The sequence below is a fragment of the Bidens hawaiensis genome, unplaced genomic scaffold, assembly GCF_021521415.1.
Source record: "Bidens hawaiensis isolate Kalapana, Puna unplaced genomic scaffold, B.hawaiensis_p1.1 tig00062079_1, whole genome shotgun sequence".
Classification (NCBI taxonomy): Eukaryota; Viridiplantae; Streptophyta; class Magnoliopsida; order Asterales; family Asteraceae; genus Bidens; species Bidens hawaiensis.
Window position 1 is genome coordinate 1 of NW_027501132.1, and position 52,302 is coordinate 52,302.

Genomic DNA, 52,302 nt, shown 5'->3' on the forward strand with positions numbered 1-52,302 from the left:
GCCCCTACTAAAGCGCAAAGCTAAGGGGAAATCTGGCGCAGGGGCCAGCAAGAAACAGAAGAAAGATGACACCCCTGTCGCTCATCCCCATGCTCAAACGAAGGGACCTAAGGAAACCCAGGTGTTTACCACCAAGGTTTCTTTAGCTTCCCTGCCTGTGAGAGTGGGCAGACCTCCTGTCCACTTGAGGTATGGTGGCGTCACTTCCTCCGTGCGCGCGGCTGAAGAGAGAAGCAGTGCCGCGCCTTCAACAGGTATACTTTGCTTGTCTTCATCTGATTGAATTGTTATTAAACCTTTGCTCCTTTGAATGTTTGCAGAACCGGCGACGGTAGCAGATCAGCCGCAGGCGCCACAAGGTGCTAAGGCTGCGCCGGGGGCTGCTTCGGAGCCCCTGTTCTACCCTCTGAAAAGGGTAGAATGAACTTTATGGCGATGTTCGCCGCTGCGAACAGAATTGCGCCAAGGTATGTCTTGCACATTTGTCTTATGAATTTTCCTTTTGGATTCAGTCATAAACCATTTTTCCTTGTTGATTTGTTCATAGGAGTTGTAGCTGGCGCACAAGTTGCTGGTGACACTCCTGGCGCCGTTGCCGGCGCCGCTGGTTCTGCTCCTGCTCCTGCTAGTGCTGAGTCTCCCCTTATTGGGATTACCAAGGAGCAGGAAACCGTATTTCGCGCCGAATTGGCGGCGTCGAGACCTCCCTCGCCTCCTCCTACACGCAGCCCTCCCCGCGAGACTGGTTTGGAGCCCTCCAGGTCGCAGGAGAAGAGGCCTATTGAAGAGGATGAGGAGGATGAGGGGGCTCAAGCTGAAGACTCCTTGGGAGACCGCGCCAGCCCTGCGATGCCACAAGAGTTCGCAGCGCAAACTTCTGGTGGGGCTGGCGCTGACTTTTCTGCTTCATCCCCGCAGGTATGTTTTAATTTGCTGCTCCGCTGCGCGTACCTCCATATAAGTATGTTTTATGACTTAGAACATTTCTTGTGTTTTGCAGGGAAGTGACCACGTTTACCGCCCGAGATGGAATATTAATGAAGACAGTTCCTTCCAATCCATGGGCGTATGCGAGGACTTCTGGGCTCATGCCGTGCCTCCTACTGAAAGGAGGTATCAGGAGGAGCGCACCCGCGCGGACTTGCTGAACGACCATATTTTCGCTGGGTCGGCTTTCTTCGCTGCTTCCCAAGAGCTTCGTCGTGATTATATTAAAGTACGCGATGCTCTTGTGGAAGCCCAGCGAGAGGCTAAGGTGGCTGCCTGGAACCTTTCTGACGCTCGCGCGCGAGCTGAGAAACTCCAGGCGGAGCTCAGCGAAAACCGAGCAAGTGCCAACACCGCCTTTATTAAGCGCGGGCATTAGCTCCAAGCTGCGCGGGAGAAGCAGCAGGCGGCGGAGGCCGAAGTTGCCAAGTACGCGCGGAGAGTGCGTGTCTTGGAACAACAGGCTGAGGCGCGTGACCAAGCTATCGTCCAGAGTATCACTGAGAAGTCATCACTGGAGAGCGAGGTTGCGCGCCTGAAGAGGGAGTTGGCGGCCCGCAGGCCGATAGAGATGAAGCCTTGGCGACGGCGGCGTCCAGCCAGGAAGCACTTGGTGCTGCGCAGGCGGAAAAAGAAAAAATTTTGGCGGCAGCAGCGTCTGATAAGGAGGAGCTAAAGAAGACCAAGGAAACTGTTGAGTTATTAAACTCCCAGGTTCCTGCCCTCGAGACGTCTGTTGCTGGCCTTGCGCAGGATCGCCAATGGCTGGTGTCACAGGGCATGACTCGTTGCGCTTTGGCGATGAAATATTCCGCCGAGTTTCAGGCCCTTGTGATGGACTGCAATGCCGCCGCGCGCTTGGTGGGCCGAGCTGAAGGGTTTACGGATGGGTATGAATATGGCATGCTGAAGAAGAACCCATCCGAGTACCCTTACAAGAGCGACGCGGCCTGCGCGGACATGGCCGCGGTGGGGGAAAAGTATATGAATACTCCCATCCCCATCCTTATGCAGGTACTTTGACGTTAATGAGTTTTACTTGACTAATTTTTCCAAGTGTTTTGTACTCAATACTTTTCTAATGATTTGCAGATAGCTGCGCTTGCTGACCAGCCCGACCTCGGCGCGCTAAAGAAGTTGCTCGATGAATGCGAGAGGGCTGGTGGCGATGATGGTGGCGCGGGGGATGTTGCCTCTGCCAGCGGCTCTGGCGCGGCGAAAGAATCTGCTCCTGACACCGTTGTGATAGAAGACTCCAATGAGAAGGAAGAACTTGACTATGGTCAGTTCGGAGATGAGGAGCAGGCCGCGCCAGATGCTGCGGGAGATGATGAGGGTGATGAAGCGGCTGACGTCGACGTGGAGACTTGAGAAGCCCTTCATCAAATTTTATATATATATATATATATATTTTTTGTATACTTGTAATTTGTGACTCATCATACTTGTAAATTTTAATGCAATGGAATGAAACTTGTTCTCTTTTTCACATCTTGCGCATTTCCATTCATCTCTTCATGTTTGCTTGTATAAGATATGCTTGCACGTTAAAATAAGAACAAGGTTGTAAGGAAATTATTCACTTAACCATAGTCCTATTTTGTAAGTGGTTTCGCAGTATCTTGTTTATGCTGACATGTGCGATAACTTTTCACAATTTCTTTTCTGCGCGTCGTTATCGCGCGGTTTCTATATGGAAGTATGAGTTTTAGCCATTACATGTCAGCATGTGTTACTCAGATATCCACTATGATTCCTCGCGCGATCTCGACCTGAGACCTTAGCAACTATGATATGGCATGTAATTTGCCTTAGTTGTGTTTAAGGATTTTTATGATTAGGCTGCGCGGGATGTAAGATGGATGTTTGTGAGTGTTTTGAGCTAAGGCTCTTTGTTTTGGGCTAAGGCCCTGACGTTTTTAGAGTTAAGACTCATTAACGTGTTTGAGCTAAGGCTCGTAGGTTTGGGCTAAGGCCCTGACGTTTTAGAGTTAAGACTCGTTAACGTGTTTGAGCTAAGGCTCGTAGGTTTGGGCTAAGGCCCTGACGTTTTAGAGTTAAGACTCGTTAACGCGTTTGAGCTAAGGCTCGCGCATGTATGTTTTACTTCGTTTTATTTTGTTTTGAAGTCAATATAGTGTTGTCATATTGCTCCAAATTAATAAAGGAAGTGTGAAACATGTATGCAAAGGTAATAGAACAAATATTGAAAGATAGCGCGAATCATCATTCATGATGGCTTAAAAGCCTTGATTACATATTTGAACTTTTACATGAAGCATTTTCTAAGCTGTGCCGCGTTCCACGCGCGCGGTATCTTTTTTCCATTCAAATCTTTTAAAGTGTACGCGCCTTTCCCCAAATCTTCTGAAATTTGATAAGGTCCCTCCCAATTGGGGGACATTTTTCCTGGGGGTATCGCGCGGCTAGCTTCATTGTTTCGAAGGACAAAATCATTTTTCTTGAAGTGACATTCCTTAACGCGCTGATTATAATATTTTTCCAGCTTTTTCTTGTATTTGGCTTCATTGATGATAGCCGCTTCTCTGCGCCCTTCAAGCAAGTTGAGGTCCAATCTTCTTTCGCGCTCGTTATCAGTCTTGCTCATCATGAGTACCCTATGGGATGGGCATCCAATTTCTGCTGGGATCATAGCCTCTGTCCCATAGGTTAGGCTGAACGGGGATTCGCCGTTGCTAGTTTTGCTTAATGTCCTGTGCGCCCACAGGACATTAGGTAACTCTTCGACCCAAGAGTGGGATTCCCCCTCCAACCTTTTCTTAAGCCCATTTAACAAACTTTGATTCGCGCGCTCCACTTGGCCATTCCCTTGAGGGTGGTAGACCGAAGTGAAGATTTGGTTGATTTGCAATTCTTTGAGCCAGCTGGAGATCTTCCTGTCAGTGAATTGTTTGCCATTGTCGCTCACAATTTCCATAGGAAGGCCAAAACGGCAAATGATGTGGCTCCAGATAAATTGCTTCATCGCCTCAGCTGTGATTCTTGCTAGTGGCTTGGCCTCAACCCATTTTGTGAAATAGTCTATCGCCACTACCAAAAATTTCACTCGCCCTTGCGCTTGCGGCAGGGGCCCCACAATATCAATGGCCCATTTGTGGAAAGGCCATGCGGAGGTCACTGGAATCAGGTTGTTCTTTGGCCGCATGGTGTTTGGCGCGTGGCTCTGACATGCCTTGCATTTTTGGATTTCTTTTAGCGCATCCAAGTACATGCCTGGCCAATAGTAGCCTGCGCTCATTGCCTTGGCAACCACCATGCGCGGGCCAGCGTGTATTCCGCAGATTCCTTCGTGAATCTCCCTAATCACATAGCTTGCTTCTTCAGCATCCAGGCACTTCATGAGCGGTCCAAGATAAGAGCGTCGATATAATGTACCCTCAAGTAGTTCATAGTTCTGCGCCTTGTGTCTTATCTTCCTCGCCTGTGCGCGATCGTCCGGTAACTTCCCCTCCTTCAGGAATTCCATTATTGGAGTTATCCAGGATGAAGGGGTTGTATGAATTACAAGGACCGATTGCGTTTGCACTGACGGGCTGCTCATTACTTCCACCCTGACATCTTTGCCAAAGTGATCAAAATTAGTTGACGCCATTTTACTCAACGCGTCAGCGGACTTGTTTTCGCTGCGCGAGATGTGTATGATTCTGAAGAAGTCAAACTGCTCAACGAGCTTTTTTGCCTGCTCTAGATATAGAGGCATTGTGTTCTCCTTGGCGTCATATAGTCCGTTGACCTGAGCAGCTACCAAGTAAGAATCAACATGGGCCTCTAGCCTTTTAACTCCAAACTTGCGCGCAATGCGCAGACCAGCCAGCAGGGCTTCATACTCAGCCTCATTGTTGGTACTCTTGAAGTCCAACCTAATAGCATAAGTATATTCATGATTATCAGGGTCCACCAGTTTGAGGCCTGCGCCGGACCCTTCGTTGTTGGAGGCCCCATCAGTGAATAGCCTCCAAACATCTTCTTCATCATTTGCTCGCGGAGGGTCTACCTCGCGCTGAGCTTCTTCGATCTTTCCCTCTGGGATTTCCGTGATGAAATCCGCTAAAACTTGACCCTTTATTGTTGGACGAGGCTTATAGGTGATCGTGTGCTCACCTAATTCCAGCGCCCACTTTGTCAGCCTTCCGGAGAGCGCGGGGCGTCGCAAGACTTGCTGGATGTTGTAACCAGTCAGAACTTCAATAGGATGACCATTGAAGTATCTATGGAGCTTGCGCGACGCGTGTGTTAGTGACAAAACTAACTTTTCCATGATGGAATAGCGCGTCTCAGGGTCTGTGAGCACCCGACTCACATAGTATATTGGCGTTTGGATCCCCTTGCGATCCACCAATAATACTGCGCCGATGGCGCGATCTCCAGCTGACAAGTACAATGTAAGGGTTTCGCTAGGAAGTGGAGCTGTGAGCGCGGGCAGCTTTATGAGACATTCTTTTATCTCAGTGAAAGCTTGCTCAGCCTCAGGCGTCCACTTGAATTGGCTCTTCTTCAAGCAGTTCCTCAAAGTGTTAACGAATGGAGTCGATTTGCAGGCGTGGTTCGCTAGGAACCTGTTGATTGACACCAGTCTACCATTCAGCTTCTGAACCTCTTTCATGGTGGACGGTGAAGGCATGTCAAGGATGGCTTCCACCTTTTCAGGGTTCACCTTGAAACCATCCTTAGTGACCATTACACCAAGAAATTTCCCCTCTTCCGCGCCGAAAGTACATTTGCTCGGGTTGAGCTTCATGTTAACTTCCGTTAGGCGCTGAAGAGTTTCCTCGATGTCTTTGAGCATTTGTCTCTCCTCCCTGCTCTTGATCACCAAATCATCAACGTAGACTTCTAGATTTCTTCCGATTTGTTCACTGAAAACCGAATCCATAAGTCTCTGATAGGTGGCGCCCGCATTCTTTAGACCAAAAGGCATTTTTGTGTAACAAAAGACACCCTTGTCGGTCCTGAAGGCCGTCTTGTCTTCGTCTTGTGGTGCCATTTGAATCTGGTGATAGCCTTTGTAGGCATCCAGGAAACATTTGAGCTTGAATGGCGCCACGGAGTCCACCTTTGCGTCGATGTTTGGTAGGGGGTAACAGTCTTTCGGACATGCTTTGTTGAGGTCCTTGAAGTCAATACACATCCTCCATGACCCGTTGCTTTTCTTTACCATCACAGGATTGGCTACCCACGTCTGGTACCGGATCGGGCGGATGATGTTTGCGCGCAACAGGTCCTCAACTTGCTCATTCATGGCCTTCGCCTTTTCATCCCCCATGATTCTCTTTTTCTGAGCAATTGGCTCCACCGACTTGAACGTGTTAAGAGAATGTTGCGCCAAGTCTCGCGGGACCCCAGTCATATCGGAGTGTTGCCACGCGAAGACCGACGTGTATTTTGTGAGCAACCTTTTCATTCTCAATCTCGTTTCGTCTGAAATGGTAGCGCCAATTGTGACCGTTTGCTCGGGGAATTTTGGGTTTAAAATCCACTTCTCTGGCGCATTGTCCGCCATTGGAAGTTTCATTCTCCCTTCCCGCGGCGTACTTGTCACTGCGCACAAATGATCGCGGTAAACAAATGTTACGCCTGTTGGTGTAGGGAACCCCAATGCGCCGTGCGCTGGCGACGGTACAGCATTAAATTGGGCTATCGTTCCCCTACCCAGGATCATATTGTGGCATGACGTGGTGGGCAAGACCAAGAAGTTGACAACTTCTGCTCGCTTGTGCTCATCATCCCCCATAGTTAGTTCAAACTGAATCTGGCCTAGGGGATGGATGATTTCATTTGAAACACCACAGATTGGTGCGTTCACAATTTCGAGCCGCGCTTGGTCTGCCGGGTCTAACTTTCTGAAACATTGCTCATACATAATGTCAGATTCGCTTCCAGTGTCCACCAGGACTTTTGACACTTCGTAATGAGCAATGTGTGTGGTGATGACGAGAGGACTGCTTATTGAAGGGCCTCCCCTGATTCTTGGGAAGATGACTTGCTGCTCGCGCCAACCCCCGTGGATTTGCGCGCTTCTCTTTTTTGACGTCTGCCCTTGTCGTCCCCCTTCAGCCACACAGATTCTTTTGTATTTCTTGCTGGCAGAGGCTCCTTCCGGTTGCTCATCTTCTATTCTTTGGTTTTTCACCAAGTGAGCCAGCCTGCCTGACTTTACATCCTTCTCGATCGCATCCTTTAAATGATGGCATGCGTCGGTGTTGTGGCCCGGGGACCTGTGAAATTCACAATATTTGCCACTGTTTTGCGGTCCCTTGTAGTGTAGTTGCTTGGGGGGCTTGAATTGGACATTCTCTGTACTTAACACCTGTGAAGGTGTTTTAGTGAGGGGAGTCCATATTCTTGGCAGAGGTCTGCTAGGATCTCTGCCGCCCTCCCTCTTGTCACCCTCCCCGCGATTACGAACATCTTTTTGGGGCTGGGGTGAGCTTGGTTGCGCTTGTTTTTCTGCGGAAGAAAAACTTGTTGGCTGCAACCTGGACCATACAGAGTTCTGTTTGGCCCTCTTCTCCTTGCTGCGCGGTGATTCAGCCTGATGCGCTCTTTCTCTTGCCCTATCTTGGGCAATCTGTTTCTCGTTCCTCGCGAAAACTCGCGATGCCTCCATTAACTTGGCCCACGTGGTGGGCATACCATCTTTGCTTACGAGAGCTCGTCGTAATTGATCACTGCGCGCGCCTTGTATAAAGGCCACGCGCAGGAGTTGCTCGGTTATACCTCCGATTGCCAGGGACTCCTGATTGAAACGAGTGATGTAATCTTCAATCGTTTCATCATTCCTGCGTATGCAGTGCATGATGTCATCAGGATCGCGCGTGTGCCTGCGCTGCTGTACGAAGTGGGCTTGGAACTTTTCTAATAGTTCCTCGAACCCATCAATTTGCCATGTCGGCAAGCTCTCGAACCATACCCGCGCTGCGCCCGTGAGGCAGCGAGTAAACATATGACACCATGTTGGCATCGTCCAGCTCTCCAGGTTTCCCGTGTTGTAAAAACCTTGCAAGAAATCGTCTGGATCTGTCGTGCCGTCATACTTACCCAGACCACTTGGCATCTTGGTCTTGTGCTGGATGGGAGCCTGCGCGATGCGCGCAGTGAACTTTGAGTGTTTCACCAAGATGGCTGGTCTGTAAGGTGTGGTTACGTCCACTTGCCCTCTGACTGGTGGGCTGTACGGCATGTGCAGATCCGGATCGGCTCTGGCTCCAGGCGCCATGTTCACAGGCGCGCGGAGTTGTGAGCCTCCTGCATGAGTATCCCGCGTCTTCCTCATGCTATGCACTTCTTCATCACTGAACTCAGTGTGTGCAGTGTGAATAGAATGTCCTTCTTCCGGCGCGCGCGGCCTTTTTGTAGTCTGTTTATCAAACGCTTGCCTTTGTGTTTGGTCGGCTAGCTTCTTCTGTTTGACCATTTCAGTGTACTTTTCCATCAGACGCCGCTGCTCGTTTATGAGCCATTCATTCGGATCATTTGTTTCTTCTTCTGGACCCATTGGTCCTTTCAGTTTCGCGCCGGCCATATTTTGTAACGTGAGATCGTCTGGAGGAGTTTCAGTCTGGCCGTGAGGGGTTGTGACGAAGGGACGGCTGCTGGTGGTACGCGTAGAATCACGCGGAACCCTCAGAACCTGCTGTCCGTCGTTAACACCCTCACGTTCAATATCCTCCAGAGCTTGATCAACGTTACGAACGCCAGAAACCATGGTGAATGATTTTTTGTAGATCTGATGAGATCTGATTGCCGATGTAACAGTGGATGGAGCCAATGAAGAAACGTGGATCTACTCACTGGTAGCAGATCTACTTTCCTCGGGGTTTGATTATACTATTTCACCGATGGTTCTTCTGGATCTGTGTTCTTCCACCTACAAAATGAACAGCGCCGTTACTTACCCCTCAGAAAGGGACAGAGGGGTCCTCTTTGGGGTAACCCTCCGGCGTGAGAATCAGTATATTGTGGAGAAGATAATAATGTGTGTAAGGGAATCTCAAGAGTATTGCTTAATAGCTCAATACCCTCTGATTGTGAGACTATGTTTGTATGTAACTGACTGTGAGTGAATGTAATTCAATATGATTGAATGTGAATATCACTGCCTGTAACTGTCAATGATTGAGTATGAATGTGTCATCAAAGTGGAGTTGATGCTGTATTTATAGTGCTAGGGTTTCCACTGGTTGGGCTCAACCTCGTTGGCCTCCTCCAATCGCACTGCGCCACGTGTCCTCTGGGACACCTGGCGCTTTCTCGTTGGTTGTAATCACGTGGTAGCACATGTGTCATGCTGAGTTGTCGACCTTTCATTTGGCAGCTGTCAACATCAGCATATTCTTACTCCTTAAAAAGATGCCTTCTAGGAGGTTGTCTGACGTGCACAATCAAGGTTGCCCTAATCCTGATTTGGATAAGGGCGAGGTTGATTATGTGCACGTGTGATATGCGCCCATCCTGAGGATGCGCGAGGTCTTCTCTTTATTCTCACGCGCAGATATTTCATGCGCAGGTGTGATATGCACGAGCATGTGATATGCGCCGCGCGCTGGTGCGTCGCGCGCATATGTGACGCGCGAGCATATGTGTGCCTGGGCAGATGTGATATGCAAGAGCATGTGATATGCGCCGCGCGTTGATGCGCCACGCGCATATGTGATGCGCGAGCATATGATGCCTGAGCATGTTTTGTATGCGCCATGCGCATATGTTTTGGCCTTGTGCCTTCATAATGTCTTTATCTTGTGGGTTGACCCGCCTTGCTCGGTGTTGAGGCGGGTACATACCTCTTCATGATTCCTTGTAAAAGAAATAAAAAATTGAAAGAAGAAAATAAAAGGGGAAACTTGCACAAAACGTTTCTCGGGTGTGTAAAACATAATTCCATAACTTCTTGGGTGTGAATCTCAAGTTGTGGAGCTGATTAATCAAAGAGGTCTCCTTACTCTTCTTAAATAATCGCTCAAATTCCTCATTTATGTTGTAATTTTGTTTGTTGCGTGTTTCATCTGTTTGACTGTTGTGAGCTTAAAGCTTTTACGGTCCCTGTTATTTAGGCCGGGCTTTTGGTTATGTTATAATTCACATGCCGAATTCAAACAAAATATGTGTTTAACCAGTTCCGAATTATATTAAATCGAATTTTCTTGTTAATTATTCCTCTTTTATTAATTTTTTTTCCAGATAAAGTGTGCGACAGTTTTTCAAATTCCAATTGGAAGTCAAATTATGGGTTTAATGCATGAGTGTTATGGTCACCTTCCAAATATGGCCCATTATTTTATGCCTATCATTATCTTGAAATAAAATCAATTGCCTTGTGGTGAGGGAAACCCTTGGTAGAGTGATGCAAGGTCAAGTCTCCTATATTTCTGGCCCTTGATTTGAATAGGGTATTGTTAGAGAGTAGAGCTAATTTATGAAGGGCATTTAAGTGCCATATGCCCCAAGTCCAAAGGAAGGGCAGTGGCCATTCTTTGTCTTGTGGTATATTGAGATATATACTATATCACATGATACATCATCACATCAAACTAGTTACATAATTGCATAAAGTAAAATAAAACATTTTATGGAGAAAACCATACACTTTCAAAAGATATGACATTAATTCACATGAAACAAAGAAAGAGGAACATAGCACAAACTAGAAAGGTATATCAATGAGTTACAATCACATTTAAGAGTGGAGCATATGAGACAACCACTACGAGTCTACGACTAATGTCCCCTAAAAGTCTAAAACACAAACTATAAAGATTTAAATATTCAGATAGCTAGAACATATAACATGTTTCTTGCAAATATTTAAGGTGGGTCACATTCACATATTTATAATACTTGAAGCATGAGGTTTTGTCATCGTGAACCATTAACATTTATATCTATCGGAATACATTTTTACACACCCGACCAATAAAGCCAATTTTCAGTTGTCCTTATTATAAAGATTATAAGTACATTCACACAAAACTAAGCACAGTTGGGCATTTGGTCTAGTGGTATGATTCTCGCTTCGGGTGCGAGAGGTCCCGAGTTCGATTCTCGGAATGCCCCAATGTTTTTAACCTTTAATTTTATGTGTAATATTTTGTATTAAAAGTTGTTAGTAACAGAAAAATTAATGAGCCGAGGAGAACACTCCATGTTGAAAACACATATAGTTGCGTTTCTTAGTTTTATTTGTCTTCATATTTTTATAAAGTTAAAGCTAGTGTTGTAACTTTGTATTGGATGGTTAAAGTTAATAATTAAATTATAAATACAACATTTTGCATACGGTCACTCAAATATATATAAACTAAAATCAAAATTTCCTAGAATTATATATTATATGGCCACAAAAGAGTGAAAGCAACTCTCAGCTCTAGATTATCCTGAAATTAAATCTCAGCCAGTGGAGGCCTAACAGTTTTGGGGGCCTAAAACGAAAGAAAGTTAGTGGAGGCCTTCTTCAACTTTCATCAGTATAAAACCTGCTCATTTATTCGGATTTGACACAAGTAGTTATAAGTTTTTATAAAACAAATGTAGTATATATTGGGAGGTTGTTGTGTTCCGTGCATAAAATTATAAAATCTAGAAAGTTTATTAGCAAATGAGTGATATATATATATATATAAAAGGCTAAGCAGTTAATGCGGAAAAATATCGGATATCGGTGAAGGACTGATATTTGAGATATCGGTTATCGCGGTGAGATATTGGTGGGATATCGGTAATTTTAATATCATGCAAAATTTATATATATTGCACTTTAACACTAACAATTTAGTATACTCTCCTACTATTACCAAATTATCCTTTTACAAGTTGCAAAACACTAATAATTGTAGCAAGCAGGGACTTATTAAGACTCAAACCACCAGCATTAAACAATAAAAATTGAAAATTAATACTTAAAACACTGATATCTGGAATATCGGTAAAATGTTGGTCAATATCAGCCAAATATTGGTCATTATCGCCGATGTTATCGGTACCGATATTTTGACTGGTATTTCACATGCGGACCGATAACCGAGATACCACTGAGATTGACTGCATAGATAGAAGGTGTATGTTATACTTGAAATGGGGGCCTTATTTGTTTGTGGGCCTCAAGCCCTTGCTTCACTGTTGGGCCGACCCTGATCTCAGCCCAAAAAAATAACTTTTACCATGACAGTTCCACATCCCCAGTTACGGTTCCAAGATGATAAAAACAATTGCTTCATCACCACCTGTTTACAGTTCCAGACGGTTTCCTCGTCTCTCACATACACTCCCTTTTCCCCTACGATTTCCTGTTTCCACGATCTTTAAACCTCACTGGATAATCAATTTTCCTCCTATTTCCTCAATTACTGCCGGATTTTTTTACCCGTTTTCAGTCTCGTCATCAGTGGTTGGTAATTGAACGAAATTACCTCTTAATTGCATATTGCATACTTTTTTATTTTAATTATTTTCAGTTGGGGTTTAATACCTTTTGATATTAAACTTCTTTTTGGTCTTCTTCGCCTTTCTCAAATAGCAACTGTGAACAAGTCTTATAAACAAGGTAATATTCATTCTTCAATTAGCTCCTTTTTTTTGACGTTATAATTAAGTTTCGTCACTTAAATACTATATGTATGCTCATTCAAATTGCTATGAATTTCAAAAGGGGTATGCACACCAACTGTTTGATTATATGCCTCAACAATTTCTTTTCATAGATTTAACTTCTTTGATGATGATATTACATTTGAATTGTGATTATCTTTTGTAATTGATCTTTGTATCTACAAATAATAGAAATTTTGTTGATGTATGTTGCAGGGATGTCTGTAGTAAGTAACTCTCTAGCTTAATGGAAGTTTACCCACATCACTTGGAAATTTGAGAAACCCATTAATTTGGACTCTCCAGCAGGAGTTGGAATGTCTTATTCGGGAAATAAAACCGACTATGTAACCAGGGATACCAAAACAGCTTTAGGCACGCACACATTTCTTCTTGAGGTATTCTTGAATGTTGATAATTGAGAAATTTAGATTCCTGATGGTTTACAATGTTAAATTTGTTTTTTTTTTCTTTCTTTATTTTTAATTTTCATTATTTGTATAATAATCTGTTGAGTCGTTTCTTTGTATAGATTAATTGTAGGCACAATTATTGATTCATCCTCTGGTCAAGGAAGAACAAAGAGCCCTTTTGGTAATTTTTTAGTTTCATTAATGTGGAAAAAGGTGAAAACAAGTTGTTTTGGATAACTTAAAACGTGAAGCTAATTGTTGCAACTCATACTGCAGGTTTGGGATGTTACTTATAGAAGCATCTTTAACCGAATAGGATTAGGACACTTTTGGAATAACATCACTTTTGTATAAAAGTCGATCTTAAAAGATTTATGCTAACGCCTCAAACCAGGTTGGTAAAAATCTTGTGCAATTATTATTATGAAAATCAGAATAATTACATCAAGGTTTGTTCCGCCTATTTTATTAGTTCAGGTTGAAATATGTATAAAAACGTATGTTTATGTACAACCTAGGTTGATTAATAACTAAACCGAAAGCGTTAAAATCTTAAAAACTGGCCAGACAAGCTGTCCACGAACCCAAACATTTCAGAAACTTAAAGTACATAAAAACGAGTCTAAATCAGTTTACTTTGGTCAAATAATGTGGTCGACTCAATATTTGCTTATGTTTAACTACACGTTTAAAAGTGTGAAAACCGGTTTTTGCTACCCAAACTGGTCTGGAGAGTTTTCATAGATTATTTTTATGTTAAAATAATATTTTAACCGATGAAAAACTATTATAGAAGGTTTTGGGTCAGTTTGTATTTGCATAAGCTTACGTTTAACCTTTAACGTGCTTAAAAGTGTGAAAACAGGTTTTTGCTACCCGTTTGTTGGACAGTTTTCACGTATTATTTTTTTGTTAAAATAGTGTTTTAAATTATGAAAGCTATTATAAAAGGTTTTTGGGTCAGTTATAGAGTTATACGTGTGTTTAAACGTTATATAAATGCGTACCGGCACTTTAAATGGGTCGGAAACGGGCACTTCGGTACTGTTTTAATTGTTTGGACATATTATAGATGTCCAAAAAAAGTATAAGACCACCTTAAATATATTTGAAAACTTATTTCAATTTCTAACCCTATAAACGTTATTGCGCGATTTCGTGCTTAACAATGCGTGTAGACACGTTGACACCCATTTATTAACAAAAACTGACAAACGTATTTTTGGGACTGCTATGAAACTTAAAATATATTACTATAGGTTTGACAATGAATAATATCTTTAAGATGTAAAAGATTTACTTTGCATATTACAGTATGATATCTAATTAGACCTCAATTCATAACATTCTCTTGCATTTTACTGCTCAAAATACAGTTGTGCTTACTTCAAAACTAAAACGAGTCATTTTAAAAAATTTAAAGATTTGGCAAGGGTTAAAAAGGGTCATTTTTTAAAGGTAAAGAATTGGTTCGGGTTAAATCGGTCAGTCGTTTTAAAAACGTATCAATTTGGTTCGGGTCTAAATGAGTCATTTTAAAAAGTTATTGATTTGGTTCGGATCAAAACGGGTCAATTTGTTTCATGAGTATATAAACCAGAAACAACTTATGTTTAAATGCTTTCAACTATGTTGAACTGGTTCAAAACTTCAAATTCATCAACAAGTATTTGCATAGTTTCAATTTTTTTTGGTACGGTATCGGCTCGGTATCAGTACAGTACTGATCTCGTCCCTTGATCAAACGTTGTAGTATATCCCATTGTGATAAAACAAACCTCCCATTTTTATATAATAGAATGCTAAATTAAATTAAATTACATTATGACAAATATAAACTTCCATTGAATTGAATCTTATTATGGGAGAATACATATCAAACTTTTTGAACGATAGATTTTTAATTACTATTTTAAATAACCATATTATAGGCTTTGTTTAATTTAAAGAAAATGAGCAGAATATTGATAATATTGCCATGTTGGATGAGTATTAACTGAAATTGTTTATATTTTAACTTCACTGCAGATGGATAACCGGAACAAGCCTGCATTAGAGGAGCTTTTTGCATCCACAAAGTATATTATTTAACTAATCTTACATCACAAACTTATCCAATTAACTTGGATTTGTAGCTTTTGGAAAGCTTTGGTGCAATAAGCAGGTGATATTCCCAAAAGGTATTGTTGTTGTTAACAGGTAGTTTAGTAGTTATTTTTCATTTAATGTTGTGTACTTGTGTTTGTGAACATTTACTCCTACCAAAGCAAGTTAAATATTACAGTTTTGATGGCATGAATGATGGCATGGGGTGTTGATGTTTCAACCGTTAATCTATAAGTATAAAACTTGAAAGGAGGAAATAACAAGTTTTAAAGACAACAGCTAACGGGTCTATAGGCTGCAAAAGGATCATTTTGCAACAGGGGCATGTTAGTCAAATTTTTAGGGCGTAATGGAAGATGAGTGAGAAATAACTTAGCAGTGAAGCGGTCATCTAAAACTTCTATCAAGATTTTTGGCTCAAAAACAAGAAATCATATTACTTCACAAATACATGGCCAACAGAAGCCTAGATACATTTTTATTTGGTATGCATCTATTAGAGACTGATTTACTCCTCTCATCCCATGTCAACGCGTTTTGTCATTCTATTTTGCTTTTAGTATATTTTTAAATTTTTGATGTATCATATATGATTGTTGAATATATGTTATTGAACATGTAGGAAAATGGGAAAAAAGTAGGAATCCCATTTTTATGCTTTGAAATACGGAATAAATAGCAAGAAAAAAAAGAATATTAACGACAACCTTACAACAATTGCATGGATCTGGTGTGAAATTTTTAAGGATTATAAGGATTTAAGATGTTTGGCTCGTGACACTGCATCATGTAGGTCACATTCCTGAGTTGATGTTCCCGTCCACCGGACGGGCAAACTACTAGTTAAATGTGTGCAAAGATAAGTATAATTAATTTATCTACTTACAAGCAGACGGCAAAATTAAAAACAATCTAATTTTGAGTAAATAAATATGGCATTTTACAATGACAAGTTGGGCAACATTGGGCCATAAATAGTTAACAACTTCCGTGGTTTTCTAGTGGATGGAGCATAGGTGTACTTCGGAACCGGTTTAAATTCAAAATTGAGTCAAAACCTCTAATGAAACCGGTTTGGGTGGAACCAGCTTGAAACTGACCTAATTCACCGAATTAGAGCTAGTTTGGAACTTTTACTTTTGGAACCGGTTTGCGCCATTTGAAAAAAAAAACTAATGAAAGCAAAATTAAAAAATATTTTGAGGAAAACAGTTCCCTTTATTGATTGTGCCACCACATTGAACTAAACTGTAAATGTTGACAGGGTTGAAGCTTCATTTGAGATATAATTTTACGATTTTGAGTTATTCGATGAAGACAAGAATTTTGCAACAATTTAAACTTTTATCAAATTTCTTTTTTTCAATTAGTTTTGAAATTTATCTAGCAAAACAAGGTTCAACAATATACATGTCTCAGTGAGAAATGCCGAATGCAAGAGCATCCGTATATGGTAAAAATGAGACTACTAAATATGCTCAGGATACCACTTGTAATGGTGAACTCATAAGGATATTATAACTAACTTTTAGCAAATTTTATATGTGATGCATTGTTGAATACCGCCGTATATGTTGATAACGACGCATATATATTAATAGCGTATATTTACACATACGCTAGTTAGTATAGTTAGCTGTATATATATGGTTAGTTAGCGTATATGTTTTGTTTATAAATACTTGCTTTGTAATCACATTTACACTAAAATGAGAATTATGATATGAATTTTACATGCATAAGAAATGTTATTGGTTGGTTAAATGGGTTCACAAAGTTGTTGCTCCTTAGCTCAAAATAGTGTATTTGTTTGTTTGTCTATTTTTATTTTTTTATTATTTATTTTTTTTGGAAAAAACTTTGTTTTTACTCATATCCATTTTGATTAAGGTCATTCAAAATCGAACCTGATATGACTCCATACCAACCTAATTTGCATGTTTTGTCTGGTATTGTTAATAGGACCTTTTAGAAAGTGAACCGAGCCTTGCAAACTTTGGATCAGGCTCGAAAAACGAGTTAGCTTGGCTTGTCTCAAGTCTATATTTCAGCTTAAGCTACTCATTTACTTTTTTAAAATTAATAAAAAAAAAACTATTTTCAACATATATGAAAATTTTATAAACAAATTTAATACTAAAATCTGAGCCAAACCAATGTGCTAACAAGTATACATTAATGTAAAACTTAGCCTTAGATTAACATTGGAAGTCTACTTGGTTATAACTTTATAAACAATAAAAATATATATACTCAATTTAAACGATCGATCTTAACTTGACCCTCATCTCAGCTCTTTTACAGATGAGCCTTTTAAGTTTTAAACATCCATAAAAGCTACTTTGTAGGTAATTTAGCCATTTAGGATACTCTTTGGCCTTTGTCATGCGTGTAAAACAAAAAACAAAGTAGATAAAAAACTTCATAGTTTGAACTACCATAATAAATAGAAGCATTTTGTTACACTAAATTACAGATGGGTATTTGTTCTAGTGGTATAATTCTTGCTTTGGGTGCGAGAGGTCCCGAGTTCGATTCTCGGAAGGCCCCAATTTTTGGTCTTTTATTTTCGTGAACATTATTGATAAACAAATATATATGAGCACTCAATATAAATGGGCATTTGTTCTAGTGGTATGATTCTCGCTTAGGGTGCGAGAGGTCCCGAGTTCAATTCTCGGAATGCCCCATTATTATATTTTTTGGATACTTTGACTATATTTTTTTTGTTGACTTGCTTACTAAATGATCAAACATTCATTTAAGTTATTAATTGCATTGTTTATACTAACGCTACTGTAATAAATTCTATATGCATTTATTGTTTCATTTTACTCTCTGCGCCCACAAACAGATGAAATATGCACCCAATTCAATAAATTTAATTTCATTTATTCAAGTGCCCATGGACTTTCTGAAATGTTAATATGTTGTACCCCTACGTAAATTACATTCTATTTGTACAGAATTCAATAACCATATTTCATTTACACTGGTCATTGCTAAGCCACTATAACCCCCCCCCCCCCCCCCCCCTCTTGAATTTAAGCAAAATCACGGCACGGCATCCTGAATGTAGACAATGTATGCATAAGATATTTACACAACGAAATCATATAGAAAGTAACTTTGTTTTTATTGAGTTCATACCTATAATTTTCAATATGTGAATTTATAATCTCTAGACTTCCTATGGTATGTTGAAAATTCTAATTAATATATTATCTCTGATATATCTTTTAACCGTGGCATATTCCAATTGATGCCTTCTTAAGACAAAATTAAAAAAAAAGGTCACAGTATATCTATACTTCCCATTCGGTCACATGTTTTTATGAATCATAATAATATATATTTATTGTTCAAACTTAATAAATGTGCATGTCCTTAATTGTTTTTTAAAAGGTTTTCATAGTTCACATGCTGCCTTGATCTGGGGTCCAAATAATAAGAAAAAATTGAGAAGAGGACAAAGAAGCTAGCTAAAATAATTCAAGTAAAAGATTCTTCATAGAGATAAGATATTGAGCTACCCCATTGTTTTTGGATCACACTTAACTAATGAAAACACTCATCAATTTCTTTCTTCTTATATGCTTTTTGCTGATATCAGGTCGTTACTGTATGTTTATGTGTATGCACTTGCTTCTTGTTTTATCATTCATATATTGTTATTGTAATTATTCACATTTTTAATCCAGGTGATATAACTCGAGCCCAGATCAATGAGGATCGCTATGCAACAACAAAGGCAAGTTCAAATTTTCTATATCACTTACAAGATATGGTTTGAATATGTTTTTTAATAGTTATATATCATGGTTATATGGGATGTTTTATTATTGTATAGCTACTTCAAGAATCTAATTTTTCATGTATTTCACCAATGCAGGAAGAAAACACGGTTAAAGAGTTCGATGAAAACACGTTATTTAGTCCATACACCAAACAAGAATGGAGATCTTACCAACAAAAGAAGATAAATGAGGTAATATACATCAAGTTTCAATCATTCTAATCCTAGCATTAGTTTAGACTTAATTGCCCAAATAGCTCATGTGGTTTGATCATATTGTATGTTTGACCCCCCCCCCCCCCCCCGAGCCGGGAATGAAAAGTGCTAAACTTATACCACATGTTATTACAACTTATGTTAATGTTACATTCCATTTATTAGGGGCGTAAAACACAGTTAAACTTCATCATAACTTACCCGAACAAAACCGCGGTTAAAGGTGCTAAACTTTACATAAAGCAACTAACTTCAGATTTCCACTGGGGTTGTGGTATGACTCATAGAATCCTCAATAACACAGCCTACAAAAAATGGTTTGCTTCCAAATTCACAGCTGCTGATTTCCACAATGAGTTAAAATGGTACTACACCGAACCAAAACCGGGTCAAGAAAATTATACTGACCCGGACGCCATGTTAAAGTTTGCTGATGAACACTGGATCATCGTTAGAGGCCACACGGTTTTATGGGATGATGTTAAATACCAACAAAAATGGGTGAGAAAACTTCCACCCGAAAAGTTGTTACAAGCAGCAAACAAACGAGTCGACTCGGTAGTTAAGCGTTACAAAGGGCGTTTAGTCGGTTGGGACGTTATGAACGAAAATTTACACCACAACTTCTTTGAAAAGAGACTCGGGAAAAATGCATCGGCTATGTTTTATAACCGGGTTCATAATATTGACCCCGACACGACTTTGTACATGAACGAGTTTAACACGACAGAAAACGTGAACGATAAGTGGGCCCGGCCCGAGAAGTATTTAAGAAGGCTTACAAGATCCGGGCTTACCCAGGAAACAGTGACATTAAAATGGGAATTGGGTTAGAATGCCATTATGGTGCCGAGCCGATCAATCTTCATTACGTTAGAAACGCGTTGACTTTGTTAAGTCAAACCGGTTTACCTATATGGCTAACCGAGTTGGATGTTAAAATGGACCCGGGCCTCGATAATAAAACGAGAAGTGAACTTCAGGTTATTTATTTAGAGGAAATACTTAGGGAGTCGTTTTGTCACGCGTCAATAAAGGCGATAATAATATGGACGGGTGCATCGATTGACGGGTGTGATGTCATGTGTATGACCAATGAGAAACTAGATAACACACCGGTTGGGGATTTGATCGATCGGTTAATGGAAGAATGGAAAACCGGGAACATTGAAGTTGAATCAGATAGTAACGGGATGTCTCAAGTTTCGGTGTTTAACGGTCAGTATGAAGTTACCGCGGTAGAACCCGTTACAAATGTTTCTAACAGTGTCACTTTTAAGGTAGACAAAGTGTACCGGACAACATTGTTCATCTTCAAATCCTTGGTTAAGTCATGTATTAATGAGAATCAATTGTTTTTTTTTCAACAATCATTTAGATAAGTAATAAATCAAATTGAAACTCTTTTTTTCATTTTGTATTTCAAATGCAACGTATACAGATTGATCTTTTCCAAGTAAGTTTAAAATAAACTCAGAGTCGTGAAAAACCGTAATATATGTTACATATAAAAATAAAGAATATGCCGGGCTGGTTGACTCCGCAACCTACATAGTGGGTCCATCCATGCCCATAAACAGGCTACCATTTGCTAATTAAGAAAGATGAATTTTTGACACTATATGTCAACCAAAAACACTCCAAAAAAAAGACAACTTTAAACATAAAAATATCAATATTGAGTCAAGAGGTGTGCATCATCTTGGTGAAGGTAGCTTCACATCGAGCCCGAGGTTCAGCCCGTTATATGCGATAGGAGCATACATCCATAGATCATCAGAGCTCAAAAGCTGCAAATATCAAAAACATTTATTTAGCAAGCTGTTTGCAGTGTAACTTATTTAAACTCATATTTCAATATTGTTTACTCACCTTGATTTGGAGCTGCAAGAATTTCACATACTCAACAGCTTCTTCAAGCATAGTGCTAATATCAACCTTCATAACCAAAAAAACTATTAAAACATATTAATTTTAAAAAATTATTTACAGAAATGTATATATATCTCAAATAGCTGCTTACCTTTGTACCATTAGGAACAAGGTTCTGTAAAATTCTTAACCTTTCATTAATTCTCTCTCTTCTTTTCTGCAAAATATAAATTGAATGTTAGATTAGTTTAAGAATTAGAGATTTATTCATATCAAAATTAGTTAATTAATTACCTTGGCATACACGCTTTGACTATCATTTGCTGACCCGTTACATGCTCGTTTCTTGCCATTCGTGTTCAGCTTTGTAACATCATGATCAACTCCAGCTATATTGACTTTCGAATTCTTACTTAACCTTGGTTTTTTCCAACTCGTGTGGACCTACATTATACGACATTTATCAGAACTTGTTACAGAATGATCACATTAATATTAATAATAGTTATGAAAACAAAGTTAACTCATGTGAACATACATCCACATCATTACAAGAGTGTTTTCTTGTATTCGGCGACAAACTGTTATATTCTGCAGACGGTTCGGCTGCTGGGATGAATGGAATTACAGAAGCACCCTTTTGGCTTGCACTTAGAGAGGAAAGGGAGAGATAGCTTTCGCCACTTGAAGTGGGAAGCATTACATTACCGCCATCCGAAATGGACAATGAAGGTTCATCATGGTGTGGCCAAAATGCTGAAGAATCTTGAGAAGTAGAAACATTGGGTGGTAATTTAGTTGAAAAGGTAGAAAATAAATGTGACATAAAATCAGCTTCTTCACTAGAGTATGTTCCACTAAAGAATTCCATTTCTTTTCTTGCAAAAAAATATGGAAAGTGAAAAGAATTATTGGTGTTGATGTGTCAAAAGAAGAAGCTATGTTTGAAGAACTGTAGATTGCTAAAACCGGCACAGAGATATGTATATATGCAACGAGAATGTGGCAGTTGATTGGTTTTGTCTTGTACTGTTGACTTGATGATGTGTATAATAAAATAGATTAGTATCAGATATTATATAAAACAATGATTAGAATGTTTAGTTACAGCTAGCATGGCCTTTTAAACAGGATTATTGGGCACGTTGACAAGGTTAAAGTGTCAAAAGGGCACCCTTGACAGTTAATTATTAGTTTGTCCAGAAACATTGATTCTTTATTAAAATCTTGTAACTAAGAACTTTGAAGCACTTGTCTATATTTGGATAATTACAATATTCATGTAAGTAAGTCTTGGTTTTATGTATTTAGTTGTGGTTATTAAAGGAAATTAAGTACCAGACATATTGTTTTGGGGAAAAAGTATGAATAAAATACATTCATTAATGGATAGATTGAAAATATAGCAAAGATTTTCTAGAACATTATATATTAAAAAAGACACCAACCATTGAAACCGCGTATTCTGGTATGAGGCATTTGGGATGGATGACCGCCCTCGTGCAAAACTCTGGCATTGACAATTAATAACGGAATCCAGGGAGGCCATGGCACGATCTCCATATAATATATTACTATAAATAAATAATGTTACAACTACGAATCCAACACAAGTTATATGAGATGAGATGATACCCAGGGGCGGACCCACATAGTTCCCATCGAGGTCCCGGGACACCAATGTTTTTTAAAAATTACTAAGAGACGATATATTAAATTTTGTAAGGACCTCATAAAAATTAATACTTGGAACCCATATTATTAAGGCTGAACTAGTCTAGTGGAAAGTCCCTTGTTTTTTCTTTGAGAGGTTGCAGGTTCAAGCTCACCATACCCAGTTTTTGTTGCTTTTATAATATTCTAGTCAATATTAGTTATTTAGTTAGGATATTTGTGTTTTTTCTTTAGTTTATCCCATATAACCATTATCACCATGCAACATATATAATGACAACATGAGTTTTACATATACTTAAATTATTTATCTTGTGTATGTATATTATAATTAATCATTTATTTGTGTAAGAGTTAGTTTTTCATGTCTTGGTTATTCATGTAAGACCATATATATATAGCTTACGCTTATGTTTTTCGGGTATGAATAAAAATGAATTAAAAGTGTATGTTCTATCTAGTTTCTAATCTATATTCTTTCTACTTACTCGTTTCCGATAACACCATATTTTCGTGTTTTATTATGTTCCTCCTCTCGACCCGACCCGAATAACGACCGACCCAAAAGTTTTGTAAACCGGAAAAATTGGGACCCCGTTGACAAAAAATCCTGCGTCCGCCACTGATGATACCTAATTTTGATTGGAGCCCAAAATGAGTATGTATCCATCCGTGGTAGGGTTGTGTTGGCACGTTTTCACAAACAAACCTTAGACAACAAATCTAACCACTCGTCCCTTACAACTTAAAAAAATAAGTTCAGGGCCCGAAAAGAAATAAACTACAAATAACAAAAAAAAAAGCTCCTACCTCAAAATATTAAAAAAAAAATAATCTTACCGAAATAAAAAAAAATGGCAATGGCGACGGTGGTGACAGTGGCGACGATGGTGGTGGTCAAGCGGTATTGTGGCGGCGGCGATGGTTAAATGGTGGTGGTGCTCAAGCGTGTAGCGGCGGCAGTCAAGCAGTCACAGTGATGGTGGTGATGACCAGGCAATTTAGGAGGTTGTATGCTACCAAAGCATAGAGATGTTCAACGAAACCAGTTCCTGGAACCGAACCGGTGGACCCGAACCGGACCCGAACCGGTTCCTACTCGTTTTTTGTAGGAACAGGACCCTATCTGATTCAACCCGATGATTCGTGACCGGTTCTTGCATTTCTGAGTGGGGGCGGGTAGGAACCGGAACCGAACCGGAACCGGTTCTGGAACCGAACCATCCGGAACCGGTTCCTAACCGTTTTTTGGCCGTTTTTTGACCGTTGGGGTCAAAAATAGCCGTTTTTTGACCGGTTACGGTACAGGAACCGGGTTAGGAACCGGTAAGAACCGGTTAGATAGGTTAGGGGTCCGAGGGTGGGAGAACCGGTTCGGTTCCCTAACCGGTTCGAGCCTGGAACCGGTTTAAAAGGGGGTTTTGAATATAGGAACCGGTTAGGAACCGGTTCCGGTTCCTAGTCCCAAACCGTTTTGAACATCTCTACCAAAGCACACTTTGGAAGACATTTACGGTTGAACGTTTTTGCTAGTTTTTTTTATTTTATGGTTGGACTCGATAGACTTTTACCCTCAATCATCTCAATTCATAAAAGAAGAGTTTTAACTTCCGTATGGCTCTACATTAATAATTTTCCATGTCTTTATCCCTTAAGGTGGGCAAAAGTAGCATTATCAAATTTAAGGGTATAATTTGTGACACGACATGTGTGGTTTGGGATCGGTATAACACGTTTTATGTAACTATGTAAGGGCATCTCTTATGTCAAAATTTTATTATTTTTTAAAATCGGCATCGTTTATACATAATTGCTCAAAAAAACAAGTAAATATGTACATTTGTATTTTTAAATTATTAAGACGCAAAAACAAAATTATATTAATGAACTTATTTTTGGGTTAAACGTGTTAAGTTTGCGTCAACCACAAATACACCTATGGTGCTTTGGCTCATGTGTTTGGCATGAAATTTGCGTACGTGTGGCGTTTGACCCCGCAAACCTACAATGTATGGAGCGGTAACTCATAACCATGCCCTTCATGCCACAAATTACTAACTTATTTGTTGCTTAAGAACTCTAGGCAGCGACTTTATAATAAAGTGAAGCTTTTTTGGTTAATTCATATGGCCTCTCTTAATTTTTAACCAATCAATATAGTAAAAAAGAAGGTAATCATGCACATACTCAGCCATTATGTAACCATGATTCAGGAAACTAACAGTAGTAATAGTACGTAACAATAGTTCATTTATAAGATGCTGTCATTTATTGTAGTTTTTGTTGAAGATTATGTTTCCCATTAGGATTTTACCTGTACTCTTTAACCCTGTTCATTTGAAGCTACAAGTGATTTGCATACCAGGCGTCAACCTTAGCCATTTCACTCTATTGAACAAAAGACAACAGTTGCAAGGACAAGAAAGAACAAATCCATAGCCAAATATGCCACAGTCAACCTGCCATCATTTGAAAACAAAGTTAGAAAAAAAAAAGAAGAAATTTAAACAACACCCAAAGGTTTTTGGACTGATATATCCTCTCACTCTTTAAAAGAAAAACAAATTTCATTAGATTTCCCAAGAGGCAAGAACCAACACATACATGACTGATCCTACTATTTTCATAATATTAGTATACAACCCCTATTGGGTCGAGCTGAAGCTCGGATCATTCATTTCTAGTAACGGAGTCCTAATAATTTTATGAAATCCTCAACGACTATTTTTTATTTATTATATAAAGCTTCTTAAATCAAGTAGAAGGGTTTATGATAAGTCTTGAGAAACTAAGGCTGGAATAGCTTAAAGCATGCATCATTATAAACCTTTCTTTAGGCTGTTTATGAAAGAACACAAAGCTATAATATTGGTTCAAGACATACCAGAATAGACATGGAGTGGCACTACTATTGTAACGCACCATCAAAATGAATCCAAGCACCCACCACAAACAAGAGACCCCTGTATTAAGCAAATCCCATCTGAAAATATAAAACGTCATTAGGCTTTAGGCATTTCAATCATAATAATCAACTGCTTTAATTCCATAAACTTTTGTATAGTGTCAAATAATGTTGTGATTTCTGTGGGAAAATGGATTATCTATTGTTGCAAAAACATCAAGGATGACAGTTAATTCAAAAATCAGATTAATGGCCTTGCATAAACATTTAGCTTGCTTCAAAAGGCTAGTCTAAGACACAAATAGCTAGACTGTGAAGAGAAAAACTTAAGATATGCATCTGTTCCCTTAATCGTACTCAGATAATTGTGTTTTCTATATAAAATTCCTCCCATCTGATTCACTATATGACACTTGAAAACTCATGCTTGAGATCCCATTTTAAATTGCTTAAACTCAGCATTCTTAGTAGGACTTGATAAAGCAAACAGATGGATTGGGAAGCAAATATATTACATTTCTAGGACATGCCTGAAGCATCACATAATCACATATGTAACAGCTTAGCAGCTTAAAGTGTTGCTCTTACCCCAAACACACCACTTAAATTAGTTTTTTAGCTTTATGAAGCATGTAAAATCTTAAGCGGTTATCCATTATCCATGTATCATATTAAAAACATAATGTACCTTCTGAAAAATTCCATAAACTGCAATTAACAATTAGCTTACTCAATACTCATGTTGAACTTAATTAACCAACCAGTTAACTTAGAAGATACTTGGCGATGTAGTCAGGACTCAGGAGTCCACAAGCTTCTACTTAATTATCTCCCACTTGGTTATATAATAATGTCATTAACTATTTCTAACGAGTTGATAACAGTTTAATTAACTTATAAAATAAAATTCAGATTTATGAAGAACTAATCACATTAGTAGTATACACAGTTGACCAATTTGTTACTTATTCTGAAACAGTTAAGACCAGCTTTTCTCCCCTGGCTACACTAGGCAATTATTCATTCTCAGGATTTCAATCAGCATAGATGTTGTTTGATCCAATACTGGTTCAAGCTTCTAATATGATCGTCTCTAACTAAGCGTTAATTATTAGCTTAACAATTAGTAATAAACCTAACAATCACAATCATATTATTGCACAATTACAAGAGATAATATCTCAAACTATTCCTAGAACATAACTTCTGAGATACACACACACACATATATATATATTAAATACAATTATATATAATATGATTGTAAATTTGTGATTCTATTCAGTTAATCAGCATGTCATACTTCTAATTTCGCCAATAAACAGGAACAGAGTACACTTAACTACAGCAGGCACATACATATGCAAAAAGCAATTTCAATTTAATTAATAACGCTAGATATGAAATTTAAAGCAGCATAAACTAATTATACTTAAATTAAACGGAATTAAGTTAACCTAGTCGGAGGAACTGCAGGTTGATCTCCTCCGTCACTGTTCGTCGAATAACCGCTACTCATACCAGGAACCGATGCATTCGGATCCGATGGCACTCTCCTCACACTCATATCATTCCTCTTCACATACTCCATCACCAAAAGCACCACATTAACCACACAGTGCACCGAGTAACCACAGATCCAAACCCTAAGCATCACATTACTCTCTTCCCGCGTAATCCAAAGCAACGCAACAACAGAATGCACCACAAGCAGAATATTCCACAGCGTCTCAACAACAACAGCCGGAAGCAAATAGCCGTAAGTCTTTCTGTAGTCCTTCATCTTCAACGCAGTGTTCTCGTGCACTATCAGCGACACGTCATGGCGGCCGGCGAGAAGAGCTCGAAGTATCATGATTATGTTTAGTCCGGCGGGAACGATAGCCGGATTGGAGAGTAACGGTGCGTCGTAGCTGGTGGTTTCCGGTGCTGAAGCTGAAGCTGAAGATTCAATTTTGGGCGCCATTGAAGCAAAATGCAAGCAGGTGAACTGATAACTGTTTCTAACTGATTCTGTTATAAAATGTAACCGCCTATTTAACGAGAGGTGGGAAAACTGTAGAGTTTCAGTTTGCCCCCTGAGGTTCGGTGTATAGTTTCACTTTACCCCCTGATTCTGTTATGTCATTAAGTGTGTTGATAAGTTCGAGAAAGGTAACGAGTAGTTTTATAATGTGTGTGATTATTTGAACAGTTGTATAATTATTTAACTTTTATAACTTGTTTTTATAGAATTTGCCATTTGAATTATTTGTGTTTCTTGCAACTATAATTCATTGTGTAAGTCAAGGGGATCTTTTACACTATTAGACCATGTGTAGTGGAAATTAATTTACTGTCACATCCGCATCACCACGAGCCGACACCAACGCTATTACATGGAGAGGGAATGAAGGAGACGGTCGCCAAAGGGTGGAAGCGCCATTTCAATGGTGTCGAGAGAGGGGATGAAGGGACTAATGGGGGGGGGGTCATAGTTTTTTTTCAGTCAATCACACTTATATATGCTTATTTTAATAAAGAAAACATTAAATAACCTAGTTAAACCATTACACGCACTTATTTATTTAGTTATTAAATGTCCCTTAGCCTAAGTGGCAGACGTGACAACACTTTTTACTAGTTAAAGTCCCTTCACTACAGTCTTATACTCTTATTAAGTTTTTGTAAAAGAGTTTTAAAATATATTTAATTTTGTTATTGATTGTTGTCAGTCTAAAATTTAAAAGTTATAAAATATAGAAGGCACATGTTATATGATTTCATTTATCAGGAAACAAAATAAAACATTCACAAATTAACACTTGGCTGTTCAAATTAGGTTCATCATAACTATCACCATTACTATCACAAACTCACAATCTATAGTACTAAAGTGAATCACTACTATTACTATAATCATCCTTACAATCAACATTTTCAAGATCACAACCACCACCATGCATTGATAACTGCCAAAAGATGTTGACAAAACGGATAATTTTACAGTTATTTTGAGTTTTGATATAATAATTGTTTTGTTATTTCAATTTCTGCAATAATGTTTTAACTGATTTTTAATTTAATTGTTGCTTGATACTTTATTGCTGATATTAGTACAATTAGCCCTTAACTAAGTTGCAAGAATCTATTCTACTCTACGCAAATAAAAGGAAACAGTTTTTACATTGCCTCTAAAAATTTTTAGTGGTAGACCAGAGACAAATTTGTGGTAAACAAAAAAAATGAAAATCTCTATAAAAAGTTGGTTCATAAAGTTTTGCTTACATGTGCTCTATTACATGCAAATTTTTAAAAAAAAGCACAGTATAAAATAGCAATCTTCAAAAAAAAAAGGTCACATTTTAAAACCTCCAAAAATAAACATAATGGGACTGCAATCCACCAAATTATAACAAAAAAAATGCAGATAATCAAAGGTAGACTAAACTGATTACTGCCCCACCTCTTGAGCTAGTTCCTCACCAAAACCGCGTTGTGCAATTCTGTAATACAGAATACCCATGGTCGCTAAACACGCCCTGCATCCAACCAATACAAATAACTCACTCATTATATGTAATGATGTCACATCAGCAATTAAAAAGAAGTTAAAAATCTTACATAATTGCTATGACAAGAAGTATTTTTCTTGGATCCATCCTTGAAGGTCTAGGGCGACGCATATGAATATCATCTGCATTTGCATCTTTTTTAGGTGGTGCAGTAACTGGCAAAGTTGGCAATGCACTTGACCAAAAAGGTAACAGTTTTCTCAAAAACTGATTGCGAATACCTCCTACAAAAATTATTAACAAAAATACAAGACCCACGCGTTATATATCGAATCATTAGCACAAACACAGTAAATAGAATAAAATATTGCACTAAAACCTTTACATAAGCCCACCTCTCGCGTTGCGGCGAGGGCGCTGAACCATGGAAAAATTTGTGTCAAATATGTGTACAAGTGTAATGTACATATAGGAATGGCAACGGGGCGGGTTTGGAGCGGGTTTTGCTTCACCCGAACCCGAAACCAAAAACCATCCCCGTACCCGCCCCATTACCCGTCGGGTTTAATTCGGGGATTCCCCGTTTGGTTTTTTGTACCCCCCCGACCCGCCCCGTCCCCGAACCCGAAAACCCGAAACCGATCCGACCCGACCCGAAATTGGTTCATCACATAACTGAACATTTATCGAAATAAACTTCTGCATCACACACATGAAAGCTGAAACAATGTGTTACAAAGGAAATAAAACCAAGTCTACATGGCCGAAAAATCATGCCAAATACACAAACTACAAACTTGCGACCAAATCTAAATACCAAATCAAACCAAATCATCCAAAGTCGTCGTGCCACTTTCTTTAGTACCTACCTACATTAAGAATATTTATCAATAAATCAACCAAGTTAAAAGAATAAAAACTATGTTACAAAAATAGTAAATTTTATAAATATTATTACCTCTTCCACATCCATTTCATATTCAATGGTGCGGCAATATGCCTCGGTCTCTTCCGAACAAGTTTCTATATTTAATAGTAATAACATAAACATATATTCATGATTATGAAGATAAATAACATGAGTAATAATGTAATATTCAATATAGCGTTACCTCGAATCTCATTCAACAACCAACTTTGAGCACACATTAAAGCCTCCAAAGTTTTTGGGTGAAGTCGACTTCGGTGAGGACTTATTAATCTTCCACTTGTACTGAACGCAGATTCAGAGGCAACGGTGGAAACTGGAATTGCCAATACATCTTTTGCCATCCTTTGAAGTGTCGGATACTTACCTCCATTTGTCTTCCACCAAAGCAACAAATCCAGTTCTACTTCATCAGGCAAAAGATTTTCTTTCAAGTAGTTATCTAACTCCGCCATATCATTCAAGTCATCATTCACCTTAGCTTTCGATTTAATGTCAGATAGGAATTTTTGGAATCCACCAGAAGAACACTCGACAACCCCGAACTGAATAAAGATGAACTAGAACCACCACCTATAAATTAATGTGAATCAAGATAAATCAAATATTAGCAATTTATATTTATACTCATTAAATATTAATATGATTATACCTTCATAGTAGTTTTTACCACGTGAGTTGGTAGATTCATATTCTTTAAAAAAAGCTCGGACAAAATCCTCAAGAGATTTAAACTCTTCCTTTGCCATTTCTTCACCGTATAAGGCAGGCATAAGCAACTCTACGTATTTTAGCTTGTAACGTGGATCTAAAACCGCAGCCATCCCCATAATCCCATGAATTACAGACCAATATTTATCAAACTTGATAATCATTTTATACGCCATTAGACTAATGTCAACAATAGAAGACTTAGTCCACTCCCGCATAGAAAAACGAATCTCACATATCAAAGGGAAAAAGACATTAGCAGTAGGATACTTGTTACCAGAAAACAAAAGAGTTACCCGATAGAATAGTTGTAGCTTGTTACATATCTCAGTTGCTAAGTCCCAATCAAGGTCCGTAGGCAAACTAGTATACCTGGACTCTCTTTGCTTTAATCGCGTGAAAACATGTCTATAAGGTATAGCAACACTAAGCATCAAATAAGTAGAGTTCCAGCGAGTCTTGCAATCAACGATCAGTTTCTTTGTGTATTCCATTTCAAGTTGATTGGCTGCTTCCTCAAATTTTTGCTCTCTTTTTCCTGATGCAGACCAAAATAAAACACTATCTCTAATTCTTTCAATCCCATCCTCAATAACAGACAAACCATCTTGAACAATCAAATTGAGAATGTGCCGCAACAACGCATATGAAACAACTCTCCTTTCCTCATGAGTGATCTCAATGGAAGCTTCTGTAGTAACTTGTTGATAATTGCATCATTTGTGGTACAATTATCAACGGTAAGAGTAGACACTTTTCTATCAATATTCCAATCACATAGACAATCATATAGCGTATCTGCAAGAACATCAGCTGTATGTGGTGCAGGCACATAAATAAACCTATATAAAATTTATGCATCAATATAAGTGTAAAATACATTTAAAGTTTTAAACTAACTTTATATTAGACTTGTACAATATATATGCTTTACCTCATGATTCGGCTTTGCAAGTTCCAAGAGTCATCTATAAAGTGTGCAGTGACGGCCATAAACCCTTTTCTTTGATGGTTAGCTGTCCACATATCAGTAGTTATTGCCACTCTACTTGTGATCCTCCCTAATAGTTTCTTAGTTTTCACCCTTTCATATTCATAAATTTTTAAAATGTCGCTCTTGATGGTATTTCGACTCGGAACCTTAAACAAAGGTTGAAGACCTTGAACAAGCTTTCTAAAACCATGATGGTCCACCATTGTAAGAGGATACTCGTGCACAATAATCATCTCCGCGAGATCTCTCCTTGAGTTGTCTGGATTAAACGTGTAGTTGGAGAGATATGATGAACTACCATCAACTTTCTTTTGCTCCATAATCAAGATGCTTTGTCGTATATCTTTAACAGTTCGTCTTGGACAACGTTCAAAATGATCTCGTAAATGCGATGTGCCGTTTTTGCTTGAACCTCCTAGCTTTTTCTTACAATAGTTACATTCCGCCTTATCTTCACCGTTCACTTTCATTAATTTAAAATGGTTCCACACGGCAGATCTTTTCCTTTTACCACCGACATTTTGACCATCTTCAAAAGTATCATCAAGGTTAGACTCATCGTGGGTAGTAAAGTTAGTTGGTGGTGGTTCATTAGAATCATGTACCCCTTCACTGCTTCCTTGAGGAGTAGAATAAGTAGGAGTGTTTGAAGCAACGGGAGTAGGAGTACAAGTGTCTGAAGCAAATTTATCACCTTGTGATGCCATATAGTTGTAAAAACCTACAAAGAAGAAGTTTGAAATAAACCAATTAAATCATTGTGTAATATCAATTACATCAACCCACTACAAACGAATTTTCATAGCCCAACTCCTGTTCAAACACTTTGTAAAAAAATATATCAAAACTCTTAAAAGCAAGCCAGTACACATTCACACTACCGAAATAATATATCAAAACTCTTTCATGACCATCCGTTTCATGACCAGTACACATTCACACTACCGAAATAATATATCAAAACTCTTTCATGACCATCCGTTGCAAGGATCTGTATCTATACAAGTAATCCTACGTGCAAGGAGATATAATTGATCGTTGTTATAAAGTTATCTCTAAATTACACAATGATATCAGTTACAAAACTAGTGCTAGGCAATGTAACTATGAAGTTTATCTTGATCCAGATCCAGTCCAGTGGCTGTAGCTTTATCCTGCATTGTAGCTAACACAGAATTGTTATTAAAAACTTCCATCATGAGTTGTTATTGATGTAATTCCTCAATTGAAGTTAAGGATCTTTGTACAATTTCTAACGGTTGTTTCTCTTAAATAAAAAATGAATCTGACAAAGTATTTTCAGGCTTTAAATGATTTATGACACTGGTTTCTCTGCTTTCTCAAGTTTAAACAAGAAGGCAGAAGAATTAAAGGAACTCAATGGGGGTAAGGGCCAAGTTCAAATCTCTTGCTTCTGTTCTGAAGCACAGGGTGATTGTGAGGAAGTTACTGAATTAGTGAATTTAACCCCAAGGAAGTTCTTACCACTCATAGCCTCGGTTAAACGATATACTGAATTAGTGAATTTAACCCCAAGGAAGTTCTTACAAAATCAAAGTGTGAAAATCAGATCAGATCTAACAAGTTGATGCATAAATCAGATCTAACAGACCATACATGACATTATCGTTATATGCAGACTAAAGTTCCTGGTGTCAAATCAGATCTAACAAGTTGGGGTGGGCTATAAACAAAATCAGATCTAACAATTGCAATTACAAAATCAAAGTGTGAAAATCAGATCTACCTCCGTCCGAAGAACAGATCAGAGCTGGATTCACGGCCGCGTCGGCCGGAGAGAAGTCGGCCGGAGAGCTGGATTGCCGGAGAGCTGGATTCACGGCCGCGTCGGCCGGAGAGAAGTGGGCCGGAGAGCTGGATTGCCGGAGAGCTGGATTCACGGCCGCGTCGGCCGGAGAGAAGTGTGAATCACACAATCGGGGGCGGCGGGGCAATATGCAGATATGAAATTGAAACTGGATGTAGGTTTTTAATATATATATATATATATATATATTATTTATATTTATATTTATATATATTATATCGGGGCGGGTCGGGGCGGGGGTACCTGAACCCAAACCCGAACCCGAACCCGAAACAATCCCCGAAACAATCTCCGAAACCCGACCCGAAACCGAAAAAACAAAACCCGACCCGACCCGAAATAAGCCGGTTTTCGGGTTTCCCCGTCGGATTCGGGGATTTTTGCCATCCCTATGTACATAGGTGCTTAGATGACTTGTGCATTAGCACGTGAAACTCCATTTTAAATAGTACTTACATCGACACATAGATAAAAAATTTAGAAGTTATAAAAAGGACCTTTTTCAGGGTGAAATGGTAAGTTTATTTAAAGTGAAAGGGGCTATCTTGTAAGTTTGATAGTGTTATGATGTTACACCTAAAACATTGCACTAAATGGTTGTACATTAAGCTCAAAAAGTTGTTCAAACAGAACAGAAAAATCTGCTCATGCATATATGTATATGGATGCCTCATTATTCTGAAAGAGGCAAAAAACAACTTTTAAATTTGACTTATGAAGTCAATAATAGTCTCACCTCTTCTCGAGTACTTCTGGCGATTAGCATCTTCGTCATCTGCATAATATGAAACCTCAGAGTTTTGTCTTTCAACTTGTTGTGCACCTTTTCTGGTGGTTGCACCAGGCTGCATTGCATGATCATGAACAATTGAACATACATGATGAAAAAACTATTTAAAGAACATATGAAAAGTACTTACAACACCGGAAGTTGGGCTTCTCAAATGATTTGATGAATTTGGAACATCTATTTCCATATTATCTGTGCTTGAAGGTTTAGTGGAGCTGTTTGTTATATCGTCTTTTGTTGCTGAAGGCTCAGAGGAAATAGGCCTCACGGTTAATGAAACTGGATTGTTTCCAAACACGTTCTTCTCAATTCCAGTCTGCATAACCAAACAAAATTATTATGATGCAACAAATATATTGGGATAGTGGTATATCTTGAGAAAACACAGTTAAGTACAAAAAGATTATATTTACTTTGTTAGCTGCTTTAAAAAGAAAGGACTTGCTATATGTTACTTGTGAAAAAAAAGAACAATATGAGTAATTATAGAACAAGACAAAAAGTTGAAGCAATTTTTTTGACAGATATTTCATAACTAGGTTAGAAACCTTGGACAAATCCAACCTGTTGTCAGTTCCTATGAAGATTTGTATACTGGATGTCCTCAGCTATTGGTTGGTGAGATAAAATATACAAGTAAATTACAATTTTTGTCCTTAAAAGTATATCGTAAATTTCACTTTTCGTCCTTAAACTAAAGTAATTACAAAAAACATCCTCTATGTTAACGTTTTGTAACAGATTCCATCTTTACGACTAATGACAGTAAGATTTGTCCGTTAAAACCAATCATGTGCACTGCACATGACGGTGTTTTGGTCTTTTAACCTCAAAATATTTACTTATGTAATATACTTTGACATATTATTAAAGTCATTATCTCGTTCGCAAGTCCCTCTTCTCATCTCCAAACATTTTATGACAGTGAGTACTGATGCTGATGCCACTGATTGAAGTATCAACGCAGTTAGTAAATACTGATGCCGCTGACCACCAACCTATTTCTGGAAGTCTGGAACTCAAAAGCAGTCTCCCTACCTCCATCTTCTCTGGCAGCCCCAACTAAAAAACCCAACTGATTTGGAACCCCACTGAAACTGATCTGAAACCCTACTTAAAGGCCAACTCCATCATCACAACGACCGTCGTCGCCGGAATATGAAAGGGCTAACGATGGCGTGACCACCCTTCCCCTCTGGCCAGAACAATTCAATCCATCTACACACACATCCGATTCAAACAGTTGCTTCTGTAACAAAGGAGTGAAGTTATAGGAGATAGAATTGGTAACATCCTTGCAATGCGGAGTAGAATCGATCTTCAAATCAACAAACATTGCTGTGAAATTTTCTAATCCAGCGTGAGATCGTCTAATCTTGATGCCCTTCTTCACTGGAGACGAGATTGGGGAGATTTGAAGCAGCAGACGAGAGAGTGAAAGCAGTTGCTCCCGTTCCTTTTTAGTAATCAATTGATGTGGCTTCAATCGGTAAATCACGAACTCGCAAAGATGATGCATATTAGATTATGAGTAGGTGGTTGGAATTTAGGGTTTAAAGGGGAAGATGATGAAGTGGGGAAGGGTAGTAAGTGGGTTTTCTCAGATAAATAGAGCAACGAACAAAGATGCCCTGACGTGAAAGGCACATTATAAACTTCATGGACAAATTCAACGCCAGTTAGTGAAGAAAAAGGATATGTGTTACAAAACGTAACGGGGCGCTCTTGTAATTTCCTTAGATTAAAGACAAAAGGTGAAAACTTCAATATACTTAAAAGACGAAAAGTGTATTTCATTCAAAAAATAATGAAGATTTAAGAATTATAAATAACAGATAAGGAAGATTTAAGAATTACAAAACTATATCTTAAGAAAAGATACAATTAAAATTTTCTTATGATTTAGTAAGTTTTAATAAACCTGAACAATTGGTTTAGTAAGAATGTATCGCTAGAACTACTTATTTAGAGTCTAGACTTCACCAAAAGTTGGCATGTGGCAACCCAAGTTACTTATTTATTATAATAAGATTGGAAAAACATAGGAGAGCTATGTTTATAGCCTCACGAACTAACCCACAAGAAACATACAACTACCAATTACTAATACTTAACCCACACCTTTACTACTACCCATTACATGCTCAAATGGTTTTTTAAGAGGGTTCACAGACAGTTTTTGACGGTTTTTAGGTCAAACCGTGAGCCAAACCATTAGTAACAATACTTAATCATTGTAAACCAAAACCAATCTGTCAGAAAATTAACACCAAACCAAAATGAACCATGATGGTTTGGTACTTTGGTTTCACGATTTCTCTTCTTGAGTTTACCATCTCAATTGTTTCACAAATTTACTAGAGCATCGAAAGAACGACTATGATATCCGCAAAGTTTGTGAAACTGAAATTCAGTTACCCTTGATATTTAAAATATATGAAAATTTTAGAAGAATGATGTCTTTTTACTGTCTACTTTGGCTTTTAATACTTTTTTTAGGCTTAAAACAATTATTAATTTTTACATATGACCATGAAATGTTGTAATGCTTCAAGATATTCTTGTATCAGGACGTCAATTAAGATCTCTGCAACAATGTTACAGTTGGGTCCAGTTTTAACAGCTGGTTTTGGTCAAAACCATAAACCAAACCGTCCCATACGATTTCAAAATTTCTAAGCCGGCTGACCGACACCTTATAAAAAAACCGACCATGAAACCAAATAGATAACCAGTTTGGGTGGTTTCAAAGTTTCAAGCCAAGCCATGAACACCCTAATAAATATATACTTCCTTAAAAATGAATTAACCTGAACAATTGTAACATCCTAAAATTTATAATGTTGAATAAAGAAAGTTACGTTTAGTGATTTCGCGTTATTAATTAATTAATATCGAGTAAAGAACGGATCATGGATTTAGATTAATTGAGATGGGTTAAATAAGAATGGGCTTTAGGTCCATGGGCTTTAAGGGATATAAATATCCCCTAAACCAACCTAAAACCCTAAACCCTCATTTCATTTCTATCATAATCTCTACACACTCCAAAACACACACACCACACACCGCCATATACGGCCGGCGGCCGAGGGAGAGAAACGAGCAAGATCCGAGAGAGAGTAAACGATTGGTTGTGATTAAACAAGTTAAACGAGATCCAAACGAGCACAAAAGGTATGTTCTTGACCTTTAAAGTTTATGTTTTATTGAATGTCCTTAAGCTTAAAGATCCAAGCTTTATAGTATATACGGGATATATATACGAACGAAATGGTTAGGGAACGTTAGTGGGTGATGTCGAACCATAACAAGGGTATTAAAATCGCCAAAATGCGTGATAAAAACCAAACCCGTAGCGAACTGGGCAACTTCGCCTGCGAACTGGGTAACTTCGCCTGCAAAAGCTTAACTTCGCCTTCAAAGCTTAACTTCGCCTACGGCCAAGTTCGTCTAGCTGGTAACTTCGCCTAAAGCTAAGTTCGCCTAAGGTTTAACTTCGCCTAAAGCTAAGTTCGCCTAAGGTTTAACTTCGCCTAAAGCTAAGTTCGCCTAAGGTTTAACTTCGCCTAAAGTCAAGTTCATTAGAAAATAAATTAAAAACCCAATGGAAAATGTGTTAAGACAGCTAATGTAAATAAAATTTTTCCAAGCTGACCTGGCAGCTCGACCCCAGCCAGGGGCTCTGCCCCTTGGACCCTGCTAGGGGCTGCCGCCCCTAGACCCCGCTGCCAGGGGAGCTGCCCCCGGACCCCCGTTCGTTGTGGGTACTAGTTAAGACTAGAAAGATGATACGAGTAGTGATAGTTAATTGATACGTATACTTGTTATACAGTCAGCCGTGCACAACTGAAGAAAGGGATTACGATTAACGGTGAACGTAACCGTGTTCAGGTGAGTTTCTAGCCCCATTCCTTGTTATGTTTTCGGGGCTGTGTGCATACTCGATGTGTTGTTAATACATTTATCCTAAGTGATAAGTGTATGCCATATGTGATATATGTGATGGATATGAATGATTGCTTGTCGGTACGCGAACGATCTTCGGATATTGCGCGTACTGTCAGGTTAAAAATAAAGGTACGAATATTATATATCGAAGATGTATGAACATTACAAATGAATACTTGTCTGGGCGTGAACGATCTTCGGATATTGCACGTATCGACAAGGGGTATGGTTGTTAAATGAATGATGTAAAGAACGCCTAGAGTGTTCTTATGCTATAATGTAATTATTGTATATGTGAAGTATGTGTATACAGGTACACGAATGGTATGTGAGTTCTACGTTCGACATAGTAAGTTAGGATGGCAAATCCCTCTAGCTTCTGTCGGACAAAGACTCGGCTGGTGATGGCGTAGTTAAGGACTGCGGGCCTTATACGTAATGTAGATGATAGATGTAAACGTAGATAGGGACGGTGGGCCTTATACGTGTTACAGATAATAGACGACAACGTAGTAAAGGACTGCGGACCTTATACGTATTATAGATAGGCATCAGCATAGGAAAGGACTGTGGACCTTATACGTGCTGTATTTGTGTTGTGGTAGCATAGGGGAGGACTGCGGACCTCGTACGTGCTATGAATTAGGTTGCAACATAGGGAAGGACTGTGGACCTTGTACGTGGTGTGGATGTAGGATGGTATAGGGAAGGACTGCGGACCTTGCACGTACCCTAAATGGTGAACATAGGTAAGGACTGCGGACCTTTTACGTGTTCACGACCTTGAGTACAGGTATAGACGGCGGACTATGAACGTACTCTCGGTAGACTGAGGTTAGTGATTGTAGATATGTATGTATGTATGGTAGTAAGTATGTACGTAGAACAGAAGGGTAACTAGTTAAGTATGGATATGTATCTTCGGATATGTATGTATGTGTATGTATTGTATGGCGTCCGATTAACTAGAACTCACTCAGCGTAGCTGACTTTTAGTATGCACGCAGGTGAGTAGAATGAGACAGCTAGCTTGAGCGGGCACATGGTGGGCGAATAGGAGACTGGCATCTGAAGACTCAAGATGTTTTAATGTAATTGACGTTTATTTTAAAAGACAAGAATGTTTAATTAAGGAAAGTTTTGGATTGCTGTAACGTTTCATGAAAGTTTTTATATTCCGCGAAAGTTTTAATGAACTCTGATTTGTAAGAACTGTGTTTATGAGTAAGCAGTAAATGACTCAGGATCACCTTCAACTGATAGTGTAAGCGTGATCCTGAGTCTTTAACACTTTTAGGAGGCCATATCTGCAAAAAAAAAAGGTTCGTATAAACATTGTAAACTGTTCTGATCAACTTATTCATGTTCTTCATAAAAGCAGTAAATAATGTATAAGCACACCAATCCCCATAAACAAATATATAAAGCACAAGCATACAAGAAAACCTTACCGAAGTTGAACAATGTGGACAAACATATCCAGCTGGAGCAGTGTGAGGAGGGTAACTTTTAATCTTCGAAGCTAAGCAATTCGTGTGTATGACATCTGAAAAAATACAAAAATAATAATATAGGGTGGTTAACTTTAACTTCAACGGTCCACTTTTTAAATCAAAAAAACAAATGATGCATGTTTGTCGAGTGCAAAATAACATACGCAAGCAACCGAGCCGTGTGGTTTGAGAATCGCCATTTTCTTCGAGCACTGTTTGACATTGGCAACACCTTGGAGGCCAATCATACTCTCCGTCAATCACCCAATCCGAGTACGTACGAACCTGTAGAATCAACTCAACAGTTTCAAGTTTCAACCAATTCACATAACTCTACATCAAGATAAACACACGGAAACAATTCATGATGATATATCACACGTACCACACATATTTGATGCTCGGGAAAGCATATACATTCTCCACACACCGGGACCTTGTGCACGAAGCAATACAATTTAGTTGCCTGTAAGCAACAGCAATATTAATATTAATATATTATCGTAGATTAAACAATTTGTAGTGTCACTTGATGAATTATTACGATCTAAAAAGACTACACACTCTGTTATAGTTAGATCCTAGATTCACAATTCACATCAATGATGACACGAACTCGATTAATCGATCTGATCTATAAGCTCTAATTATGTAAAAACTGTAAACAAATTGTATAAATTACCTTGCGGCACTTGCAGACCACCATCGGATTGTTTTAGAGCTGGAAAGCTAAAACTGAAGCATCGATTTAGGGTTAGAAATGATTCCGATTGGAATAGATACAAGCTTCGTTGATACGTTATTGTTTCCTATGGAATCTGTTAGGGTTTTAGGTAGAGAAACTGAAGATCCGAATGATGGATGGATCTAAAAAGAAGGATAATTAGGCAATGAAGGATGCTGCTAATTTAATTTAATGGTTTTTGGATTGTTCATGATCGATCGGGATTATTTGGCAGTGTTTGCAGTTTGTGACACGGTAAAATTACCTGATAACACTACGATCTGCTCATCCGGGTCGGGCTAGTTTCTTAAACCAACGATTTTGACAAGAGACTATGTTGTCCAAACCAGTTAGGCTATTTGTAGTGAATGAGCTATAAATTAGGCGAATTACGACACGTGACATCCAGTCAAATATAGGAATTTGTTTTTGAGGTGTAATTGTGTTGTAGCCTAATATATACATACATATATATTCACACACAATCAATATTATAATAATAATAATAATCAAAAAGAGAAGCAGAGAGGAGAAGAGCGACAAAAGGTTCTCCCCCCCCCCCATTTCGTCCGGGGGCGGTGTTCTCGCCCCTCTCACACTCTCATCGACTGGAAACTTCGCCCACTACGGGTAGTCTTAGCGATGACATCATAGTTTGGTCTGGTTGTATCCATAGGTAACCCATATTGTTGATTTCTATTTGACAGTCGTTGTGTCACCACAATAGTATAGCTCTCTGACGTAACAAACGGTGGAACTAAAACGCAGGTGGGCTCGAGATTCGAACTCTCTGGCGTACCACAAGGATCGAACTTGAGCCTCAAATGGAGAATCCAAGTTTCTTATCACTAGGCCTCAAGTGAATATCAAACTCGGGCTAATGAGTAATTTCTATATTATTATTATATTATAAGGGTGTTGCTAAGCATGCCTCTTCTCTTTTATTTTTACCAAACACATAAATATTTCTATAGAGGTAGGGTGGCGAAAAGCTCCGAAAACCCATAAAGTAATATCCGCGGGTCATACAGGACTCCCCCAAATGTCATATGCGGGTCACCTTCATCACCCGCAGTAAGCAATGAACAACAAAGGGTAACAAATTACCCGCGTATGCGGAATGTTTCTAAATGTGGTATGGTGAGAGGCTGACATCAACAAAATAGTTGTAACTAACTTGTTTTCTAGAAGGTTGACGTAAATATTCCCTCGTGAAGGGCACGTGACATAGCAGCCAATCAGAGAATAACAGCTGGATATGTTGTTATAACCGTGCACATTGCCAGCTGCTTATTCTATCAAGTGCGGACACGTCCAATATGTTATAAAAGATAACCTTTTGGAAGAGGACAACTGTATTAATAATATTTCCGCCACCACCGGCTATAAATACATATTTAATCATCATGAGTTATTCATTCACACTCCACATATTATATGAATCATCTAAGTATTTTCTCTCTTTACAAGGACTGTACTTATTCTCATGCTGAAGGGTGGTTACGGAAAGATCCTCACTCTTATTATTTTCGTAACAAGCTTACTTTGTTCTGTTTTGCAATATATATATATTTTTTTTGTAAAACACTTCGGTATCCTTTGTAGTAGTTTGTAACTTGTGTATGTTCTTTGAAATATCATTTTTCAAAATCCCTTCCCTCTTTCGACTCCACTATCTTCTGATCTGAACCCTAGCCAATAATAACCATCATCATCGAATTTGAATTGAATGGCGGCGGTGACCGGAACTGAGCTGACGAGTCCTCCCTCCGACGGCATATCCAACCTCCGCTTCTCTCGTAACTCCGATCACCTCCTCGTCTCTTCCTGGGACAAAGTATGTTCTTTTTACTACCTTACCTACCTACACATTCTCTTATTATCTGCTTTACCTCATATACATATTCTTCACCCAAATACTACCCTTTATTATTATTTTAATTTCAAACTCATTACCATTTCAATTGAATTCAATCTGTTGGGAAATTTTTTACTTTGTAATTATCTTTTTTGTTTATAAGTAAATTTTGGGGGAAAATTAACTTTCTTGTGTACTAAACGTAGGGGTGCCAGCGAGCCGACTCTCGTTTCAATCTCTATTTCTAACGCTCAAGCTTGGCTCCAGAGTAGTTTTTCAAGCTCAAGCTCGGCTCGTTTACTATTTATTAATTAATTTTTATATATTTATAATTATTTCTATATATTTTTTTTCAATTATAATTTTATAGATAACATAATATATATTAGTTAGTTATTTTTTCATAACATTATATATATTATAAAAATTATATAAATGACAGACTCGTTTAGGCTCGCAAGCCGGCTCGATCGAGATTTTTCACGAGCTGGTCTCGAGTAACTTGTTAGCAGCTCGGCTCGTTTGCACCCTATTTAAACGGTACATATGTATTATGCGGTTCTTGCACTTCTCAACGTGTTATTGATTATGAAATCAACGTGTTTTATGTTAGTGTTGTTTGTAAAGATCATAACTTTTTAGTGTTTGTGACAGCGTGTTCGTCTGTATGATGCAAGTGCCAATGCGTTACTAGGAGAGTTCTTACATGGCGGTCCAGTTCTTGATTGTTGCTTTCATGATGATAACTCCGGTTTTAGTGCTAGTGGTGATAATACTGTTCGAAGGTATTTTGTAAGTCTTATATAATCTTGTAATTAAGTTTATATGTCCAAATCATTAGGTTTGATTTCAAATTTTCAGGCTAGTTTTTGACCCTGAAAGAGAGTACGTATTGGGACGTCATGATGCACCCGTTCGTTGTATCGAATACTCTTACGCAACAGGTTGGTTAAGGCTTTGACTTTCTTTTGACTTCTATGGTTCTGGTCAACATTTTATGGTCATGTTTTCTCTTTTTTAGGGCAAGTGATAAGTGGAAGCTGGGACAAAACTGTGAAATGTTGGGATCCGCGAGGTGCAAGTGCACAAGAGCACGCTCTTGTGGGATCATATACACAACCGGAACGTGTTTATTCGATATCACTTGTTGGTAACCGTTTAGTGGTCGCAACTGCCGGACGACATGTTAATGTTTATGATTTAAGGAACATGTCTCAACCTGAACAGCGGAGAGAATCTTCATTAAAGTATCAAACTAGATGTGTACGATGTTATCCTAACGGAACAGGTTTGCTTTTTAAAAATCTGTTTTAAGTTATTGTAGTTTGTGTGTACATTGGGTCATTAAAGATTGCTTTTATGTTGTTTGTCTTTTTATTCTGATTGATTTAAGATTATATTTTGCAGGTTATGCACTTAGCTCTGTGGAAGGTCGTGTAGCAATGGAGTTTTTTGATCTTACTGAGGCTGGTCAATCTAAAAAGTATGCGTATTTTAGGAGTCAAAAATAAAGACTTCAACATATTTGATGAACATACAGTATTTCACACAATTAATCTTTGATCAGTTTACATGATATTTTTTTAAGCATTAATTTTATATATTTTTTCTAAATGCTCAGAATTTATATATGTTATTGAGTTATTCTAAATTTCATATTTACTTATTACATAGCAGATAAAAGAAAATCACTCTGTTTTTATTAAATAAACAAGTAGGAAAACAATGTTGTCAGTGTGAATCATCTTATTAGCACATGAGTACTGATTTTAATCTATATAATTTTTTTTGAGTTTTGAAAATGTCATGATCTTATGAAATTCAAAGTATATTTATAGGGTTTTCTATCTTTAGATGGACTTAATTGTGTTTTTATGTTTTAAGGTATGCATTCAAGTGTCATAGGAAATCAGAAGCTGGAAGAGACATTGTGTACCCTGTAAATGCCATTGCTTTTCACCCAGTGTAAGTTACTTTGTCTTTTACAAAGAGGAATGTATAATCAATATAAAGAAAATTTGACCCTCTCATTGAAGAATCTTAAACTTTGCAGGTATGGGACATTTGCAACTGGTGGGTGTGATGGTTTTGTAAATGTATGGGATGGAAACAACAAGAAGAGGCTATATCAGGTAAAAAAACAAGTCTGCTTATGAAAACCTTGCTTATTGCTTTTTTATATAAGCAATCACTACACACTCAAGCCAACTTGTTTTTATGAGAAAGCAATATTTAGATAATACTTTATGGCATTTTCAGTACTCAAAGTACCCGACAAGTGTTGCTGCATTATCATTCAGTAGAGATGGTCGATTATTGGCGGTTGCATCCAGTTATACATATGAAGAGGGAGACAAACCGTAATATTTCATTTTCATTAAGCTTATCCTATGTGTTTGTGCATATAAATTTGAGTAGATGGTACAAAGTAGAAACGGAATACTTTTTTTTTCCTAATTTTAGCATCCAAGTTTAAAATAGGCCCAAAATAGAAAGCAACTTGCATGTTAATACATGTTTTAGTAACCAACTTGATTTTAAGTGATTTTATCAATATTAATGCCATGCAAGCTGGAGCATTAAATGCCACATTCTAAATGCTTATGTGAAAGTACTTTGATTAATTGATTTTTTTGTAAGTTTGAGGAAATTATCATATTTTTAAATTCTGCATATACATTGATATGATGCCCACATTTGCAAATTTTATTAAAAAATCAACAAAGTATGTGACAACAATCAGTAATTAGAACCTGGTTGCTAAAATTGAAATAAAAATGTAGATTTGCTCTAGAAATTTTGTTGGAAGTTACTAAATTTGCATTTTTTTTTGTTTTGCAGTCATGAGCCAGATGCCATATTTGTACGCAGCGTTAATGAGGTTGAAGTAAAACCAAAGCCTAAAGTGTACCCGAATCCTGCTTCATAAGTTAAAGCTTAAAAGAGTGGACTTGGTGTGTATTTCCTCCTTTTTCTCTCCTTCTCTTAGAAGACAATTAACATCCAGTGTGTACAATTACGTCTAGATATTTATAATGTTAATTTTAATGCTTTGTGTAATGTGTTGTCATGTTGGAATCCAGATTTAAGCCAGATAACTTTCACATGTGTTTTCAGATTATATAGTCTGTTTTTAAGGTCAATCTTCATTTTCTGATATTCATGACAACGATATTTACACCAAAGTTTGTTAACAATAACTGACCATATAACTATATAAGTCAAGTTTGGTTCACAATAAGCTATGTTTACTAGTCAGTTTGTCTGATAAACTGATGTTAGAAAAACTTAACTGTTATAAGATAATGGTTGAAAACTATATTTAAAAAGAATAGTCTAACATAAGATCAAATACTTTCATATGCCTATACAATGCTATTGTTCTACAGTATTTATACTTAATCCAACCTACATTGTAAGATTCAAACTACTAGATAAATATCACATTTATAAACATGGACAATAATAAACCAAATACAACTCGAACCGACTAAGGCCCAAAATCCCAAACAGTAACCAATTTGGTTGCTAAATCAGTAATAAAGTATTAACTTAAATAATTAAACATACCCGTTTCTCAAACGCATTATCTCTTGAACTAATTATCTCATCAGCAATCCCATAATCAATAGCTTATTGAGCTTGAAAATACTTTGGCCGCGTAATTTCTTTATTAAATTCATCCTTCGGTTTTCCAATTCCTTTTTCTAGAAGCTCCAAGAAGTAATCCGTGTCTGTGTCCAGCTCTTTTGCAGCCTCACTTGATCTGTTAACTTTCGATAGATATAACTTTGCTGCAATACAAAACACAAATGCAATTAGATAATACAGCTGATAAAATAATAATAATCATTGATACAAGACTAAAAAACATTTAAAAAATATAACATACTTGATGAATTTGGCTGTAAGGCGCGATACCCTTTAACCCCAAGGGATAATAAACATTGCTGCTTCACCAAATGCCATGAACATGTCCATTTGTGAAGGACTAAGATATTGAGGAACATTCTTGTAAATTTGTTAGGCCAAGTGTAGTGGGGCGTCGGATTGGGCGAAAAGGGGCGAAGAGGGGCGAGAACACCGCCCCCCCCCCCCGACGATATGTGGGCGAAAAGGGTCGGGGCGAGTTCTTTTTGTCGCCTGGAAGAAGGGGAGAGTTGCAGGTGGTGGGGCCGGCATATATGCATATGTGTTTGTTTATATATACATATATATATATATATATATGTATATGATTATTATATATATATATATATATTATTCATATTTGTAGCCCCTACACCATTACACCCCAAAAACAAATTCTCACCCCTTGCTGACTGAGCGCCACACGGAGCAAAACGCCAGCCCCTTCAATACACATAGCCTTATTGTCCATCACTACAAAAGTAAATTGCTTAACTACTGTTACAAGTTCATAAAATGCATGTATCAGAAGTGTAAAAACTTTACAATTACATCTTATATATCAAATTATGCAGATGCTATATAACTATTACTTATTACTTAGTTTATTATTCTATTAATATGTTATCGTGTCATTATTCTCGTACTATGTAATTGTATGTTATGACCAATATGATTGTTAACAGTTACTGTTAGACAGTTAAGCATAGCCGTTTACGTACAGATTGGTTTGTTCAAAGTTAAATCAGCGACTAAGACGGTTCGGATTTAATCTACGCTTTGGCTGAGACGACTATGATTTAATCTACGTTTTGGTTAACCTTGACTATTTTAATACGGTTGAATTGTTTTAACCTCAACTTTAAAGTCTGTGCTCGTTAAAAAGGTTGAGCCATTCTTGTATTGTTATAGCTAGTAGCTGAAGTATTACATAGTGTGGACGGACAAATAGCGCCGGCTCATGCTTTTTAGAACACAAAGGAACTAATATAATCAGGACCCTTTAGGTAAATAACAATTTTAGAGCCAACAATCACGAGTCCAAATTATCTAAACTCAGTTTGTTTTTATAAAATATTTTATTGACTTTAGGGAAATGGGTGTCTAAACTCTAAAGTCATTAAGTTATTCACTCCCTATTAAACTACACCTGTAACGAAACTTTATATTATACACGTACTTGTGCGTGTGTGGGGGTATATAACGAAGAGTGTGAGGAAACTAAAAGCAATTAAGAGAGATAGTTACGTAAGGCATGACCTCAAATTACTTGTACCTCAAACCATACCTTTACTAAGGATTTGGTGTTACACGTGCAACATACAGTGTTACCGGTCTTTGACCAACCAATATATCATTTTTGACTTTCTTTGTAGACCAAATGCCAAATGAGATCCTTTTCTTCCTTCCTCATAAAGTGGCCGGCCGGTAGTAATATTCCAAGTATATTATATTTGTTCTTAAGCTCATCAATTTCAACCAATATCCACAATGGTTGCCAAATATAAAGTTGTAAAAGTCGTTAGTGGACGCTAAACGATCGGCTGAGAAGTTGGGTGTACTTAGAATACTCAGAGAGTACTCGAAAATGATAAATATAATTGTTAGATATTATATATATATATATATATATATATATATATATATATATATATATGTGTGTGTGTGTGTGTGTGTGTGTGTGAACCCTCGGGTGGGCATATAATGTATATATGTGTGAACCCTCGGGTGGGCAAAAGTAAAAGTGCACTAATTTTGACGTTATTTTACTAATCTCGTGAAAATAACGTTAAAAGTGGCGGAAGGTTAATCAGGCATCATGTGGTGGCGTTGATAGCCGAAAGACAAGGGCACATGCACCAATCAGCCGGTGTCCCTGATGATTGAGTGCTATGTGCCTTATGTCCAAGGCTTGATGCAAAACTACTATCGAGCCGGGGATCTCACCGGAAGCAGCCTCTCTATCCCTATGGGATAGAGGTAAGGCTGTCTACATCTTACCCTCATCAGACCCTACCATAGCATTGCTATTGGTGGGATATACTGAGTACGATGATGATGATGATGATGATGATGATGATGATGATATATATGTGTGTGTGTGTGTGTGTCAAATATCATAAGTATACTAATAATATTTATAATAAAATAAGTGAGCATCAATATAAATAAGAGAAAAACATTTTTAAATACTTAATTATTCTAAAATTTGCTAATCATTAACTAAAAAAGGTGATATTTTTTAATATTATAGAAATATGAATTATGTTTTATTTTATTAAGTAAAAATTGGCCCAAGTTGACTGACTAAACGCAATTATGGCTGAGGTTAACCATATTTGATCGATTCTTAGTAACTAGGCGGAGTTAGATAAACTCTCATCAGGAGTACTCGGTCTTGAATACCTACTTTTACAACATTGTCAAATATTAATCTTAAATAGGCAGGCATGTTTATAAATAATATCAGTAAATCCTATCATCAGAATAGTAACATTTTGTAGATTAATATAATATTTAAGTATTTTAAAAAATGATGTTATACTTAAATTAATCTTAACTATTTATGTACCGTAAGTTTAAAACCGTATTATTAGGATTGATATAACTAGACGGCATCACGGCAAACGCGACACCAATATCCGGTGATAAGAAAAGGAAAGAAAACTAAAATAAAATAAAGAAGTAAGCTAGGGACGTCAGCAAGCGTGTAGTGTAACTGCAGCCAATAGGTTGCCGCCAAACAATCAATCGGCCTGCATGCTACGGAACTCATATGACGTGCCATTTTCTACCAAATTAAACTTCCACGTGGCATTGCACTTTTTCTCATCCTACATACTACTATAGTATACTACTGTCTCACGTTAAACAATAACGGGTAACAAAATCCGTTACCTAACAACACCAATTCGGTCCGTTTCAATTAAGATTGTAATGATAAAAACAAATAAATCTAAAATTTAAATTAGTAAATGTCCAAAATAATACTAACACTTGTATTGTAAGATTAAATATATAATTTTCAAGTGTACATTTATTTAGGTTTCAACTTAAACATAAAGTTTGAGGTGTAGATTTTGTATTAAATCAAATGTTACATGAATTAATAAATTGTGTTCATTATATTTTTTAACCTTTGAGCTCTTTCAATGAGATGAATAGGTTTATAGTTGTTTGGAGTTAAGTTTATAGTTAGGCTTTTTGGATTGAAATGAGTATGTTTATAGTTGGAGTTTAGGTTTAGTTTGTGGGTTTTTAGTATATTTGTATGAGCTTATTTTGCGGGCTTGTTTTGGACTTACATGGGTTTATAGTTGGATTGGTATTATTGTTGTTATCATCTAGGAATTATGTAGTACGTAATGTTTTTAACATGTTTAATGTTTGTTGTATTTTGTTGTCGACATTTTTTCCAGAACTTTAAAACTTTTTAGTTTCATTGTATTAAATGGACTATTTATGTTTTTTCCCTTGAACATTTTGAATTTAATGCAACACGTTAAACAACAAATCCAAGATTTATTAATAGTGGCAGATCCAAGCAGATGTAACCAAACTATCTTCATCAGTTCATTGTCTGTTCATACTAAGATTTAAGTAACTTTAGTTAAAGGTAAGCAAAAAACCGAATTAACCGAACCGAAGCATTAACCGATGGTTAATTTTTTGTTATTTGAAAAACTAAATTTTTGGTTTCGTTATCCATTTTTAGAAAACTGAAAAAAAACAACCCGAACCGAACCGATTGATGGCGATGAAGACTGAGACTAAACTTTGAAGGGGAATAAGATTATCAATGAAGATTTGGACTTAACTTTTAGTGTTTTTTATTAAGAACTTTGTTGAATTTTAAACTATACTACTCTAGCAACTTTGTATTCGTAAGGATCCATGTAACGCGTGCATATTTTTGTTTATTTGAATTTAATATGTATGTAGTAGTCTAATGCATTCTTACAAGTTTAAAATCTGAATTTTCATTAAAAAAATTTTTTGCAACGTCTACACAAAATTGAAAAATGAAAAAGAAAAAACCCTGACTATAACCGAACCGCTAATATCCAAATAACCGATGACTTCAGTTTCGCCTAATAACTGAACGTAAACTGTGGCCAGTCTGGACTTTAGTAATGTAATATATAAAACTTATGTTGGGAGAACATAATCATGTTAATTTTTGAAGTATTGATAATTTTTAATTTTTATTGTATTTTAGTTTTTGTTTAAATTTTGGTTTCATACTTTCAATAGGTTCTCTTATTTTGGTTGGTAACGTTGCTGATATTTAAGTATGAACCAAAAAAAAACAAACAAAAGTCAGCAATTAATAACAATGTTTAATATAACATTATATGATTTTTGTTACAATAGATAACCATCTATCTTTGCTTTTATGCCGAAAGCAAGTAATCTACGGTAAACAAACAATTAAATTTTTAACCGAAAAATGTGTGTTTAGATCAACCGGATGTCCGGATCCGATTACACCTATTTTTTTACTCGATACCTAATGTGTAATCCTCGCTCATTTACCACTTCTACTTTTAACTAAATAATTTTAAAGTGAAAAAAGTAAAAACTTGATCACATACGATTTGCAAAGATCCATAAAGTTTATAAAGATGGTTTTCTTTGTTCCTTTATGAACTTGCAATGGCCTCATGACAGTTCTCCTTCTGTCTCTAGTAAGCTCCAGATTGTTTTCACGAAGAATATGAAAGACTCAGTCCATAAGCTAAACAAATATAAATTCAACAAAAGTTATAAAATGCCATGTCATCAAATTCTTGAAACACAAGATTGTGTACCTCATACTTGTAATCACGGTCAGTTCCTTCCCATGAAACCTTTTATTGTTGCTGGTCAATTCCTTCTCCATCCTCATCATCTCCAATGGGATCTAAACAACTGAAAAGTATAACCGTTATTCCAAGAAGAGTAAAAAAGAAAAACATTATGGGAAACAATTAGTTAATCAACAAACCACTTAAAATCTAGATCTTCATCAATATTTTAATTTTCATCATCCAAGATATCGGTCTGAACGACTGAACCTAAAATGAACACAAAAAAACTCACATTCAAGCATTTGTAGAAGTGTAGTAGAGAGTACAATGTGGAGTGTACGTATCACTGTATAAGTTTATAACTAACATGTTTCTTCTTTTTCTTTTTCAAAACCGATAAATGTAGGTTCAAGAGTTTAAGAGAATGCATGTCAAATTCGGATTATCAAAAGGTAAAACATATAACATAACTTCAGAAGAATTATGAAAAATTGTAAGATTGATTCATTTACAAGAGAAACTATCGGTTTTCTCAACCAACTGTCCAACATAATCTTCAGGAGGATCTTGAATAACCACCTTGTTTTTCTTCTTTTTCGTTGGGTCAGTGGTGCAAGCTGCATCATGGTAGAAAGTCATTATTAATACACCATATTCAAATAATATAATGTATTTGCCAAGCAACAATTAAACACATGATGCCATCAAATACAAACTAATAAACATATATAAACAAATCAGAAACTAAAACTTGCATCTGCCTTTTTTTCCTAACCAATCAGGCTTATCCGAACCACTCGCGCCCTAAATTATCTGGAACATAATCTACTAATTAATTAATGTACCACTACGGCATAACCAACTAAGAATTACAACTTGCAATGTAATTAAACTACAATGTCTTTCGTAGTTAATTCATAAATAAAAATATATATGTAACACTTGAGTTTATAACAAATGTCAGTTTGGTAATTTCACACAGTTAATGAGTAAAACCAAAACCGAAAGGTTTTCAAAAACTCTAAAATCGAATTTTTGTTTGAGCCTGAAACCATCCTATATGGATCCTAATGCTTCATTTTGGGATGGAAAAAGATATTGAGTCACATGCGTCACTTTACACACAATAATTGGAAGCTTATCTTGTCATTGACACATTGGAATGTCCCTTTAAATTGGAATTACACTAATTGACGCATCTTGAATCTTTCTTAGAACCATTGCAAGTATCTCTCTCACAACAACAACGGAAAAAAGAAAAG

At 37.5% G+C, this 52,302-nt stretch overlaps 4 protein-coding genes, 2 non-coding genes and 1 pseudogene across 7 annotated transcripts; 4 read left to right on the plus strand and 3 right to left on the minus strand.

Annotated features, from left to right (window-relative positions):
* Positions 1-10,986: 10,986 nt before the first annotated feature.
* On the plus strand, positions 10,987-11,058 carry TRNAP-CGG (transfer RNA proline (anticodon CGG)). The gene has a single exon. It is a non-coding gene; the product is annotated as a tRNA-Pro (tRNA).
* A 6,666-nt stretch (positions 11,059-17,724) lies between these two features.
* Positions 17,725-17,796, plus strand: TRNAP-AGG (transfer RNA proline (anticodon AGG)). Its single transcript has one exon. It is a non-coding gene; the product is annotated as a tRNA-Pro (tRNA).
* Positions 17,797-18,263: 467 nt separating this feature from the next.
* LOC143603523 (endo-1,4-beta-xylanase 5-like) lies at positions 18,264-20,449 on the plus strand (annotated as a pseudogene). The gene is made up of 4 exons (XR_013148074.1): positions 18,264-18,720; positions 18,809-18,862; positions 19,004-19,095; positions 19,285-20,449. The product of XR_013148074.1 is annotated as an endo-1,4-beta-xylanase 5-like (transcript).
* A 367-nt stretch (positions 20,450-20,816) lies between these two features.
* Positions 20,817-21,862, minus strand: LOC143603526 (transcription factor RSL3-like). The gene is made up of 5 exons (XM_077080307.1): positions 21,530-21,862; positions 21,286-21,435; positions 21,143-21,208; positions 20,992-21,057; positions 20,817-20,909 (listed from the first exon to the last, which is right to left on the minus strand). The coding sequence occupies exons 1-5, from the start codon at positions 21,860-21,862 to the stop codon at positions 20,817-20,819; spliced, it is 708 nt and encodes a 235-aa protein (XP_076936422.1).
* Positions 21,863-27,017: 5,155 nt separating this feature from the next.
* Positions 27,018-27,536, minus strand: LOC143603522 (E3 ubiquitin protein ligase RIE1-like). The gene has a single exon (XM_077080303.1). The coding sequence runs from the start codon at positions 27,534-27,536 to the stop codon at positions 27,018-27,020; it is 519 nt and encodes a 172-aa protein (XP_076936418.1).
* A 1,363-nt stretch (positions 27,537-28,899) lies between these two features.
* Positions 28,900-40,668, minus strand: LOC143603524 (uncharacterized). The gene is made up of 10 exons (XM_077080305.1): positions 40,442-40,668; positions 40,145-40,225; positions 39,924-40,044; positions 39,718-39,812; positions 39,507-39,573; positions 36,437-36,441; positions 34,446-34,631; positions 34,262-34,370; positions 29,174-29,348; positions 28,900-29,091 (listed from the first exon to the last, which is right to left on the minus strand). Exons 1-10 carry the CDS (start codon positions 40,463-40,465, stop codon positions 29,004-29,006), a joined length of 951 nt encoding a protein of 316 aa, XP_076936420.1. The 5' UTR covers positions 40,466-40,668; the 3' UTR covers positions 28,900-29,003.
* A 1,472-nt stretch (positions 40,669-42,140) lies between these two features.
* On the plus strand, positions 42,141-45,307 carry LOC143603525 (mitotic checkpoint protein BUB3.1-like). Its single transcript, XM_077080306.1, has 9 exons — positions 42,141-42,320; positions 42,996-43,126; positions 43,203-43,285; positions 43,363-43,629; positions 43,749-43,824; positions 44,226-44,306; positions 44,395-44,473; positions 44,601-44,701; positions 45,183-45,307. Exons 1-9 carry the CDS (start codon positions 42,213-42,215, stop codon positions 45,268-45,270), a joined length of 1,014 nt encoding a protein of 337 aa, XP_076936421.1. The 5' UTR covers positions 42,141-42,212; the 3' UTR covers positions 45,271-45,307.
* The last annotated feature ends 6,995 nt before the right edge of the window (positions 45,308-52,302 follow it).

Bases quoted from the DNA above. Each gene is read 5' to 3' on its own strand.
- LOC143603526 (XM_077080307.1), bottom strand. From the start codon at position 21,862: ATGGAATTCTTTAGTGGAACATACTCTAGTGAAGAAGCTGATTTTATG. The intron at 21,436-21,529 runs GTATGTTCACAT...CGTATAATGTAG, and splicing joins ACTCTTGTAATGATGTGGAT to GTCCACACGAGTTGGAAAAA. The intron at 21,209-21,285 runs GTAATTAATTAA...TATATTTTGCAG, and splicing joins GTCAAAGCGTGTATGCCAAG to AAAAGAAGAGAGAGAATTAA.
- LOC143603522 (XM_077080303.1), bottom strand. From the start codon at position 27,536: ATGGCGCCCAAAATTGAATCTTCAGCTTCAGCTTCAGCACCGGAAACC.
- LOC143603524 (XM_077080305.1), bottom strand. From the start codon at position 40,465: ATGGTGGTCTGCAAGTGCCGCAAG. The intron at 40,045-40,144 runs GTACGTGTGATA...TTGATTCTACAG, and splicing joins CCGAGCATCAAATATGTGTG to GTTCGTACGTACTCGGATTG. The intron at 29,092-29,173 runs GTAAGATTTTTA...GGTTGGATGCAG, and splicing joins CTTCTTGTCATAGCAATTAT to GGCGTGTTTAGCGACCATGG.
- LOC143603525 (XM_077080306.1), top strand. From the start codon at position 42,213: ATGGCGGCGGTGACCGGAACTGAGCTGACGAGTCCTCCCTCCGACGGC. The intron at 43,127-43,202 runs GTATTTTGTAAG...TCAAATTTTCAG, and splicing joins GGTGATAATACTGTTCGAAG to GCTAGTTTTTGACCCTGAAA. The intron at 43,630-43,748 runs GTTTGCTTTTTA...TATATTTTGCAG, and splicing joins ATGTTATCCTAACGGAACAG to GTTATGCACTTAGCTCTGTG.